Source organism: Calliphora vicina, chromosome 4 (genome assembly GCF_958450345.1).
Source record: "Calliphora vicina chromosome 4, idCalVici1.1, whole genome shotgun sequence".
In the NCBI taxonomy this organism is placed as follows: domain Eukaryota; kingdom Metazoa; phylum Arthropoda; class Insecta; order Diptera; family Calliphoridae; genus Calliphora; species Calliphora vicina.
This window is the reverse complement of record NC_088783.1, coordinates 42,634,188-42,706,276: the sequence shown is the minus strand read 5'-3', so window position 1 is coordinate 42,706,276 and position 72,089 is coordinate 42,634,188. Positions and strand designations below refer to the sequence as shown.

Genomic DNA, 72,089 nt, shown 5'->3' with positions numbered 1-72,089 from the left:
TAATAATTAATAAATCAAACAAATATTAACATAAAAAAAACAGTTTGTATATTTTGATATTAAGAAAATATGAATTTTTATTACTCATCATTTATACCGACGATGAAATCTCTTCACTTCATGATCAGGATTTTATAAGTTAGAAACAATTATTATATACAATCTCTTTTTTTGTATGGAAATTAAAAATTAAATAAAACTAATTTATAAAAAAATATTTACGTTAGAAGAAAAACAAAAATTTTATTTATGATTAGTTTTTAAAAATACCAAAAAAATCGATTGAATTCGATTTTAAAAGATAAAATATATAAAAAAATTAATAAAATAAAAGATAAAATATATAAAAAAAATGTGTCTTTAAAATGACAGATTTAACAGGAAACAAAAAAAGTGACTATCTATAAATTTCTCACAAATCTTCTGTTTTTTTATAAGAAATATATCAATAGATATGTATATCAAAACAAATCCAAATACAGTGAGAGGGTGCTATAAACGAATGCGTCAATGAATGCAGGTCATTACTTACTTGGGCCCTGGATCACTCAAAGATTCAAATCCCCCAACCACATAAATTCATTTTACCTATTCAGATATTGAACGATTACTTCTCGAAGTATATCACTGCTAGTAGAAAACATACTTCTGTTTCTTAGATTATCCCAGAAATCGAAGCTACATCCAGAATTTGACAAACACTAAAAATACGAACATGTATCTTTACAGTGGTGGTAGTTAGACAAGAAGTATAATGATAAAGCATTAATCGAAAAGCGAACAACAGAACAACGTATTGAAGTGTTACTGGAAAATCCTCTTGTTTATCAGACAACGGATAATCACATCATATTTAGTCCAGAACACGCTTCGATTTTCGACCAAATTACACCATTCAAGATTATCGATCGAAGCAATATTCTTACTATTTGTGTTTACTGCAATAATTTTTCAAATTTTTTGCTTTTATTTTGAAACATACATTTATTCAAAGTATTCGCCATTGTTAGCTATGTTCTCTTCCCATCTTTCTGGCAAAATATGGATTCCAAGCCAAAAAAAACTGCTTATCTTTTGAAATAAGCTACTTTGTTCCAAAGTGAAGCGTAACCCAGAGAGAGCGTTCTGCATCGATCGAAACAAATAGTAGTCGGATGGGGCATAGACTATAAATCGGGGAGGCAAAACTTCCCAACCATTTCATTATAAATACATTTTAACAGATATTGCAAAATGTGGCCGATCGTTGTCATGATGGAATATTACGGTTTCATTTCTGACCGCATATTAAAACCAATTAGTTGCGTTCGGTACAGGTTCCCTGTGATGATCTGGTCAGATATCAACAGATCATAATATGTAACATGGACCCAGCGCCATGGATATTTGGCTTTGGTATCGTTCGGCTCGTTGGCTGGACTTCACATACGATCTCTTACACTTCGGGTTAGACTAATGGATTAATTTTCGTTGCAAAACGATTTTCTTTTATAGCGTTCAAGCATCATATTTAGTCCATAACACGCTTGCAAAATCGTCTAGGTGGAGCGTTTCATTATCTGGAAATATCATCTACCTTCTGCAGAATTTTCATTAGGAAATATCTAATAGTTGTATGTCGTGTAACATGAATCCTCGGCGCAGGTTTATTCCTGCTAATGTGTTAATGTTACTTACATTCCTCAGTCTAAAGCTGTGTCTAATCAACAACTTTTTCCCAGGCGAAACAGTGTTTAAAATCCATTTGTTCAGAATTTGGTCACTGGTGGAAATATTTAATGATCTTTCTTTGTTTTAGACTTGAAGTTGTAAAACCACGATCAATATCCACAAAGCATGATCATTTATCGTATTTTGTCATCATCGGAAGAAAAACAAGTAAGAGAGCTATATTCGGCTGTGCCAAATCTTAAATACCCTTCACCAAATTATACTTCAAAATAAAAAATTGAAATATTTAAGGGGGCAACAAAATTTTTTTTTCAGTTTTTTAATTTTTTGAAAAAAAAATTTTTTTTTTTTTAAATTTTAAAAAAAAAAATTTTGTTTTTTAAATTTTTTTTTGGTAAAAAAAAAAATTCGGGTTAAAAAATATTTTTTCCGATTTTGACCCATTGTAAGTCCAACTTACTATGGTCTTATATACGTCGTTGCAAAGGTCTTTAAAATATCTATCATTAAATATCCATGTTATCTATATTAATGACATAGTAATCTAGATATAGGTCAAAAATAGGTAAAAAAATCGAGGTTTTCCTGGTTTTTTCCTCATATCTCAGCCATTTGTGGACCGATTTTGCTGATTTTAAATAGCAAACTTTTCGAAAGCATGTCTGACAGAATTATTGAAGATTTGGATCCCAAAGGTATCAGGGGTCTTCAGAAAATTGATTTCAACAGACAGACGGACATGGCTTAATCGACTCCGCTATCTACAAGGATCCAGAATATATATACTTTATAGGGCCGGAAATTAAAAATGTAGAAATTACAAACGGAATGACACGAAGGTGCAGGGTATAAAAACTGATTGATAAATTTTTAAGTTTTTATCAATTATGTTCAAAATTCCTTGAATTTGTGTAATGCAGCAACTTTTTCTTAATAAGTGGCATTTTTGGGTTAATTTAGAATTAAATTCATAAAAATTTTGTTAAATATAATTGGGGGATTCAAACGGTCTCCTATTAGGTCGTATTGTCATAATGTCCTAAAATATTTTTTTAGTTTAAACAAATTCTTGTTGAATTTATGACAAACCAATAAACATAGTTCAAAAGGTCTTATTAGTTTATAACTTGACAATACGACCAAATAGGAGACCGTTTGAATCCCCCAAATGTTTATTTTAATTTCCATAAATTCATGAATATTTATTTAAATGTATTATGCCAATGGGCATATTTGTTTAATTGGTCTCACACATATTTAAAACAATTTATACATATTTTAAAATTAACCTATACTCAACTAATAAAACAATTTAAACAGTTTATTGCAATTTGAAGAGCTATTAAAATACATGTATTTTATGAACGAATGCCAGCAATTACGAAAAATAAACATACCGGTTTTACTTGGCGACAAAATGTCTAAAAACCGTAAAATAAACATCACATCAATAAGAAACCTTGAATTTAGCCAACATGTTAGTTGACTAAAGTATAAATATGTAAGATATGGCCCAAAAGATGGTAACAAGATGCTCGTGTGAAATTATTTAAAAAAAAAATGTTGAGAAAAAAGATAAAACGCAAATATTTAATGATGGATAGCTGAAGAAAAATAATATAAAACAAATATAAATAAAACATGTTATAGGAAATATTTATTAATGTAAAAATTATAAATATAAGTATATGATTTATTTCATTATTAAAGATAAACAGTTCAATGATCTGTTAAATAGCGTCAAATGTAAATTTGTAAATTACCAAAAGATTAAACATGACTTCAACAAGTTTTTAATATATAGATAGATATTGGAGTGTTTGTTAAATTCTTTATGTAAAACCTTAAAATAGTTCTTTATATTCCTCTTAGGGTTTCGAGGCAAACAAAAACAAGTTTTAGGAAAAAAACCAACTAGAAAACAAACAAATATCTTTTACACAGCTGAATTACAATGATTCGACATAAATTAAATATTAAATATTATTTATTTAATAAATATCTTTATTAAAAACCAAATTGTCAAGGACAAGCCTATTTTTGTTCTGTTATGGACAATTTATTTCTTAGTTTTGTTTAATTATTTCTTAAAATATTTGGTTAAATGTATTATTGTATTTATAAATAATAAAACAAGTTCTTCAACAATATTTCTTAATATTGTCAAGCAATTATTTTTTATTTAATTAATTAATTTTTAAATTATTTGCCAAGCTCCCTGCTAAACAAAATGACTCATTTTTATTGGCATGCTTGAATAAATTTTGCAGCTAATTGTAGTGGCAAAAACTCCACAAATAGAACTTTTATTTACGTGCTGCGACTTTTTAAAAATCCGCAAACAATCATCGAAAAACTGGTGTTTGCCCCTCAATAGTGTTTGGAATTCAGAACGCACGTTAAACATGCAATTTTTCAAATATTATTATTATTAATAAAACAGTAGACGGTGGCAGGCGGACACACATGGGCAAATACATGTGGTTGGCGTCAAAAATAATGATAGAATTATGATTTGTTACTTTTTGGGGTTTTTACGTTGATCTGCGTGACGTTTGGGGAAATCAAATGTTTTATATTAAAGACATAAATTGAAAAAAATTCTTAAAAGCTAATGTGTTTAGTAGTTAAGCTGCTGATCAAGGATTTGATTTTGCTAATCAATGATTTGATGTTGTCTCGAAACTAACAAGGTTTTGAAGATGAACCAAAAAGATAAAAAAGATTACTCCATTTAACAGATATTAGTTGGCAAAATAATGTGGGTTACAAGATGTGAACATGTTTTTATTGCATCCCAGGTTCTCAGCGAATCGGTCGCATAAAAAAATGTAATAGATCTTCTATACAATATGACAATTATATAGGATGCCAAAAGTTTCTAGAAAATTAATCTTGTAAGGACACTGTTCATCTGTCATAGTCTGTCAGGCATCAATCAATGTCATGAATCCCTGAGATTTTGTGCATTCCCGAGATAATCAACTTTGATGCATGAGGGTGGGCAACACTGCTTCTGTAAACAGGCTTCTGTCAGTTGATTCTTGTCAAAATTTGAACAAACTTCGTCAACTAGTTTGTGCTTGACAGCCATTGATGGCAGACTACCTTGTGACTTAAAGAGAAATTGGAAAAAGTGAATTTCGTCTGCTCATTAAACATCACTCAAATAAAGGATATTCTTGCATTAAGAATAATCCTATTTATTTTTGATGGTATATTACGCCTTGAATATTATCCACCAGATTGGAAGGTTTCTTTAGTTACAATGATACCTAAGCCAGGAAAAGATCACAGTAAAGTAGAATCATATAGACCCATTAGCATTTGTCAAATATATCAAAGCTATTCGAAAAACTGTTAATGCACAAATTAAAGCCGATAATGAATCATTTTGATTATATTCCAACTCATCAATTCGGATTTCGAGAAAAACATAACACCATAGAACAAACTCACAGGATGGTAGAAATCATATCCAAGACATTTGAAGAAAAAAAATATTGTTCTGCACTCTTTATTGACGTTTCGCAAGCCTTCGACAAAGTATGGCATGAAGGATTATCGATAAAAATAAAACAATATTTACCAATGAACACACACAAGCTTCTAGAAAGATATTTAAGTCATCGAAAGTTCGTTCTTAAAGAGGGAGACTTTATAAGTTCACCACAGCCTATTGAAGCAGGAAGTATACTGGGTCCCTTCCTATATTTGCTATATACTTGTGATATGCTTACAAACAGTCGAACCCACATATCTACTTTTGCTGATGACACAGCTATACTAGCCTTTCATGAAAACCCCCAAGAAGCATCTGTACTTTTACAAGACCATATACTCGACATAGAAATGTGGTTAAAACAATGGAGAATAAAAGTAAACGAGCCAAAATGTATACATCTTACATTCACATTGCGTAGAGAATCGTGCTCTCCAATCCTAATAAATAAGCATATAATACCTCAACAAACTGAAGTTAAATATCTAGGTCTGCATCTAGACCAACGTCTTACCTGGAAAAAGCATATAGATACGAAATGGACTCAAATGAAGTTAAAATTACTACAAATTTACTGGCTAATTGGTAAAAACTCGAGATTGAGTTTAGATTGCAAACTTTTGCTGTACAGCTCAGTAATAAAACCCATATGGCGCCTTGGTATGTGAGAAATATTAACATGCATAAGGACCTAGGTGTCTCCCTGGTGAAAAATGAAATAAAAAACAAGCGGAGTCATATTTGAAAAAGTTAGAAGTTCACCCAAACCCACTTGCACTAACATTAATGAAAAGTAATGGCTACATCCGACTAAGAAGAAGGAATCCAACAGACCTGCGCTGATAATAGGATCTATAAATTAAACATAATTTTTCGTCCAACTGTGGTGGGACGTAAATAAAAATTAATATTTAGATTTAAGATTTGAACAAATTATTGATTGTTCACAGTATTTTGTGAAGATACAATAAATAAAATATGAAAAAAAATAAAGGATATTCTTGATAAATACTATGGTTTACTGAATTTCGTTGTGGCCGTACAAGGACGGAAAATGTCGAACGTTCTGGAAGCCCAGTTGAGGTCTATACTCCTGAAACAATTGAATATTGAAAATGCGAGAGAGCCTTGCCATCTCACATGGAACAGTGCTTTAGAAAATTTTTTTTTTTGGAAATAATTTGGTATCCCGGGAACTATTAGAGATATTGTTACGACATTTCACATGGACGGAGCTGAGAAATTTCGAGTTGACTTCCGTTTGTTTAGCTTCCTAGCGTTAATAGGTGCTAGTGCATAACCTCTCAAATATGGTAACCTCGGGTCTCAATTTTTTTAAAAAAATCGTCAAAATTCTATTTAAATCCGAATGAGCTGAAATTTTAAATATAAATAGTCCTTGGAATGATCTACAAAAAATTGATTAATGTTTTTTAATTTAGCTCCATCTTTTTAGGGTTTGTTAGGTATGGCGGGCCTACAGCTATATTGGCGATAAAATTCTAAATAAAATAAAAGTAACTTGCTAACAGTTATCTCGTCCCTATAAGAAGTTATACGCATCCAAATTTGGAACATGTAAAATGGCCCGTATTTTTTATTTTGTAGAAACTAATTTTCTTCGGGTCTATATACAATTTTTATATGATCGGGAAAAATAACTTAATGCGTCAGTTAAGCGGGCATAGCTCCACCTAGACTTATCCTAATGTGGCAATTTTTTAAAAAAAAATCGGTTTGAGTAAAAAATTCTAAAAAGCCAAAGCACCGATCCACGAAAACGCTTCATATTTTTATAACCCTATATATTTCTTAAATATGTACCTACAAAGGCTTTTTACTATAACACGGTAAATAACGCCACAGTAGGCACTTTTCTAAAAAACTTAGTTTTTGGAACACGTCTTCTCCGTTTTAGGAATTTTGGTATTTAAAAATCAAAAATTGTAATGCCATTGATTTAAGGATTTTTGAGTCTAAGTTTAAGATAAATGACGTCCCAAAATTTTATAAAATTATTTAGTTTTACTAAAATATCAATCCTCAAGTCCTAAAATTTATAACAATATCAAATACTTGTATAAAAAGCCTTCAATTACTACTCAGAAGTTCCACAAACTTGGACCGGTTATGAACCGGATTTAGCACCGAGTAACTATTACTTGTTTCCAAACGTAAGGAAATATTTCGGCGGAAAGAGAAGAAATAATCCAAAGAAGAAATAATCTCAAAAAAATATCTATTTTGTTGATTTCGACAAATCTTATTTTTTGGAATTTAAAACAAAGTTTGAGAAATATTGTAGAAAGTGCATAGAGCCCAAAGCAGACTATGTTGAAAAATAAAATAATTTTTTATCCAAAAACCTGTGTTTCATTCAAAAAGGCACGAACTTTTTGACCCATCGTCGTATAATATTCCCACCCTAGTTAAATGGAACTAACACAAAAAATGTCGCGTTACTATAGCTCTTGTTTTGAAACATTTGTTCAATATAAATTTATTCAAAGTATTGCCCATTATTAGCTATGAATTTTTCCAATCTTTCTGGCAACATATGGATTCCGAGCCAAAAGAACGACTTATCTTTTGAGGCGATTTAAGAGAGCATATTATATCGATCGCAACAAATAGTAGTCGGACGGGGCATGGTCTAGACCATTGGTAGGCAAAAAGAGGCATTTAATTTGTGTGCTCTTTTGGGTAAAAAATAAAACATCAAGAAACTGAATGAATTGTGTGTATTTTTACGCTCTATTACGCTCTTTTGTTCACATTCGGGTTGTTTGACGAAAATCATCGTAACCTGAACAATATGAACGCCTACCATGGCTCTAGACTATAAAGCGGAGAGGCAAAACTTCCCAACCACTTCTTTCTAAATAGCTTTTAATAGGTATTGTAATATGTGGACTAGCTTTGTCATGATGGAATATTACGGTTTCATGTCTGGCAGCATATTCTGGGTGTTTTCGGTCAATTCTCGCTTCAATCGAACCTGTTGTGTTCGATACCGGTTCCCTGTGATAGTCTGGCCAGATTTCACCAGCTCAGAATACAACACATTACCTTAGCGCCATGGATTTAGCATTGGTGTCTATTCGACTAATTGGAAGGGCTTCAAATACGACCTCCTACATTTCGGGTTATCGCAATGGATCCATTTCTCATCGCTCGTAATTGTTATCGTTTTTTTTTTTTTTTGCATTAAAGCATCATTTCGAACATACAAAATTCAAGGTTTCTCAGCTTCAAATCGTTTGGTAGCCAATTTCCCAGCTTTTGGATGCATTTTGAAATTGCTGACTGAGTAGCTCCCTATAATTTTGCAAGCTCTTGTTGAGCTTGACAACTATCTTCATGGTGTAATGCCTCCTTCTTGGTCCTCCAACTTTTTTGGCATTGCAGTGCGTATAAACAATTGACACAAATTTACAGCTGGGAACAGCATTTTTATAGATTGCATTTTCGTTAGATCCTCTTTTACAGTTTTTATGTTTATTTATTGTCTTTTAATCAGATCACTTGTTTATAACATCCATTTGTGTGTCGCTTTGTCTTGTGGTAATTATAAACAAATTTCTATGAATTTTAAACTTAGTCACAGTTTAAATTTGTAATTAATACAAGCAATTCTAATTTAATCTATTAACTTGTGATTTAAACAATTCAAAATCTATGTTAGTTATTAGGAAAATACCAAAACATAATTTAAACATTCTACTTATACAAGGTAAAACACAAATTTCGAAGTATTTCTATTAATACTTATCATTCTATAAATACCAAACTTAAACTACCACAATTATTAAAAACTATAACCAAAATAACATATTTAAATGTTTATAATTTAATTTAATTTATTAAAAAAGAACATAAGAAACCTCAAACTTAATACAAATTAAGGAAACATCAATATAAATATTGTACTATCAACCGTTAATTGGAACTAATGTGTTAAAACATCAGTTGTTCAATGAGATTTACTTGAAAACCTACAAACCCATTTAATAGCCAGCAAATGACTTCAACAAAAAAACTACACCTGCAAACAACTATAGATCACACATATGATACTCTCTCACAGAGCATGCTTAGCTTCCGATATTTATAAAACTAAACTTCCTGCTTCCATTATTTAATAACAATGAATATCGAAGCAAACCACGAAATGATAGATAAACAACAAATTATGATGATGTTTAGAAATTCAAAATCATACAGAAATAAAGAGTTATAATAAAAGACGCTAAACAAAATAAGTTGAGACAAAAAAACATACAAGATCAATTAATCAATAAATAATTTTTACCACTAATACAGATATATAGAAAAGATATGTATGTGTAAACACAAATAATACCGCCGAAATACAATAGAAAACGTTTTCTGATTTAAAATTCAAATTTAACAGATGCCAAATATTTAATGATATGAGATTCATTGTGGTACATATAATGAATAATTAATATTTAGTAAACAAATAGAGATTGAAAAACACAATTAAGACGATAGACTTAAATGGGTGGTTGGTGACAAATAAATTATGCATCATTTTCGAGATAGCCTTTTTAAGTAACTGCTCGTTAGATCATAGGAAAATTTTAACCGATCCCCCGACTATGTGAGGATCGATTCATATTGCTAAGTACGTCTTCATAAACGGTATTCATCCATCAGGTATTTACTTAAACACCAATAAATATTGAAATAATGTTAATACAAAAATAATTTCAACGCCTATGTAAATCTTTCTACCAATTATTAACCTAAATCATTAGAAAAGCAATGCAACCTTTTAAAAATATAGCCAAACTGCCTTTAAAATGTTTGATAATGTGTTTGGGTGAAAGAGACAATAATAATTATAATGCAAATTCAAATGCTTTAAAAATCTATAGTACCGTTGCAACAAGATCGTACAAGAAAAGATAAAGTAACAATTAGAGCTAACTTTTGCGCTCCATGTATTCCTTTAACACCAAGGCATACTCAGAAGCAGCTTACTTATTAGTGATCTGTCAATCGCCTTCTAGACAACAAGATTTATTTATCTATAACACATTGATATACAAAAGAATGAAGTAGAAACGCAAACCCTCCAACACTGACCACTCAATCGGAATTTGTTGTGCGCCCTCGAACGTTATGGATATCATTTCGAACAATTATTAGTTTGAATCTAATGGACTTTTTAATGATAGACAATATAGATTGCACAGTGGTCGTTTTATTCGAAAGCTAATGGTTTTTCGCTAGGAGAATTGGTTAATTAGGGAAAACTTAAAATCTTTACAAAATAATTGATAACATATTCATGGGGCCATCTAAAGTGAGTTATTATATTTTGATATCGACTATGCGATTTGAGAAATTTTTCCCTGAAGTTGAATTTTACATAAAAATTGGAGTTTTTTTGGTATTAAAATTTTTATTTTTTTTTCATTTAAATATTTTATGTAAAGTTAGCTTTTTAAAAAGTACAAATTCCTTATAAATCTTCTTAGAAACTTTTTAGATAATTTAAATAGAAAAAAACTTTTTAGATAATTTAAATAGAAAAAAAATTTTTTTTTACAAAACAAAAATAGCGAAAAATTTGTTTTTTTAATTTTTTAATTTTAAATGCATATACATAACTTTGCACTTAGTCATGAATTTTTAACAATTATTTTTTTATTTGACATTTACATTTGTTGTTAATCCAAGAGAAAATTGAGAAATATTTGGAACCGCTGTTATCAAGAAACTAAAGTAGGGTGGGTAAAAATTGTAGTGCTTGACAAGGAGAATCTACATATGTATTTTTTTTAAATTGGAATACAATCGAAGGTGTTCTACTTTGGGGACCCCAGGCCACCCCCTGGTGGGCCCATGAAATCCAAATTTAAAACTTAAACTCGACAACACTTCCTCTTAGCGCGTGTTAAATTTCATTTAAACTGGACTAACGGTTCAGAAGTTACAGAATTATTTCCCTCTTTTTTTCTATACCACAGTACAGTGGGGCAGAGTATTCGAGTTTAAGTTATTAAAATGAGCCCTACAAATGCTCCAAGGGTGACGCTATGGGTGCTCAAAGTAGGGTACATTCTTTCCGATTTCAAAGATGTTTATATTTTTTGAAAGCGCTCGGCTAGATTTTGCTATTTATCTCTTATTATTTCCGAGTTATAGGCATTTGAAATTTCCTTCGGGGCTGGTAAAATACTTTGAGGATAAATAGGGAACACATAAGGCATCTAGTCAACTACAGAATTATCTCGTACGTGTGGAGTCATGATTCAAAAACTGGCGAATAAAGTTAAATGAGCTGAAAATTAAACATGTTACGTTCGCTCTTAGGAGGGGAAATTGCTCACCTATCACACTCAACAATGCAGTCTGACTATGTCACCTACCTTGGTATTCATCTAGATAGACGGCTTACTTGGCGCCGACACATAGAAACCAAGAGACTTCACATGAAGTTAAAAGCCTCTAGCTTTCATTGGTTAATCAGTGACCAATCAAAATTAAGCCTTGAATATTTCCTGTATATATCCTGTATTTAAAACCAATTTGGACATATGGAATTCAATTATAGGGAATGGCTAGCAACACCAGTATTGATCTTATACAGAAGGCCCAATCTAAAATTCTTAGGACGGGAGCACCATGGTTCATAAGAAATGAAAACATCTACAGAGACTTAGAAGTGACATTGGTAAAGGAAGAGTCCAAGAAAGTCCATGAGAAATATATTGTAAAGCTGCGAAACCATCCCAATACGCTTGCAAGACAACTTGTGCAGATCCAAACCCGATCCAGGCTCCGTAGAGCAGATCTACCACCCCGCTAAGATGAGTGTCAGTTAACCAAGAAGGCTCTCTTGTTGAAGAGCAAATAGTTTTAATTTTAGTTATAAGATTTAAATACTTATTGTAAGGTCGATAACAGACAGATTCAATAAATCAATAAAGCGTTAAAAAAAGGTTTCCAAAGCTGCTTTCCATTTTCTGATCCCAGCTTTGGGATTTTAGAACATCTGGCCCAAAAAAAAAAAAGGTAAAATTCCGAAGGACGTAGGGGCGACATATTCAATAATTAGGACATGTTTTTATATCAAAATGTTCTTCGTAAAGATATCTTATAGAAAAATATTAAATTATTATATATTCTTAAAGAAAGATTTATTAATAAAAAATTTTAATTTTTTAATTGAAAATCGTTAATTTTTGGATCTATAATTGATATTGCACTGAAATATTTTGTATATTATATTACTATTATGTCTAACTACCAAAAAAAATTCGGGTTCATTCATACAATACACCCTATATTTTAAAAAAAAGCTGACCGATTCACGAGTTTTTGAGACAATAAATCACAGGAAACAGCTATACCTTTCAAATTTCGTACATATGATAATAATGAGTTTTTAAGTGTTCGGTAAAAAATTTAAGTCAAGCGGGTAGTGCCACGTCCATTGGATTAAAGTGCAAAGGCGGTTGAAGTCAAAGCATATTGAAACTGATAAAAATCGGATCATGATTTCACGTAGCCACCATACAAATAGGACTTATAGGCCATAACTGCTTGACAAATCCACATAAAACCGACACCAAATAATATTGTCCAGTTAGATTTGAATTTGGAACCACAGTGCATTATATATATACCAACTGAAGTGGATCACATGCAAACACTACTTATAATCCTAACATTTTCAGGGATGTCTCTTTCAGCATGTGAAAAAAATAATCAGCTTTGATAGTATCGGCACATTAGAAGATAACAACATTATTTTTCATTGGCTTCGAGCTAGACTTTAATCAGACACGGATAAAAAATGATGATAATCAAAAAATATGGTAGATAATTTAAAGAGCAGAAACTTTAGCTCAGGAAAATGAAAACTGTGGTTCACATCTCAATGAATAAATATGATTCAACAGTATAAAATTACGATTGTGAACATGAAATAATCAAACAATAATTCAACATGATCCTGAAGGATCATTGAGTCGTGTCTTGTAGCTTAACGCTATCATTGTGTTTTCATTTTCAAACTCACATTTTATGTGAATTTTTCTTTATTCACTCACATTATAGTATTCCAAACCAGTGTTGCCAGGAGCTGTCAAAAAAAGAAGCTATATTGACCTCAAAAAAATGCCAGAAAAAGCTAAACCGCTTTTAAAAAAAGCCAAAAAAAGCTAAATTATTATAAATAAAAAATTTAGATTTACATTTATTTTTAAATAAAAAATTATAAAATATGTTAAAAAAATTCATCGGCATTACTTAACCCTATCAGAAAATGGACATTGTTAGTTCTATATTTGTCCCTTTATATTTTAAAATATTCTGCCTTAATCTTCGTAATTTCATTAGCAGTTTAATTTTTCACTATCAATATGACATAATATATTTTTTTGGTTTTACTATTTCAAGTGTATTATCAACGTATAAAAAATCGATTTTGAGAAGAGTTTTGATATGGTAATCTTTGTTGCAATTAATTGAAATTAATTTAATTTGCAGTATTATTTTCAATTGGATACGATAATGAATCAAATACCTTGAAAGCGAATTTGCTAGATATTTTAGCTTTCAGATATAAAATACTCTATTTCATTTTGAAGCACTTGATATTGGTAATTGTTATTTGTTCTTTTAATACTGCACAATTCTTGAGATAGATAAATGAAAAACAGTAATAAATTAAAATGAAAATGGCTTACAAATATAAATTCAGCCTTTTTATTTACTCTTTAGTCTCGAAATTTTTCCGCCTTTTTTAATTTTAAAAAAGGCTATTTTGAAATTAAAAAAAGGCTAGCAAAAAGCCACGAAGCTAAAACCAAAATTTCGAGGCTAAAGTGTAAATAAAAAGGCTAAATCTAGCCTCAAAAAGGCTAAACTAGCAACACTGTTCCAAACTAATGGACATGTGTTTAAATAAAAAAAAAGATTTAATATTTATTTTATTTAACAAACTTAAACCAAAAATTCTTTTGTTTACTTACAACAAAAGACCGGTTCAGGTTTTTTAAACCGTTTTGCCCATATACATATCTGAAGTTTAAGTTTAAAATTCTTGCACACACGACTGATTAGAGAAATTAAAATGAATAAGACGCCTAAATGACTAGTTTTATGTTTGAAAATCTTTTGATTTTTGTTGATCTTTTTTTTATATATTTCTGTTAAGAAACTGGGTTATTTTTATGCAAATTATCGAAGACGATGCTGAAAACTCTTTTTATCATAATTTTAGAGATTTTTGCTAGATTTCATTTGATGATTTTGATATGTTTGTCTCTTTCTGTTATCTGCTGCTAAGGGAGTTTTATAGAGAGAGGGTTCTAGCATAGGTTTGAAATTATGTTATGTGTTTTAAGAAGTTTCGTTTTTTTATTATTATTAATTATGCGTTAATGTGTTTAGTTTTTGATGGTTTTCAAAAATTTTCGTATAAATGGCTGTTCTTGTTGAGTTTTAAAATTAGTTAACGCTTCGCCGTTTCTATCATTGGATTACTATTTTGTGGATTATGAAGCCCTTCGTCAGTTTATTAATGGTTTTGGCCGCTTTGGTCGCTTGCGGTCAAGCTCACAATGTTCAGAAGCGCTCTTTGGGCTCTTTGTTGGGAGGTGGCGGCAGCGGTGGCGGTCTTGGTGGATTACTCCAGGCTAAACTTAGTTTGCTCGGAGGTGGTGGTGGCGGCGGCGGCGGTGGTGGTGGCTACTCCGGTGGTCATGCCTCTTCCGGTGGATACAGTGGTGGCGGCTATAGCGGTGGTGGCTACTCCGGTGGTCATTCTGGCGGCTACAGCAGCGGCGGTGGCAGCTATGGCGGCGGTGCTGCCCAAAAAGTTGTTGTCGTAAAGATTGTCAACGATGCCGGTGCTGGCGGTTATGGTGGCGGTTATGGCGGCGGTCATGGCGGCGGTTATGAAGGCGGTCATGGTGGCAGCTATGGTGGTGGTTATGAAGGCGGTCATGGTGGCAGCTATGGTGGCTCTCATGGCGGTAGCTATGGCGGCTCTCATGGTGGCAGCTATGGCGGTGGTGCTTCCACCGTTAAGGTTTTCAAAGTCATCCATCAATCTGGCGGTGCTTCTGCTGGCGGTTATGGTGGCGGTTACGGTGGTGGTCACGGTGGTCACAGCTCTGGTGGCTGGAGTCAAGGTGGTGGTTCATCCTGGTAAATTTCATAATACACCATCAAATTTTGCCAAAAAGAAATATCCACAAATTAGTGTTAATACTGTAGACTAAGACAAACAAACAAAATAAAAACAAAAATATAACGAAAACAAACATTTGTTTAAATTCTGCTAAAACAGAAACTTTCACTTAAATTTTACATCATATAAATTTTGAATTTCTTAGATCCAAACCAATATTCTCCAATAACCTAGTAAATGCTATAGAATCTATTTAAGACAACAGGTTAAGGAAGTCTCATTAAATCAGAGTTAAATGATTTCAACAAATATTGCCTAGTACCCTATTGAAATAGGAAAAAGATTAGAAATTCTAGAAGTCAAGGCTAGAATAGGTTAAGGAAGTCTTATTAAATCAGTGTTATATGAAATGACCTCAAATATTAAAAATTCAACATCAAATTTTAATACTCGTAACACATTTTCAAAAATTTCCATGCTAAATTATTAAAATATGCAAATAATATATTTTAATGACTTTACAAAATTAACATTTCTTTTGTAAAACACAAATTTACATCTAGTAACCATTGACAACAGATTTGAATATTTATTTATTTTTGTTTCAATACTTTTTCTAACACATTTTAAATAATTCACCATTCTAACCATATTTTTTTTCCAAGTTCTTTTAATTTATTTCACTCTAAAACAAAACTTGTTCTTCTAGTTTTCTTCACGATTATTAATGCTTTTAACTTTTCTGAATTCCATAAGAATCTTCTTGATTAGGAATTGTATATTTTTTCTAGTTTAAGCAAAAAAACAAAAATCTTGATTTCCAGCTATAATTTGTTTCATTAAGTTTTGCATAATTTAACTATCTGGGCTTACATCACTTTTTCGATCATAAAAATCTAAAACAAAATATACAAACACACACATTTAAATACTGCTAATATTTTAATAGCTGGCGATCATATTTGCTATTTGAATTTGAATTTTAGAATGTAAATTGAATAGTAATTAAGCTAAATGTGGGGACTCCCCACATCATAGCAATTATTAATGGTAATAATCAATAAATAAATAATTGCATTCATAATTCTTATCTTGAGATGAACATTTTTAAATGGCAGTTTTCTATTATGGTTTGACATCATTTGCAAGATCAATCTCGAAAGCGCAAACGTAATTATTGAAGTGTGAGATGTAAAATATTTACTAGGGTGGTTCGTAGAATACCAGCCTAATAAATATTATCTCGTATGAAAATTTGTAGCAAACTTCGGTAAGTTTATCTTATTTTTGGTCTTGTCGCTTCATATTAAATTTAATCAATTATTTTGTCAGTTTTACAATCAGGGCTATCAGATGTGCGATTTCTTGGCAAACGTTGCAATTTAAAGGTCTTTAATTGAATTTCTAACTATTAACCCTGTACCGATCCTTCCCATTTTTTGGTTAAACTTCTTGCAGTGATACGAAATTGATTCATATAAAGTTTGAAGACATTAACAATTATAGTTGTCGATATATTGGAAAATAACTATTTATTTTTTATGATAGATGCCACGCCCACTAATACAATACCGCCCATTTTCAGCCAAAATTTGGATAGCGATAAGAAATTTATTCGAACAAAGTTGAAATACTTTTAAGATTATAATTTTTCAGATATTCGAAATTAAGGATTGCTATTGTATGGGATGTGCCACGCCCTCTAATACAATACCGCCCATTTTCAGCAAACTATGTACAATATAATTGAGATATTTGGGTAAAATTTAAAGACTTCTACAATTATAGTTCACCAGATATTCGAAAATAACTATTTACCTTGTATGGATGGGTCCACACCCCCTCTTCCAATCTGTGCCATTTTCAATTAAACTACATGCACTGAAAAGAAATTCTATCATATAAAGTTTGAAGACTGCCAATTATAGTTTGCAGATATTTGAAAATAACTATTAACTTGGTATGGGTGCCACGCCCATTTTTCCAATTCCGCCCATACCGAAGTAAAAATTTAGCCACTTTCACAATTATAGTTCAGCAGATATTCCATACTAACTATTTGCTTTTTATGGGAAGTGCCACAGCCTACTTGAAATTTTCAAAGTATCCTATTGTTCCTTCCAAATAGAGAGAAACATACAGTAAAATTTTCAACAGGATGGGTCCAGTGGTTTAGGCTCCTAAGTCACAGATAAATTTATTATACCCTACACCACCATAGTGGGGAGGGTATTATGCGTTTGTGCGGATGTTTGTTACGCCCAAAAATATTAGTCTAACACCCACCTTAATCGACTTAGAATCACTTTCTGAGTCGATTAAATATGTCCGTCCATCCATCTGGTTGGCTGGCTGGCTGGCTGGCTGGCTGTCCATGTAAACCTTGTGCGCAGAGTACAGGTCGCAATTTTGAAGATATTTCGATCAAAGGTACATATTATTTTTTATATTTCAGCCTATTGAAACTGGCTGAAATTGGTCCATTATTTCACCTAGCCCCCAAATGTCCTTCCGAAATTGGACTTTATCGATCATAAATGTTTAATTTATAAATGTATCTCCACAAATTGCGCTCCAAATAAGTTTTATATCTACAAAATTCATGTCACCAAATTTTGTTACGATCGGTCCATAATTAGTCATAGCTCCCATATAGACCCGCTTCCGAAAATCACTTTAACGTGCATAAATCGCTTAAAAATGTTGGTATACTCACAAAATTCAACATAGTAAACTTTCATATAGACATAAATCACAGTACCTAATTTCATGGTGATCGGTCCATAATTGGTCATAGCCCCCATATAAGGCCCTCTTCCGAAAATCACTCAAAAATATAAATTATTGAAATTTTAAAAGAAAAATGTTTTTGCTCTTTTACTTAGGGTAGGGTATACTTTCTTACTTGTTTTTGACATACATTTTTATATATATGTTTGTCATTCCGTTTGATATTTCTACATTTTTCATTTGCGACCCTATAAATAATATATATTCTGGATCATTATAGATTGCGAAATCGATATAGCCATGTCCGTCTGTATGTTGAAATCAACTTTCCGTAGCCCCCAAATACCTTACATACACGATTCATACATCAATATATCGGGAATTCCTCCGGCTCGGTTGCTACTTGAAATCGGCCCACAAACGGCTGAGATGTAAGGAAAAACCGTGACAACCTCGATTTTTTACCTATTTTTGATCTATATCTGAATTACTAAGTCATTGATAGAGACAATATGGATATCTAATGATAGATATTTCAAAGTCCATTGCAACGATGTATATAAGGCTATAGAAAGTTGGACCTACAATATGTCAAAATCGGGGAAAATGATTTTTAACCCAAATTTTTTTTTCACCAAGAATTTTTTTTTTTTTCATAAATTATTTTTGCAAAAAAATTTTTTTAAAAAATTAAAAAAATTGGGAAAAAACTTTTTTAAGAAAAATTAAAAAACAATTTGGAAAAAAAAATTAAATTTTGTATAAATAAAAATATTTAAAAAACTATATATTTTTAAGTATAATTTGGTGAAGGGTATATAAGATTCGGCACAGCCGCATATAGCTCTCTTACTTGTTATATATACAGATACAGAAAAATAGATTGTAATTTTAGCTTTGCCCAATGTTGCATTTTAAAATCTTATTTTATAATTTATTAGAAATGGGAAGATTTGCTCTAAATTCAGCATTACATTTTGAAAAGATTTATGCTTGTTAAAGTGTTTTTCGGAAGTGGACCTTATATAGGAGCTATAACTAATTATGGACCGATATGACTTCCGTATATATAAAACTTATTTGGGGCAAATTTGTGTAGATACCCATTTAAATTAATTATGACCGATGAAGTCCTTTTGCGGGAAAAAAATACATTTGCATCCAGCCAGACGGACGATCTTCGTTTAATCGACTGAGAAATTGGTTCTGAGTCGATCGGTATACTTTAAAGTGGTCGTTAGACTAACATTTTTGGGCGATATAAACATCAGCACAAATGCATAATACCCTCAGCTTTCGTTAAAATATAGCAAGGAAATTTGTTATGTCTGTACATTTTCTGAAAGCAAAAGTAAAAACGGATACAAATGTACGATTTACGAATGATTTGGAATACATCATAGTATCTACGCAGAATAAAATATTACTTTGACTTAATACTAGTTTAAGTTTAAAGTGTTCCTAATATATTCGCCACTACTGTTTACCAAAAACTCACTAGTTTAAAATGTTAGTCAAATTTAAAAACCCCCAAAAAATACTCTTACCTAAAAATATGTTACAAATTAATAGTAAAAAACAAATTGTTTAAAAAAAAGCCTTTTTTAAATAAAGCTTTTTTTGTAAATAATATTTGATATTTGTTCATACTTGCCGCTAAAAGGTTTTATTAATATATCAAAAATTGACTTTTAACTTTGTGTTATTAAAAAAAAAAAATAATAATAATATTTAATACGTACACGAAATGTCTGTGATTTTATTATTTTATGAAGTATAAAATTAAAAAAAGATTAAGTGGCGTTTAGTTTCTAAAGTTAAAGGGTATTTGTTTTGTTTGTTAAACGTTTAGATATTTATAAAAAGAAATAATATTTGTGAATATCATTATTATTATTACTATGATTTACGGCATAATTATGGTGTAAAATTAGGGGGGTTCACTGAATGTTTTTTTATAACCACCATCAAAAAAATGAGTGTTATATTGATTGTGTCATTCCGTTGGTAACATATCGAAATATTAGACGTAGAAACAAAAAGTATATATATTCTGATTACTCTAAGATTCTAAGGCGATCAAGCTATGTCAGTCCTTCTGTCTGTCTGTTGAAAACACGTAGGGTCCAAACGAAAGGATGAAATTTTCCACAAATACTCTGTGTAGCTAAGGTTTGTTTGAAAATGAGCCGATGTTCACCTTGCCCCTTACAAATTGTCCACCGGAATACTGTTTGAGCAGTCAGAAAAATGTTGATTATCCGGACATCAATATATAGGGAATTCTTCCGGCTCGATTGTTATTTTAAATTGACAAAATCGGCCCACAAATGGCTGAGATATATGAGGAAAAAACCAGGACAACCTCGATTTTTGGCCTATTTTTGATCAGTATCTGGATTACTAAGTCATTTATATATACAATGTGGATATCCAACGATAAATATTTACTTACTATAGTTGGACCTACAATGGGTCAAAATCGGGAAAAAAAATTTATACCCTACACCACCATAGTGGGGAGGGTATTATGCGTTTGTGCAGATGTTTGTAACGCCCAAAAATATTAGTCTAACACCCACCTTAAAGTATACCGATCGACTTAGAATCACTTTCTGTGTCGATGTCCGTCCGTCTGGTTGGCTGGCTGGCTGTCCATGTAAACCTTGTGCGCAGAGTACAGGTCGCAATTTTGAAGATATTCCGATCAAATTTGGTACATATTACTTTTTCGACCCAAGGACCAAGCCTATTGAAACTGGCTGAAATCGGTCCATTATTTCACCTAACCCCCATACAAATGTCCCCTCGAAATTGGTCTTTATCGGTCATAAATAATTAATTTATATATGTATCTCCACAAATTGCGCTCCAAATAAGTTTTATATATACAAAATTCATGTCACCAAATTTTGTTACGATCGGTCTATAATTAGTCATAGCTCCCATATAGACCCGCTTCCGAAAATCACTTTAACGTGCATCCCTTAAAAATGTTGGTATACTCACAAAATTCACCATAAATAACTTTCATATAGACATTATGATCGGTCCATAATTGGTCATAGCTCCCATATAAGGCCCACTTCCGAAAATCACTCATGAATATAAATTATAGATATTTTAAAAGAAAAATATTTTTACTTTACTTGGTGTAGGGTATTATATGGTAGGGCTTGACCGACCATACTTTCTTACTTGATTTTAACATGAATTTTTTTTCACTAAAACTTTTTTTTTCCAAAAATTTAAAAAAACTTTTTTAAAATAAATAAAAACAAGTAAGAGAGCTGTATTCGGCTGTGCCGAATCACCAAATTATACTTCAAAATAAAACTTTAAAATTTTTTTCGGTAAAAATATTTTTTTTTTCATATTTTATAAAAAAAATGTTTTGGAATTGTTATTTTTTTAAAATTTAATTTTTTTTTTTTTTGTTTTTTAAATTTTTTTATGGTGAAAAAAAATTCGGGTTAAAAAAATGTCTTCTGATTTTGACCCATTGTAGGTCCAACTTACTATGGTCTTATATACGTCGTTGCAAAGGCATTTGAAATATCTATCATTAGATATCCATATTAATGACTTAGTAATCCAGATATAGATAAAAAATAGGTCAGATATCGAGGTTGTCCGAGTTTTTTCCTCATATCTCAGTCATTTGTGGACCGATTTTTGCTGATTTTAAATAGAAAATTTCTAGAAAGCATGTCTTACAGAATTATTGAAGATTTGGATCCCGAAGATATCTGAGGTCTTCAGAAAATTGATTTCAACAGACAGACAGACGGACATGGCTTAATCGACTCCGCTATCTATAAGGATCCAGAATATATATACTTTATAGGGTCGGAAAATTATATTGTGGAAATTACAAACGGAATGACAAACTTATATATACACTTCTCAAAAAGGTGAAGGGTATAAAAAAATTTAAAAAAAAATGTTTTAAAATACATAAAAAAAAAGTAAATTTGATGAAGGGTATATAAGATTCGGCACTGCCGAATATAACTCTCTTACTTGTTAAAATACTATCTTTACCTTAAGTGCATACCCATATTAATACCGCTTCTAACTCTACAACAATTAGTCTTTGTCAATGCAAGAATTAATTCGTTTACCTACAGCAATTTTCTACTCTATTAAATAAAAATTAATAAACCTGAACTTGACTTGAATTTTTGCTGTACGCAAAAATAACTAATTTTTTGATAAATGATGAAACTTTAATTGAATTCAAGCCACAACCACAAAATTTGTTAAGGTATTTAAAATGACGCAGCACAAGTTTGTGGCTCTTTGTGTTTAGGCTATCAGAAAATATCAAAACAAAAATAAATTCAAATCATTTTTCATTTAACAACAACCCAAATAGATTTAACAATAACAATAGAAAAATTCATCAATATGAATGATTTATTTCAAAATGTCTATAAGATGACTTAAAATAGATCGAAAGCTACAAGCAAAAAAACTATAAATGTCGCTTATAGATCAAAATTGCAAAACAAATTTCAATATAAACTCATAACGTTAAGTAAGACTTACTACTTAAGATAAAATAACACCTCCAACTTAACTATAAATAAATATCAAATATATACTAAAAAACAACACAAATTATGAATCATAAAAACTTAACATTTATTATGGTCATTATATGGCCAGCACTACAGACATGTCTGGGATTTGCTCTACAAACCGACACAATCACCACCCATTGGCCGCCAAAGGTGCTTCAACAAAATATAAATTGGATACAGCCAGCACCTTCACCATTTCGTAAATTAACAGCAGACTCATTATATCGTACCTTTAAACAGGCTGAGTCACCTTTAAGAACTGATCGCAATTTACTTGATCATACGTCAGCAAAAGCTACAGCAGCACGAGCAGCAGCAGCAATGGACTTGCACAATATTGACATTAATCCATATGCACAAAGTTTAAATGCGGAATTGGAAACAGCATTTGCAACAGTTGCATCATCATATGCCAAAAACCACAATAGTAATAATATTAACAAAGGCTACAAAGTAACTCTACCTGTGGCAGCAACAAATAATTTAAATGTAGATCAATCACCTACAGGTGCTGCCTCCACTGATACTGATGTTGTTTCATTAGACTGGCATCGTTACTTTACCATGGATGATGATAATAGTTCAGTAGTTGAACTGCAACCAACTGCTGCTGCAGTTTATCAAGCCAAACATTCGAAAGAAATGTTTTTTAATAAATCTTTATAAAATCTCAGTTTTTTGTCTGTTATAATCTGTTTTTTTTTGCCATACATTTTTTTTAATTAATTTTAGTTTTTTTTATATGACTATTGTTAGAGTTGTTGTTGATTAAGTTAGATTTGTTAAATCTAGTTAAATTTGTTTAATTTGTGGGCGTTTAAAATTGTTTTTTTTCTCGATATTTAATATAGTTTAGATGTATATTTATGATGATATTGCAAATAAATTGTTTTACAAATGAGTATTTTTTAAAATCCATATAAAAGTGAAGTGTTTATTCATGATCGACAAACTCAAAAACTGCGGCACCAAATTTTCAAAATATGTTATTGAAATTTTATAATTTTATAGTCTATACCAAATTAGATAACAATTTATATGTAAAGTTCTTTACATAAATCGAAGATCCTCTCTGCACGATCATGTTGTTTTCTATATTTCCATAAGGCTTCTAGATCCGTGTAGCGTTTTTCTGATAACTAAGTGATTAAAGAAATCGTGAGCTGACTGTGATTGAATACTACTTGGGAATTTAAGATCAAATTTTCCAAAACCTAAATATCGGCATAAAATGTGATAAACTTGGAAGGATGTTTTTCGGAATAAACCTGTACTAATATCTTTAAAAAATATATAAATATTGTAGACTTTTCAAATATTCTTTCCTGTGGTATGTGGGTTTTTGTATAAAAAAATTAGTAATACTCAACAAAATATTGATTTGAAAAATTTTGTATGTGATCGGAAATGGCATTTTCGAAATAAAATACTTAATTTCAGTGAAAGTTCAAATAAAATTGTATCCGATATATCAAAAATACTGCACAAATTTTTAAATTGTAAAAAAAAATCATAAATTTCTTATATCGATGAACTTTAAATATAAAATTTGGAATAACTAAGTCCACAATTCTCCAAAAAAAAACTAAAAATTCCCAGTTTTTGTAATCGTATAAATCCGTAAAGGTCTAGGCAAACTCTTATTAGTACATTTTAGGCGTTTTCTATTTAAAGATTTCCCTGTAGATTTCAACCGACAAAAACTAAATTTTACAGGAGAAGGTTTTTGCATGAAATTTGTGAAAGGTGGCCAGCACTGTTGCCAGATAATTTTGGTATAAAATCGTCAAAATTGGACTAAAAAATCGTCAAAATCGGCAAAATATTTTTGAAATCGTCAAAAAATTGGAAAAAATAAAATTATCTACTTTTTTGTGAAATTTTTTAGTTTTTTTTAGAAAAAACTAACAATCCAATAAAGAATTCACATATTTAAACAATTAGTGTTGTAAAATAGGTTTATATAATAAGAATTATTTAATATTTGCATACAAAAATTAAATATTTGTATACTCTTCACCGTGAGTGGTAAGGGCATATATAAGTTTATAATTCAGTTTGTATTTTTCATATTTCCACAAAAAGCCACGACTTTCCTACATATATCTCGAATACTAAGTCATGTACATAAACAATTCATATATCATATGAAATGGATTTCAAAGACATTCCAAAGACGAATACGATATTCCAACCAGCTATATTTCAATTTCGAAAAAATCAAGTATCAGGCTTTATTAATTTTAAAAAGTCTTTAGTATAGGTTTATAGACATCCTTCAAGTAACTGTATAAAAATAAAAATTTAACAATTTTTTTTTCCAAAATCTAACAAACATTTTTCATTTTGATTCAATAAATTATAAAAATCCAGTAATTTAAGCTCTTTAAATTCAGATTACATTTTTATATATCATCTTCTATCTTACAAAAACCATTATGGTTCAGTTTGTATTTATTATATTTGTTAATTAAATGATTATATGAAAACCTTGATGTAAATATAGACTTTTCATAAAATCGTTATTTTGAGGACTAAAATCGGCAAATCGCACTCTGGCGCATGTATTAGAAAGCTCTAGACAGTTAAAGAGCAATCTAGAGTCCAGATGGCAGTGTTATAAATAGTGGCAGAGGTTGCAGTCGTTAGTGAGTTTATCAGAGACGCTTTTCGAATAAACATCAACTGAGTGCCTTAAAGAATGCTGCGTTTTTCAAGTGCTGCGTTTTTCAAGTTCTGAGAATTTATAAACGTGTATAAATTAAAACATTGAGTGACTATTTAATTCTGTTGTTGTATATTTTAAATAAATAAAGAGTATTTTCAAACTACTAAACGGCTTTTATTTGCAATCAAAAGTATCCGGTTTATTTAGATAGCGGAGTCGATTAAGCCATATCCGTCTGTCCGTCTGTTGTACATGAATTTCTCCGGAATTCTTCCGGCTCGGTTGCTATTTAAAATCGAGAAAATCGGTCCACAAATGGCTGAGATATAAGGAAAAAACCAGGACAACCTCGATTTTTGACATATTTTTGACCTATAGCTGGATTACTAAGTCATTAATATAGACAATATGGATATCTATTGATAGATATTTCAAAGAGCTTTGCAACGACGTATATAAGACCATAATAAGTTGGGCCTACAATGAGTCAAAATCGGAAAAAATATTTTTTAACCCGAATTTTTTTTCGCTAAATTAAAAAAAATATTGAAAAAACAAAAAATATATTTAAAATTGAAACAAACAATTTTTTTTTAAATTTAAACAAAACAGAATTTTTTAAATTTTTTAAATTTAAAAAAAAACATTTCCAAAATTTTTTTTTCCAAAAAATAAAAAAAAACCTTAAAAAAATGAATTTACCTAAAAATATTTAAAATTTTTATTTTGAAGTATAATTTGGTGAAGGGTATATAAGATTCGGCACAGCGGAATATAGCTCTCTTACTTGTTTATTTTCAAATACCGAAATTCCTAACACGGCAAAAATGTGTTCCAAAAACTGAGTATTTTTTAGACAAGTGCCTACTGTGACGTTATTTGGAAATATTTAACAAACATATAGGGTTATACAAATATAGAGATTTTTCGAGAATCGGTGCTTTGCCTTTTTAGAATTTGTTTACTCAAACCTAAACTTTTTTTAAATTGGCCAAATTTGGATAGTTTTGGGGGATGTTAGTCCGCTTTAGCAATGCTTTTGCATTAAGTTCTCTTTCCGGATCATATAAAAATTGTAGTTGGTCCCGAAGAAAATTGTTTTCTACAAAAGAAAAAATATGTGGGCTTTTTTGAAAAAAAAACGTACAAAAATACGGTCCTTTTTACATGTTCCAAATTTGGATGGGTGTAACTTTTTTTTGGACGAGATAACTGTTATATACAACTTATATACAACTTATTTGTGTTAAATTTTATTGGAATATGAAAATTTTTAAGAGATTTATGCTGCTTAAAGTTATTTCCGGAAGTGGGCCTTATATGGGAGCTATGACTAATTATGGACCGATCATCACAAAATTTGGTGATGCGAGTTAGGCTTTTGTAGAAATTATTTGTGCTAAATTTGGGTTGGATTTCTAAATAACTGAGATATTTATGAGAGCTTAACTATATTCAGATAGGGCAATCAGATAGGGCTAGGAAATATAATGGACCGATTCTAACCAAATTCAATAGGCTCCTACCTGGGGACAATAGAGAAGCTTGTACGAAATTTCGTCGAATACAGAAAGCGATATTTTAGTACGTAACAAACATCAGCATTTACCCCAATATACCCTCCCCACTATGGTGGTATAGTTTATAAAAATGATACAAAAATCTGAAACATCTCTCAAATTTTAAGCACTGCTTTTTTATCAGTTCTTCTAAACAATATGCTCAAATTTTCAACATCTAACCATTTGTCACAGTAGACATAATTTTATTAATTACCAAAAAAACATCCATAAATTTTGTAAATTAATTTCACAAATTAATGAATAAAACTTCAGCCAGTTTCAAAACTAATTGCAGCACTTTATATTCTTAACATACATTTGGTTTGGCATTATTTCAACTAATTTAGCCAAATAATACACCTCACAGCTGTCAATCTTAAAAGTTTCTTAAACAAAAACGAAGAAAAAGAAAACCGACACAATACACTACTATTATTTGTAGTTTTCAAAAAATTAAAAAAAAAACAAAAATCTTAATAATCATAGACTCACAGATACTCAGTTACAATTGCACAAATACTTACAATAAGTAGTTACTTCATGCAACATTGCTAGCTGCAAATTTAAGCAATTTTTGTTAAAAAATACAAAAAAATAGAAATGAAAAAGATAATTATTTACACATTTGCATATTCTGCTCGCATTACTCTAGTTAAACACCTACAAACATTAAAGAAAAATAAAAATATAAAAAGAAATATGTAGTTGGTTAGAGGAAAATAAACAAAATACTATATTTAGTGCCAACAAAAGTTCAAAGTTTAATTACTTTGCAAAATTACCAAACAATTCATAAAAAAAAACTTTAGTTTATATTTTTTGTTTGCTTGCTTTAGTTGTTTGTTGTATGACTAAATATTTTACATCTTTTTGCAAAATCCTTGAAACGCATGGAAATTTTTCAAAAACTGAAAAACAAAACAATAAAATTTATACAACTGAAAATACTTAAACTTAAATAGAAATAAATATTAATTTTTCAGTTAAATATTCATTGCAAATTAATTTGTTTCTAAAAAAAAAAGAATAACAAAAAGCCTCAAAATACTTGTATGTCTCAACTTTATTTCAACATTTGTGAATTTTAATTTGATTCTCTTTAGTAATGTTTGCTGCATTTGAGTTGAAGTTTTTGATTTTTAAATTATTTTGGCAAGTTATATTGAAATTACCCAGTTTTATTTATTGTGGCATGTGCTGGTTTTTTCAAATATTGCTACCAAATACTTTATTTAATGTTTAGCCTTATACAAATTTTAATTTTGGCTTTGATTGTTAATTGAATTGAATGGTTGGTGTATGATTTGAAAAAAAAATTATTTTATCAAAATGAAATCATCATCGTATTTTAAATATGAATTTGCATTAAAATGTTGTTGTTTTTCTTTCATTAAAAAAAAGATTAATTGTACCACCACCTGTCATAATAATTGAATATGTCATTGTCATGTTTTATGTTTGAAAAATATTTAAAATCACTCAATATTGTTTAAAATTAAATATTAAGTAACTAGTAGTTTGTTTTATTGCAAAATAATTTAAATAGGAAAATAAATTCATTAAAATTGAGTTTGGTTGAGTCGAATCATTTAAATCATTGCACAGTGGGGCAGAATCAAAATATATTAGAATTAAATTAAACAATTCCAACTCGCTAATCCGATAGTTATATAATTTCACATAGGCGTAGCAAAGGAATATTCGAGTTTAAATTTTTACGACGGAAAATAAACTTTCCCCAGGTGCGACGATGTAGGATTTCAAATTATGGCACCACATGCAACATTTCTAAAAGCTTGTAAATTTTGTCGGATCCAGATATTTCTAAAGCGTGTAATACGATCAACCAAGATCTTGTGACAATCTCTGAATGGGGTTGTGCGAATAGAGTTGATTTCAATGCACGCAATACTCAATGTTGTATGTTAACTCACAAACGCACAACAGATCATGCTGCTCCATTTGTTTTTATGGGTGGTGTAAATATTAAGGAATCAGAAGCTCTTTATGTTCTAGGCATGTGTATTCAGTGCGATGACCGCTGGACAAAACACATTTTTCGAGTGTCGAAAGAAGCAATCAAGTGTCTTGGTTTTCTAAAACCGTGTAAGAAATACTTCACTCCATCTGATCTCCTAACTATTTACACCACTTATATCCGACCTAAAATGGAATACAACTCTAATGTGTGGGCCGGTGCTTCGAAGTCTATTTTGGAGTTACTCGACCTCGTACTGGAGAGGGCGAAGATGCTTATCGGTGACAGTAGGGTATCCAGCTCTATTGACTCACTGGAACATCGTTGTAATGTGGGTTGTGTTTCACTGTTCTACCGATACTACAATGGTATGTGCTCTGCTGAAATTAGAGAACTTGTTCCCGAAACCCGCAGTTTTTTACGCAACACACGCTCTTCGGCAAGGGCACATCAATTCGTTGTCGACTGGACAGTGGATCGCACTACACATTACAGAGAAAATTCGTTCTTTAGCCGTACTGTCCGTATGTGGAATAAGCTTCCTCCTGAAGTCTTTCCTATCACTTTCAATATAGGAAAATTCAAATCAAATGTCCACAAACACTACTCCCTCTATCCTCCCTCCCATAACCTATTTTCCTAGTTCCAGCACAATGCTTTGCATGAGTAGGGGTCATCCCCTGAATGCTGGTCCAAGAAAAACAAAATCAAAATAAACCAATGGTAAACGTTCACGATAAGCTTCGGTGAGCAATCGGTGTACTTCAGCGGCACTTTATTTCAAATTAAAGAAGTAAAGAATAACTTCCTGCATATGACGCTTTGTTGATATTTAATCAAAAACACAAACAAAAATTTCAGAAAAATCTCAAAGCAGGGAATGCCCAACGTTTTATATATCGTAGTAAATTTGCGAATGCAATGTTTGTGTGTCCCATGAAGGTAAAATTTAGTGATTGAATAACAATTTTAAATTCGAATTAGTGTAAAATTCAAACGGATTAAGATATCGTAATCAAATTGTGAACATTAATTGTTATTTTTTGCAATTGTCTTCATTTAAATACCGAAATTGCTAAAACAATTTTGTTAATCCTTCCAAAAAATAATATTTGTCGAGGTCATGAAAATAGGTATTTGTTTGTGAGATGATTTCATCGTTGAGGTGAAATCTCTTTCCGATGAGCAAGTTCTTCCAATGGGCTAAATCCTGGAAACTGCATGTGTGTGCACCCTTATTTTTGAAATCCTCAATGAATCGACCCAATAATTTGACATAATGTTCGCCAGTGATTGCTTTAACCTTTTGAAGGTAGTCAATGTGGAAAATGGTAGCCATGACTTTATTGGTTTTCTTTGGCGCCGCTTAACCCCAATAATACCACTGATTTTACTGCTGCTTGGTCTCTAATGTGTTGTGGTGGATCCATGTTTCGTCCACGATTACGAAACGGCGAAAAACTCGTTCATATTGCTATTCAACAACGTCGATTGTGATCAAACGCGACATCCATATTGCGGAAAGCTTTCCCATACCCCAGTGATCATTCAAAATTGGAACCACTGAGTTATATGAGATGCTTATGGCTTCAACAATCTCCCGAACTTTCAATCTTCGATCGACCAACACCATATTGTGAATTTGTTCAATAGTTTCTGGTGTAGAGACCAACACTGGGCATCCAGAACATTCTGCATCTTCCGTGCTTTAGTAAACCACTTTTTTCCCGTTCAAATTAATGGTGCAGAGTTCCCATTGTATTTATCAAGCTTAGCCTTGTTTTGAGTGATGGGTTTAATCCGCAAAAATTAATGCTTAAGGATGCAAACTAAATGACGCAGCTTTTTAAAATTTTGACAGGAGTCAACTGACGGATGCCTGTTAATAGGAGCAGTGTTACCCTTACAATTAAGAAGCGGAAAATTCAAAAAGTCATGGTTATAATTATTCTGAATTTTTAGTTTGATTGTCCGTGAACCATTAAAATTTCGGTAATTGCAACAACTTCTGTCTGGAAAATAGATAGTCTTGTGATTGGGAAGAATTTGGCATATTCTGGGCTTTCAATGTAAAATCCTATAACACTTTATTTCGGACTATAATTTTATCAAAACTGATATTGTTATTAATTCGTTGATCGAGTAATGTAAACCTTGTATTTCTTTCTTTCGTGAATTCAGGTTATAAATTCGATATATAAGTATCATAACACGATTCTATCGCTGGCAACTTTTCATACTGATATTGTCCTAGAATGTTGTCCGTGAGTAGGATATACCACCCATATGTGTTTGGTTAAGGGTTGGTAATATTGAAACAATGGTTTCCACTACGATATTTTCATGGAATAACGGTTTTCAACAATCACAGCATATATTAAATAATTTCATGAAGAAATTCCAGAACCATATTTGACCGAAAGTATTGGGTAAGGACATCGATAATTGCTTCCTGGTATGTCAAACATTTAGCCGCCTAAAACATATTTGGAAATCACTCTCTTTATCGCTGCATACGAAAATTGCAATCTTCAATGCCAATGTCAAATCGACCCTTCTGTACATCTGCGAAACTTTGAATCATACGCTCTGGGAAAGAACAAGCCAACAAAACCTATTGATTGAAATAAGGAGACGAAAATGGCGTTGGATCGGCCGCACCCTTAGAAGACAGACTAACGACATCACGAGAATTGACATATACTGAACACAACAAGAGAACAGAACAAGGGGACGCCCAGCGCATACATGGAGAAGAAAGATGGCCGAAGTAAATATCAGTGGCAAGAGTTGGGGAGAATTGAAGGCGTTAGCACAAAATTGAGAGATGTTCAAACATTTTGTTGAGGCCTAATGCTCCTGTAGGATTGAAGGGAACTTATATTGGGTACGATATGTCATACTATATGTATTATGATGACGTTGTCTGTGATACTATTACCAAGAAATTATAAACAAAATTTAATTTCTAGTAATTTAAGACACTTTTCTGCTAACCTTCTTCTTTGATACAAATCTCTACTTAAATCGGCCAACATTATCTGTACACACTTTATACAAAGAAGAATCACACCAAAGTAATTTCAAGAATCCCTGACAAACAATTTAATTTTAAACAAATAACATGTCATGATAACCACACATTTTCCTTAATTATAACCGGAACTTTGATATGAACACATGAACTGCAAATGAAGACAAAATTTGCAAACAAAACACAAACTATTTTGTTTTTTAAGAAAAAAAAGGTATGAACATTTAATCATACACCTCAAACTAATTATTTATTTTAATAAAACTCATTATTGTTAGTTTCTTAAAGAAACAAAAGCGACTTCTGTGCACCATAATTATGAACGTAATATATGAATGTTAATATAAAAAACAAAAAAAAATAATAATAATTTTAAACTATAATTTTCTCACATCTACAAACGATAAATGAAACGAAAAAAATAATAAATTAATAATTAGGCAAAACTTAGATGTTTGTACTTGTACGAGTACTTGTTCAAATACTTGTACAATAATGTACCTACTGCACAATAAACACAATAACAAATGTGTTTCATGTCTACACATCCCCTACCATGGCATGTCATTACATTACAATACCAACTACACTGCCATACCATGCCAAGCCAAGCCATTTCATAAACATTTACACAGACGATAAAAGCTCTTAAGAATAATTTAACCATAAATTGCGATTTAAACACCGACACTTTACTATACATATCCAAGCATACATACATACACTGACATAATCATGGTCTAAAACAAAACAGTTTGACTTGTTCGAATATGCACTGTTAGTTAGTTAGATATTTAGTTAGACCTAGGCAGGCTGTTAGAAAGACCCACTACAAATAATAGAAATAAGTGGCGCTATAATTCAAACTGAAGACGAGACCTCGCAAATAACTTGTCTTCACTTCGTTTCATATAATCATCATCGTGATAGTGATCATCATCATCATCTTCGTTGTTGGCAATCATGATGGTTTTAAAAACTAAAAATGCAAGTTACGAATTATAAATTTTGAATTGTTTTTGTACTCGTCGTCGTCTTTGTAATGAATAGTCGTACAAGTTCTATGGCATAGTTGATGGTCAATTGTACTTGTACGTACTAACAGCTTGTAAAGCCAGCGGGAAAAAATGCCTAGGACTTCACTTTGTAGGCCTTCTAAAAGACAGCCGTTTGAAAAGTGCCAATTTGAAACCTTACGCTATCTATATTTTAAAAACCGCAATTTATTGACAAAATATTATGATAATGTTCCTTCAGCCATAAATTCTTAATCAGCAATCAGATATTAACTTTGTATTAAACATTTTGTCTCAGAATAACATTCTGATCCATAGAAATTTGGTAACACTTGGCACAAACAATTGTATTAGTCAAAGAATAAACACCACTGAAAGAAACAAATTTGTATGGATAAGATTTCGTTTTTAAGTTGATATAAAGGTGCTACTCATAAGGGCACTTATTCCTTCTAAATTCCATTGGAAATGCGATTCGAGTATTTGAAATCCATTTAGTTTATTATAAATCTCTACTCTTCTCTCTTTCATTTAATACATGCAGGAAATTTGTTAAAATTGTTTTGGAGAAGTATATAATTCAGGGATAGGAAATTCAGCTGAATTATAAGTATTTAACTTTCTCTGGGTTAAATTTAAATTCAGGGAACACTATTTCCACTTCGGGTTTATTTACAAAAGTCCAAATGCGGGAAGGGTAATTACACTATCGAGTTTCGAAGACCTTTCCAATTACATATTGAAGATTCTTGAGAGTTGTCCGAGCAGTGAAATTGTAGTTGCTAGTGATTTCAATGTTCACAACTCCTACTGGCTTCGCCACTCTGGCCACACGACTACTGAAGGCCAATATGTTGAGCTATTCGGACATCAACATAACACTCTTGACCATTTTCTCATCTCACACATTGAAAAGTATGAAGTGGATATTCTTGCATCTCTCGGTAATTCGGATAATTTCCGCCTCCTTTTCGCTCTCAGAACTTCGCAATGTTTCAGAAATAGCTACGAAATCTTAAATTTGTATATACAAAAAGGCTCGTTGTGCGGAACCCAACGACTTCTTTCGGTATTTTATTTGGCAACTTTGTTTCCAAGACAATTATTTGAATGCAATTGCGAAAATGTTTGAGAAAGTAATTATGTTGGGATTTAAGACTTTAATTCCAACAAAGAAATCTTCGATTAGATTTACACAAAAATCTTGGTTTAATCAGATGTGCAAAACAGCAATCAGATCCAAGAGAGGAAGCATTCAGAACATGGCGCAATAACCAATACGTAGAAACAGATTCGCTACGCAGAAATGCAAACTCTTCGTGTGTCAAAGTACTAAGGCGCGAAAAAGTTCCATACAAGCAACACCTGGTTGAGCCTGACCTGGTTGAAAAAACAAACGTTTTACCTGAATTATTCGCAAGTAATTCTCACTTGCCGGAAAGTGATCAACCACTGTAAATCTCAACGTAAATAAGTCTCCTGGGTCAGATAGCATACCAAACTTTCAGCACTTCATTCACATGATTGTATCAACCATATATATGGTTACAGTAAACAAATATATGTTTGTGGCAACCATATTTATGATGAATAATTTTATCATAATATGTTGTTCTCAGATTATGATAAGCCTTAAGCCAAGAGCACCATAATATGATAAGTCCTTCATCATATGAATGGCTGTCACAAACATATATTTGTTTACTATAACCATTCATATGGTTGATACAATCATGTGAATCGTAAATTAACCATATTATGGTTACCACAATCATGTAAATGGTTACTGTGACTATAATATAGTTAAAAAACTTGTAACAATATTGAAATGGTTACAGTAACCATGCCCAACTATATTTTTTCTCTGCATGTACCATCCAAACTGATGTAAAGTATGGTAAACTGCTATCTGGCTAAATATTTGGATTCCAACAATTTACTTCACGACCGCCATTATGGCTTTCATAAAGGACGCTCTACGGGAGACTTGCTAGCCTTCCTATCGGTAAAATGGTATCGTCCCATTCACCGTTTTGGCGATAGTAAAGTGGTGGATCTAGATATTTCCAAGGCGTTCGATAGAGTGCGGTATGATGCTGTTTTATCAAAACTTATTGCTTTTGGTGTCGGTATATACTTCTCTCGATTTATATCGAGCTTTCTCAGAGATCGCACTATAAGATTTGTTATAGATGGGATCTCATCAAACGAGTTCAAGATAAATTCAGGAGTATATCAGTTCATACCAAGTAACATACCAAGCCTGCCGGAGATTGGGACAAGAAGAAGAATAAAAAAAGTGGTAGTTAAATGGTTGTCATTTGCCCTACATTTCGACAGCGTATTCAATAAGAACGTAGACAGATACAGAGAATACAAAAATTGAGAGTAGACTCACTAAGCACTGTGAATTACCGCATATGGCTATGCAATAAGAGGATATGAGTACAACCCAGCATTCTGCAATTTGTTTTCTTGTTTTTCTCAAATGCCAGAGTATTAGTACTATTGAATTTAATAGAGAAGTGTTTTGCAGAGTATGTCAATCGGCCACCTGCTATGACATTTCCATGATAAATTCACCCGTCAATAACGTTGCGAATGGGTTGAAGATTCACTAGTAGTAGTTCTCAGTGGCTAAGTAATTCGACGTGGTGGAACTAGTTCACCGAACTGAAGGAATATTCTATAAGATCCGATAGTCAATCCTTCCTTCTCTCGGAAAGTGGTCTAGAAGTTCCTTGTATCTCCTTCTAAATGCATACACATTCAAAATTCCAAAAAAAGTTCTAATATTCCGGTACATGAAACAAGAAGAAGGTAAGAAATCTTCTAAACAATTTTGTATTTTTTAAATATTTTCCGTAATAACCGTCTTTAAAGGCTTTCTTCAGCAGACCTTCAATTAGGCTTTCAATTTCAGGTCTTTTAATAGAAGTTCCTATATGGACATTCTATGAGGCATTACGCGATAGGTCTCCTTACAGGCCGTCAACGAAAGACCTTCTATGCAATGCCCTGGCTCCCAATGACACGCCTTGTAAAATTGAAACGATTTTACAATGAGACTAAGTGTCCTTGTGTATGCAAAATAAGGCCTTTGGGAAGGCCTCTTTACTATATATTTTCCCCCCTCAGTAGTAAGTATAATGTATTTAGTAGTTTGTTGCATTCGTATTAGTAGTGATAGTTAGTTGTGTTAACAAAAGCAGAGGCGCAATAAAAAATATAATTAAATGAGGTTTTTTATGAAGCGTTTACACTGCACACAAACAAAAATTCATTTCAATTCCTGAACATCTTTCATGCTACTGACTTAAATATTTTTAGCATTCAGGTTCCTAATTTCCACGATTTTTTCCTTACCCAGAAAGAAGTATAAAGTAACTCTGTATATGGTTCTACAATGTTGGCCTAACCTTTTTAAGGGTTTCTAAAAAATGTCATACTCGTAGTTTTAATCGGTATACAATGTAAATTACGAACGAGACATTTTTCAAATCAAATTGTTGATCAACAAATTTAAACCACTACTATTGTTATTATTTTCTCTAACTACGAATAACCTTAAAAGTCGCAATGTAAGGTATCTTAATAATTTCTTTTAGAACATTTCATTCTTAATGACCGAATTTTTCTGCTGTGTTTTGAGTTGAGTGAAAAATGCGTTTATTTCAACCGTAATGTTTCTTTGCCAACTGACTAGCTGGTGCTGGATTTTGATTTGGCCATTTGGCAACGAATCTGAATATTGTAAATTTAAAAAGAAAAATTATAAAGAAATTCCCAGAGGAATCTACCTTTTTATATCCACCACCACACGCAGAAAAAAAACATGGTTATGGTAACCATAAACTAAGAGCAACATATTATGATCAGATTTATGCTTGTAGTCCAAAACATTATGATCATTATTAGTATCATTAAATATCATAATATGTTCTGAAATAGTTAAATTTTGTTACAAATCAATCATAACATGTTCTGAAATAATCATATTATGATATAAATCAATCATAATATGACACAATGTAATCATATTTATGACCCAATTAAATCATATTATGATCCAAAGTAATCATATTGTTATTAAAATTTATTTTTATAAATACAAAATTTTATTTTAATAGATTTTAGTTTTAAGGTATTAAATTCCCAATTAAAATATTATTGATCAGTTCACTGGAATTTATTGTTATTCGATCTAGGAAAGTTAAAGATAATATACAAATAAAACTATAGAGCGAATGGGAATTACAGATACTCAAAATTTACTTGTAAAAATAACAAAGTTTAGACAAACACCAGCACTGACAAATGGTGGGAAAAAAGACTATTAAAAGTAAACATATTTTGTTTGCATATTAAACATATTATGGCTACATAATATAATATGTTTACCTATTTATCATTATTTAGTTGTTGTAAACATATTCTGTTTACATCTTAAACATATTATGACTACGCGTATAAAAACTTAACGTTTAATGGTTGTACATAACATAATATGTTCAACTATTTATAATTATTTAGTTGTCCGAACCATTCGGTGAACCATATTCATATTTATATCATTTAATGATTGTACATGTATATATAAACGTTTACAGCAACTAAAATATTGTTCAAATTTAATAAAAACAACAATTATATGTTTACGACAACAATATATTGTTACAACGAACATAGTATAGTTGTCGTAACCATGTCGAACCATGTTTATTCTCTGCGTGCAAAAAGCATATCGAAATAGTGGTCGTAGAACCAAAAATTATATATATTTGGGTCCTTATAAAATTCTAAGGTGATCCAGTTATGTCCGTCCGTTAGTCTGTTGTTGGCACAATTTCCCCAAATATCCGCTGTTGCCCGTAGAAATGTTTGGTATTGAAAATTGTCAAAATCGTTCAAGTAGAATCAGAGTTATGAACCAATAATTGTAGGCATTACTCCATGAAGATTGTTGTCAAACTCAACAAGAGATTGTAGAATCATTGGACGCTGCTTTATCCTAAAATAGGGAAAATTTGTACCAAAGACGATTTTGCATGTCCGAAATGATGGTTGACCGCTATAAAAGAAAATAATTTTTCTTTTATAGCGGTGAAAAATGGATATATTACGATAACTCGAAATGTAAGAGATCGTACTTGATGGCCGGACAACCAGCCGAATCGACACCAAAGCAAAATACCCATGGCGCTTAGGTAGTACTATGTATTTTGGTTTGAAGAGAGCATTGGCCGAAAAACATCCAGAATATGCGGCCAGACATGAAACTGAAATATTCCATCATGTCAATACTCGGCCACATATACCCTTCACCAAATTATACTTAAAAATATTTTTTTTTTTAAATATTTTTATTTAAACAAAATCAAAATTTTTTTTTAATGTTTTAAAATTTTTTAATAAATTTTTTTTTCCAAATTGTATTTTAATTTTTTTTAAAAAAATTTTTTTCAAAATTTTTTTTTTTAAATTTCTTTAATTAATTTTTTGGAAAAAGAATTTATGACAAAAAAAAAAATTTTTGATGAAAAAAAAATTCGGGTTAAAAAATATTTTTTTCCGATTTTGACCCATTGTATGTCCAACTTACTATGGTATTATATACGTCGTTGCAAAGGTCTTTGAAATATCTATCATTAGATATCCATATTGTCTATATTAGTAATCCAGATATAGGTCAAAAATCGACCTTATATCTCAGCCATTTGTGGACCGATTTTCTCGATTTTAAATAGCTACCGAGCCGGAAGAATTTCGGAGATGTTGATGTATGAATCGTGTATGTAAGTTATTTGGGGTCTTCGGAAAGTTGATTTCAACACACAGACGGACATGGCTATATCGATTCCGCTATCTATAACGATCCAGAATATATATACTTTATGGGGTCGCAAATGAAAAATGTGGAAATTACAAACGGAATGACAAACTTATATATACCCTTGCCACTCATGGTGAAAAATATTATAAATATCGATATCGAACCAAACTTTTACACAGATAAAATATCATGCTATAGGTTTTTGCGACGATCATTCTATAATTTGCGAGAGCTCTCTAGTGACTAGTTGTGATATAACAAGTAAGAGAGCTATATTCGGCTTAACCGAATCTTATATACCCCTCACCAAATTATAATTCAAAATACAAATTTTAAATATTTTTAGGTAAACTTTTTTTTTAGTTTTTTTCATTTTTTGTAAAAAAAAATTTTTTGTTGTTTAATTTAATTTTTTTTGTCTTAAATTTTATTAATTTTTTTTTAATTTTAAAATTTTTTTTTTTCACAATATTTTTTTTGTGAATACGTCTTTGCAAAGGAAATATGAAATATCTGTCATTAGATATCCATATTGTCTATAATAATGACTTAGTAATCCAGATATAGGTCAAAAATCGAGGTTGTCCTGGTTTTATCCTCATATCTCAGCCATTTGTGGACCGATTTTGCTGATTTTATATAGCAAACTTCTCGAAAGCATGTCTGACATAATTATTCAAGATTTGGATCCCGAAGATATCTTTGGTCTTCAGAAAATTGATTTCAACAGACAGACAGACATGGCTTAATCGGCTCCGCTATCTATAATGATCCAGAATATATATACTTTATAGGGTCGGAAATGAAAAATGTAGAAATTACAAACGGAATGACAAACTTATATATATCCTTCTCACGAAGGTGAAGGGTATAAAATTATAGGTTCCTACCACGAATCCTTAATCTACCAACAATGCTCTGTAAACATAAGTCTACCAACTTCAATACTTGTCCACAGGCAGTGTAAACCGCTCACATATGTCTATGTCTATTCGATTATCATTTGTTTGGCTCAATGATGATAGTGAACGCATTTTGATTTTAAGGTTTTTTTAAACAGACCTCAAACTCACACAACACAACTCGAGTGGACTGAAACAGACTCAGAGTAAAGCAGCGTCATGTGAAGGCGTTGTTTTGTAAAGATTTTTAAGCCGAGATTGTAAACACTGGTAGTTGGTTGCTGTATTTGTTTGTTCATTTGGTCTGTTGTAACAACAGTTTTGTGTGGTAGTAAAGAGACGAGTAATAAAATTGGCAACAAACTACAGAAATACTCGTAAGTAACCAACTAACTACTAACTAACTACGTTGTAATGTAACTACGAGTAACAAGTAGACAGCAGCTTTTTTTAAATTTGCTGCTGACGATGAGGCAGCATGAAATTCGCACAAATAAAGACGACGGTGACGAGCGCGTTTTGTGGAAGCAAACAAAAATAAAATGGCACAAGCTGAGAGGAGATTTGTTTGATTGCCAGCCAGCCAGCATTAGGTTTGTTCGTGTGGCTTTGTAATCCGATGTTTATTGTTGCTTTGTAAATGTAAATGTAGCATAAGAATATTTAGAATTTGTGAGTTTTAACTGTGAGCAACTCAAATAGTTTATGGGCGGGGGAGAGGTTATGACCAGGGGGTTGCTGGCTGTGGTGCTAGTGATGTTTTGTGATTGTTGGGTGGTTGTGGTGTTGGATGGCGATTTTGCTTTTGTTCACTTAGCCAGCAGAGTGTTGGGAAAATTAAAAAAAAAAAAACAAAGATAGACAAAAAAACTTTGTCAAATTTCATTTGCTTGAAGACTTCTAGTGTTGGGTAGTTAGTTGTTGGTATAAATACTTGTTGTTAATCTCTAACTGTTATTAGTTGAGGCATTTCAATCTTAGCGATAGGAACTGCTCCTTGTGATACGGTTAAAAAAAAAATGAAACGTTCTATTATCATTCTCTTGGTGGGCTTAACCGCTCAAGCCTTTGCTGGTTTCCTGGGTGGCGGCGGCGGTGGTGGCTGGTCAGGAGGTGGTGGTGGTTCCAGTGGCTGGTCTAAGTCTGGCGGTGGAGGCGGTTGGTCAGGATCAGGATCCACTGGCGGATGGTCTGGTGGTGGCGGTAGCAGCGGTGGAGGATGGTCTGGTGGTGGCGGTAGCAGTGGTGGAGGATGGTCTGGTGGTGGCGGTAGCGGAGGTGGCACCAAAATCATTAAAATTATAAGTCTTGGTGGGGGAAGTAGCGGTGGTGGAGGCGGTTGGCCTTCAGGAGGTAGCAGTGGCTGGTCTTCAGGCGGCGGAGGTGGTGGCTGGAAATCTGGCGGTGGAGGTGGTGGCTGGTCTCTAGGTGGTGGTGGTGGCAGTAGTGGTTGGCCTTCAGGTGGCAGCAGTGGCTGGTCTTCTGGAGGCAGTGGTGGTGGCTGGAAATCTGGCGGTGGTGGAGGATGGTCCGGTGGCAACAGCGGCTGGTCTTCTGGTGGCAGTGGTGGTGGCTGGAAATCCGGTGGAGGTGGTGGTGGCGGCTGGAAATGGTAGACATTCGACCAATGTGAATACAAATTTGCATGCAGTGATATCATCTCAATCAAACAAAATATAAATATGTAAATAAAGTTGTGTATAAAATTATGCGTTTACAACAGACAGACAAACAAAAAAATATTATAAAAAAATCTTGTTAATAATTAAAATGGTGCTAAATCTAATGTGTATGTATGTGTAAATAAACAAATGAAAAAATAGAAATAAGCAAAAAATATTAATAAATAATTTTTCACTAAAAACAAAATAAAAAACAAACTTGTTTGGTGTTACTTTTTTATAAATGAAAAAAGGACTTTGCTCAATAAAAATATTTACAACTTAAAACTATATTTTAAATATTTGATGTAACAGATAATTGAATTTTAAAACTCTCCTAACGGAAAAAATATATTCCATTAAAATAATATGCTTGAAGGATTCAATTAAGAATTCTATCAACAAAATTTAAATTCGATACCTACCATCAATAATTTCAATACATATTAGTCCTTTTAAATAAAGCATTTTGCTGTTCAATGAAGAGAATAGTGAAATGAAAATGTGATGTTCTAAATAAGGTGCTAAATATCAAGTGTCCGCTATTCGAGATATTGGAGGTAAAAGGTCATAATTACATACAACAAAAAATCTTGGTTAAGATTTTGTTTTTTTAAGTTGATTTAAATGTGCTAGTCATAAGGGCATTTATAGCATCAGAATTGCATAGGATATCACATAGGATTCGAGTATTCGAAACCCATTTAGCTTATGATTAATCTCTGCCGGGTCCTCTAGAAAAGTGTTAGATCTAGAAATGATACCTATCACAGGATCAGTTCTGTTAGAATCATATATAAGGCACAATTGTATCACAAATTCATCTGTGACGGAGAATGATAGCGTTTAGCAGTGTTGCCATTTCATGGTGAACAAAAAGGGCTAAATACTTAGAAAAAAAGGCTAAAAAAGGACTAAAAAGTGGCTAAAAAAGAGCTAACATTTTTAATTAAAAAAATACATACATTTGACACAAAAACAACTTAGAATGTTACATTTGGCTATGCCGAATAGAAAAACAAAAATGCAAGAAAATAAGAATATTTATTCCTGTATGTTGATCCTTATCTTTATAATAACGTAATATGGGGCCACACGTATATCATATGCCGATGTTTTTAAAGCCTGGTATTTATCACCTGGCCTGCAAATTGCTCCTAGGTAAATTTTTTTATATGAAAGACAAATTATGTATAAAGTAATCCTTTGTGATAACTTCGATGGAGAATATTTTGATAAGTGAATATGGTAAATATGCCTCTCATGTAATGCAGAAAAAAATATTCTAAAAATTATACACGTCGCCGGACAGAATTGATTTTCATTGGCAAAAACATAAATTTTGTCATTAGTTAGTAAACATATCAAAACTAAGATAACCAAAATATGTAAACATAAATATTTAATTTAAATTTGGAAAAAGTTAATTTTCTATATTTGATCAGATAAAAATGATCATAGCTTTCTTTCTAAATTGGTTGGATTGTAGTCTTTGAAAACGGTATACTACATGGCATGTGTTATAAAATATTTGTTAAAGTACTATATTTACGTCAATACATCGCCCAGATAAAGTTAAAAGTATTCTCTTTAACCCTATATATGATTTTGTAAACGCCCGAACCCGCACGTAAAACATTAACATATTTATTAACAATTTTTATTCAAATAACGTCCATTTTCTCGAATTAGAATCACTTTCTGAGTCGATTAAACGAAGTCCGTCCATGTAAACCTTGTGCGCAAATTTCCCCTCGAAATTGGACTTTATCGGTCATAAATGTTTAATTTATAAATGTATCTCCACAAATTGCGCCCCAAATAAGTTTTATATATACAAAATTCATGTCACCAAATTTTGTTACGATCAGTCCATAATTAGTCATAGCTCCCATATAGACCCGCTTCCGAAAATCACTTCAACGTGCATAAATCGCTTAAAAATGTTGGTATACTCACAAAATTCAACATATCAAACTTTCATATAGACACAAATCACACGACCTAATTTCATGGTGATCGGTCCATAATTGGTCATAGCCCCCATATAGGCCCACTTCCGAAAATCACTCAAAAATACAAATTATTGAAATTTTAAAAGAAAATTGTTATTAATCTTTTAGTTAGTGTAGGGTATTATATGGTCGGGCTTGACCGACCATACTTTCTTACTTGTTTTAATGTATGGAAGGCCCAACAATTTGTATGTGCTTAAATTGTTCACTGGTTCAACATTTTTAGTTAATTTTTGTCATAATATCCCTGCCAATTTTTTTGAACTGATTTTACTAATTTTCAACAGCAAAAATTTCAGAACATTAGAGTAAATATATAATTTTCATTACAGTAAATATATATGGCTAAATGAAAATAAAAAAGGCTAAAAAAATGGCTAAAGGCTAAATTAATTTTTTTGTGGCTAAACAAGATTGAAAAGGGCTAAATTTAGCCCAAAAAAGGCTAAATTGGCAACACTGCCGTTTAGACACTTTTGAAGAAGTACCTAAATCAGGGATAGAAAATTTAGTACTACTAAAAGTACTTTTTAACAGAGCCATGATATATTAAGTTCTTTATATGAATTATAGACTTTAAAAAAATTAAGCCTATATTTTTATTGAATTCAGCATTTCGTAAGTAATTATTCAAGATTTTCCGATTGTTAGAACACCCGAATTTTTCTTCACTCGTACAAATATTAGTTAGACTTAGTGGCATTCAAGAACCAGCATCTTTCCCAAAATTAAGCAATATATTAAACTAATTGTTCAATAATCAAATAGGCCGTTGTGTAATTGAGAAAGTTCCTTCTTTTCGAAAAAGTCATTCCAATTGGATAACTTAAGTTTATTGGATCTCGTTTCAGGTTTATGTAAAAGTAGTGGCGGAATCTTTTATACTTACTTTTTGACTTTGAACATAAAAATTAGTTATGATCAGCACATAAAACCCAATCATTAGAAAGGTTCTTGCAAAGGTACCGTGAAATAACTCCCAAATGAAATAACTCCTCACGAAAAGATGAAATAACACCCAACAAATTTTTCATACAACTTAGGACTCATTTCATTATGAAACAACTCCTAACGCATAGGGAGTTATTTCATAATTTTTTGATGGGAGTTATTTCATAATGCAATAACTGCCAATGAAACAACTCCCAATGAAATTTTTGTTGGGTTTTATTTAATTTTATATTGGGAATTAGGAGTTATTTCACTGTATTGGGAGTTATTTCATTTTTGTTAGGTTCTACTTTGCAAAAGCAGAACCCATAAATATAAAAAACTGGCTTCACTCAGAAAAGTTTTTTGCATTCTCTGGGGTGTATCAAAAACTGGCTTTGCTCAGAAAAGTTTTTTGCATTGCCGGCCTTTGGCTGGGCTCAAAGGTTTTCTCCACGGCCTTTGTCAGGTTGCAACGATTTCTTAATCTGGTGCGAAATGAAAATCGGTTTTCTGAAATATTATAAAACCTTTCTGCAATGAAAGAAATCTTTTCTGAGCGAAGCAAGAAGTTTTGGTACACTCCAGAGGAGAAAACCTTAGCGCCCGGCCGAAGGCTCTAAGGGTAAAATGAAATTACCCAGAGGAGTAAAACTTTGCGCTACGCCATAGGCCCGCAATGCAAAAAATGTTTGGTAAGCGAAGAATAATTTCACTTCTGAAGTTCCTTTTTTTAAATTACATAAATAAATTGCTTCGGATTGGGAATTATTTCATTTCTATTGGAATTTATTTCATTGGGAGTTATTTCGCTTTTTTGGGACTAATATTTTTAAAATTATGAAACCGCCGATTATTGGGATTAATTTCATTTTACCCTTTGGTAGTTATTTAATTTTTCAAGTTTGGGAATTATTTCATTTTCGATGGGAATTATTTCATAGGGAGTTATTTCATTGGGAGTTATTTCATTTGGGAGCTATTTCACGGTACCTCTTGCAAATACTGATTTTGATCAGAAAATTTTATTGATAACTTGAAAATATGACTGTAATAAAAAGTGCTTTCAATCTCATTCAAAATCTTTATTTTCAATCCAAAAAAACATGAAATGAGTTTCAGTCCAGGATCAATACCAGCTATCAATTATCTATTATAGCTTAGGAGATATTCGCATTTGAAAACTAAATTTTAAATGATTTTTACCCAAACTACTCCAGGGTTTTTTAATAACAGGTTTTTATTTTTACAAATGTATATGTCAAAGAAAAAAATAATTGTTAACAAATCATGACTGCATCGAAAGTTATAAGGCGATTTTTTTGGGGAAAAAAGTATGTTTTTCTTTTTAAATTATCTATAAAATGTATAAAGAAATTTTTAAAGCTAACTCTAAATATTTTAAATAAAAAATTTTTTAAAATTTTTGGGATTTGGGATGGTGAAAAGTTCCTTCCAAAAATCACCTATTTTTTATGTAAAATTCAACATTATGGGAAAATTCGCAATAGTTGATATCAAAATATAGTAACCCAATTTAGAGGGCCTAATATGTTTCTAATTATTTTTTGAAAGGTCTTGATAAAACCGTACTAAAAATTAAATATGTTTGTATACCTAAAAATAAATTGTTCACTGAAGTCCACTATTTCACATGATCAGAATCATATTGTACATTAAACCAAAAATGTGCTTCATCACTGAACTCAGGAAAAGAATAATTTCTGATATTAATAAGGTGTTTAATTTTCAATTGATCCATTAATGTAGGCAAAGGAGTTTTTAGAACCTGTTACTATTTCATAGTATCCATATTAATTGCTGTTAATTTTCTAATTTCTATTACAAATATTTATAAATTTATGTTGTTTCCATTAAATTAAATAAACAAACAAAGTATATTTTGTCTGCTAGTAATAACTTACAAAATTTATGAGATTTTCAATAAATAAACTTGTCCATCTTCAACTTCAATTGCTAGAAAATTTAATTAATTCTAATGAACTTGAACTATACAAATTATAATACACATTTAATAGCAAATTGCCATTAAAATGTTTGAAAAAATAATAAAATCGAAAACAAACACATAATTTTACATAAAATACACATGATTTTCCAAATATTATTACTGGTGATACAGATGCCGTGATTTGTTCAAAAGACACTTGTTCGTTACTACTTAATAGAAATTAATGATTTTGATATTTTATTGATTTTGAAAATGAACAAAAAAAAATTTTGTTTAAAAATTCAAATAAATAGTCAATGTATTTATTAATTTTTTATAATGTTTGAATTTGTATGTGGGAATTAGAATTGTTTGTTTTATTTCTTCTGTAATTTGTATTGAATAGTAACTTTAATGAGTAGTAAATAATTGAAAATTACTATGATGTGAGAAGATTTTATGTACTACTGTTGTACCTAATGAAATAATTTCAGAATTACAGAAGTTGTAAGACCTTTTGAAGGTTAAATAGATGCAGTTTAGGGGAAAGCGAAATTATGTATTCAAATTATTTTATGATGAATGAATAATACAACAAATATGGTATGAAGTGGACTTAAAAGTTTAAACAACTCAAATGGGTATAATATCATAATATTCATGATAGATCTTAAATAAAACTGAAACCAAAATATTTATTGTTCTATTTTGCTCATTAAAATATGCAAAAAAAAGTCGGTTGTATTTTATATCAAAAATTTTTAACATCACAGATAGATGAGGAGCGGCAGAACAAAAGATGCTATTTTGCATTATTTGAAAAATTGTTTATTTTGTATTTTTATAATATTTGGGTTGAAATCTACTAGAAACAATCAAGTTACTTTTTTAATTTTTTTGACAAAACATCCTTAACATTAAATGTGGTGAGTTATGGCAGTTAGATGCATCTATTGTTAAGTAAGAAACCTGTTACCATTTCCATGTTCATGCAGTTTTTTAAGGAGGCAAAATAAATAAAAGACAATTTCCCAAAAGTTTTAAATCGTCAAAAAAGTTACTTTTGCTCTGCGGCTTCTCAGATATGTATTTAAATTAGATACAGCCTAAATAATTTTTAACTTACAATTTCAAATACATAATTATTATACCCTACACCTCCATAGTGGAGAGGGTATAATGCGTTTGTGCAGATGTTTGTAACGCCCAAAAATATTAGTCTAACACCCACCTCAAAGTATACCGATCGACTTAGAATCACTTTCTGAGTCGATTAAACGATGTCCGTCCATCTGGCTGTCTGGTCGGTTGGCTGGCTGTCCATGTAAACCTTGTGCGCAAAGTATAGGTCGCAATTTTAAAGATATTTCGATAAAAGTTGGTACCTATTTTTTTTTTGGCCCAAGGACCAAGCCTATTGAGACTGTCTGAAATCGGTCCATTATTTCTCATTACCCCATACAAATGTCCTTCCGAAATTGGACTTTATCGGTCATAATTGTTTAATTTATATATGTATCTCCACAAATTCTGCTCCAAATAAGTTTTATATATACAAAATTCATGTCACCAACTTTTTTTACGATCGGTCCATAATTAGTCATAGCTCCCATATAGACCCGCTTCCGAAAATCACTTTAACGTGCATAAATCGCTTAAAAATGTTGGTATACACACAAAATTCAACATAATTCACTTTTATGTAGACATAAATCACACGACCTAATTTCAGGGTGATCGGTCCATAATTGGTCATAGCTCCTATATAAGGCCCACTTCCGAAAATCACTCAAAAATATAAATTATTGAAATTTTAAATGAAAAATTTGTTGCTTTTTTACTTAGTGTTGGGTATTGAACGACCGTACTTCCTTACTTGTTTTTATTATGTACCTATGCAAAAATCACTTGTTCAAAAATTAAAATCTTGAGAAAATCAATTCAGTAAAGAATAAGTACATACAAATTATCATTTCTAAATAATAAACTCACCTGAAATACAATTTTCATTTCTTTACATATTTACAAATTAAATACCCGAACCGATTACCGTTTAATTTACACTAGCTAAACTCTATTATGCTTCCTTCCTAACTCAATTCAGTTCAAACTTTGAACTTCAAAGCAATGAATTCTCCATGGCAATGTATTTGTTTCTGTAAAAAAAAATAATCTCTTCATTTACTAAATTAAGTTCACTTTTTTTTCTTGTTCTTCTCTTATTTATTTAGATTTTGTTTGCTCTTATTTTTCCATTCATGTTTTTGCTATATGCAAAAACAATAACAAACAACAACACACATTTGAATGAACAGCATCACGCGACACACACACAAATCATGTGTAAAGGGCTTAAGTTTAGAAAATGAACAACAACAACTAAGCACATAAGTATTATAATTTAGCTTTTTTCACAGATTTATTTTAATAAAAACTTTATTTTAATGCAATAATTTCTTATAATTATTAAATAACTATTTTATTTAAATAAACTAAGACGTTTAATATTTTATTTAACACTTTTACACTATTTATAACTTTCTATTAACGACGGACAACACAAAATATAACGACGACTTTAAAAACGAACGATTTTAGAGGAGACCGTGTAAAGAACTAAAATGTTTGGCAAACAGAGCAGAGCTGTCAGTTCAAGTGGAATTCTATTTGATAGGAGGCAAGGCGAATTTATATACCAGGTTATATCCAAGGCGAATCTAATCTTAGATTCGCCTTGGTTATATCGGTAACAAATTCAAGCGAATACGAGCGAATTCATTTGTATTTGCTTGAATTTGCCAGAATTCGATAAAAAGACGAAATGCGCAATATAGGATTTGATTTTAGACCTTTGGTTTCTTGAGGAAGCTTTCTTAGAATTTTCCGTAGATTGCGTTTCTGCTATACGATTTTTTACTTTTTGATCGTCCATACAAATCGACAGTTTTTGTATTTCATTTGCCCATAGATGTTTAAATACGAGAAAAATGTCTGATGATAAACTATTTCATCGATAACCCATTATAACTAGATACAAAAAAATCATAGAATTTCATGCATATCCTCAAATCCCAATTTATAAATTGTCAAAAATTTGTTTAAATGAAATTTAAAAAAAAATTCATTTCTAATAACCCCTAACTGAGTAGCACTAAATTTTAACTAATTAAATAAATAGTTAATCTCATTAATTTGTTTTATGCAAAAAATTATATAAAATTTATTTATTACTTAGAAGTTTTAAAATGAACACATAGCATTTTATTAATACAGAAGATATACTAAGGTTTTAGTTAGTTATCAATCATATCAATAGCATCAGTATTTAAGGTCATAGATTTTTAAACTGAGGAGAGAAATTACCATCCTTTACCACCTCCACCACCTCCTTTACCACCATAGCCTCCACTGGAACCACCGCCATAACCGCTACCACCTCCCTTCTTGCCACCGCCACCACCGCCTCCTTTGGAGATGATAACGTAACCTCCGCCGCCGCCTTTTCCACCACCACCGCCATAACCTCCGCCGCCACCACCTTTTTTGCCACCACCACCACCGCCATATCCTCCGCCGCCACCACCTTTTTTACCACCACCTCCACCGCTGCTATAACCACCACCACCATAACCGCCACCGCCTCCCTTCTTGCCGCCACCACCACCACCTCCTTTGGAGAATACAATGTAACCGCCGCCGCCGCCTCCTTTTCCACCACCACCGCCATAACCTCCACCGCCACCTTTTTTGCCACCACCTGAAACAGCCACCACTGCCAAGCAAATTGCAAACAACATCACAAATACACGCATTTTTAAAAACACCAACTTATTTTATTTATGATTACAATTTCTTAAAATCCGTTAATACAAATTGATTTGCTTCCAACACAACAATTTGTTAAATCCAACTGACTATGAAAATTATAATCCATGAAGCCTTTATATACATTTTCTAACTGTTCTTCTCGATTGTTGCAACTTAGAATTCAGTGTCCATGAATGTTGATATTTTTCTAACTTTTCCCTTTTACGGCAATTAGTCAACTGTATTTGACTAATTGCTTTAATAAATTTTTTTTATTATTTGGATGTAAAACTTAAAAATGATAGATTTTTAAAAATTTTTAGCTTTCGTTTTGAGACATTTGTACAATATAAATTTATGCTGGCAACATATAGATTCTGAGCCAAATGAATCAAGCCAATTTTGGATACTCTGTTCTGAAGTGAAGTTTATCCCAGAGAGAGCGTTCTGCATCGATCGAAACAAATAGTAGTCGGACGAAGCAAGGTCTGAACTATAAGGCGGGAGAGACAAAACTTCCCAACCACTTCTTTTGCAATTCGGTTAATGCTCCCTTCAAACGGATCAGTTGCATTCGGTACAGCAGCTTATATTATACAGGACTCTTTTGGTTTCACCAAAAACATAACATTACCTTAGCGCCATGCGTATTTGGCTATGGCGTGGTTCGGCTGGTGGACCGGTCTTCACATTACGCTTCGGCTTATTGTAATCGATCCATTTTTCATCGCAAGTATTGATTCGGTGAAAAAATGATTTTCATTTATAGCGTTCAAACATCATTTCGAAGATGCAAAATATTCTTTCAATTCGTAAGGTCTTCAATTTTGGATAAATCCTACTCCTTGAGTAGCTCCCAATGATTTTACAAGCTCTTGTTGAGTTTGACAACAATCTTCATGGAGTAATCAAACTTTTTTTGCTGCCCTGGGCGATATTTATGTTTCGTGACCAAATCACATTCACCATAAGCTTCGGTGAGCAATAGGTGTGTTTCAGCGGTACTTTTTTCAAATTAAAGAAGTAAAGCAAAACTTCCTGAATATGACGCTTTGTTTTCATAAAATTCGACATTTTAGAAGCAGACGACAGATATGTACCCTTCAAAATGACATATGTATAAGTTGTTAAAAACCAAAACCTTATTCAAATGATTATTATCATTAGTGAGGCTTTTCGCACTGCGACACATAAGATCTTTTGCACAGTCTTAGATTTTTCATCCAAACATATTTAGGCTACATATGAAGCCAACTATTCTATTTGGTGAGAGATCAATTACGTCCACCATGGCTATAAAAACCCTTTCGTGCCATTTAGTTCTATACATTGACAGCATTGGCCAGTCGCATAGAACATGTTCAGAGGTTTCGACATGAAGTTCACAAAACCTGCACTGTTAATTTTCAAAATTACCTAAAATAAAATGGTGAACCACAGTGGCCGGTAAATAAGCCAGTAGATATTTGCATGTAAACCTTTACGAGCGAAAGCAACAACTAGGATCTACATTTGGATAGGGTTATGAACCGTTTAGACTGTCTTAGTCCTGGTAAATTACCCCAAAATCGGGCAAATTCCGATTTAACCCAAGAACGAATATGTTCAATAGTGTATCCAGGGGGAATGCCAAAAAACCAGGTACCCAGCGTAATGTGAGATCATTATGTGCATTGAGTTCATTCAAGGATATCCAGCAGTCCAAAACAACACAAGACCTCAATTCATACGAGTATAAGGCTTTAAAGCAGCCTGGCAATCCGACATGATAAATATCTTAGTATTCCTTAATAGATGACATAGCATTCAAATGATAAGCCATATATTGTCAAGCATTTTTAAGTAATACACCAAATACTAATTGAGTTTAATGAAATCTACAAAACGTAAAATATCACCTTCGCCAGCTTTTTTTTTGTAAATTTTATAAAAAATTTAATTCAAGATAAAACAAGTAAGAAAGTATGGTCGGTCAAGCCCGACCATATAATACCCTACACTAAGTAAAAGAGCAAAAAAAATTTTTCTTTTAAAATTTAAATAATTTATATTTTTGAGTGATTTTCGGAAGTGGGCCTTATATGGGGGCTATGACCAATTATGGACCGATCACCATGAAATTAGGTCGTGTGATTATGTGTATATGTTAACTATGTTGAATTTTGTGTGTTTACCAACATTTTTAAGCGATTTATGCACGTTAAAGTGATTTTCGGAAGCGGGTCTATATGGGAGCTATGACTAATTATGGACCGATCGTAACGAAATTTGGTGACATGAATTTTGTGTATATAAAACTTATTTGGAGCGGAATTTGTGGAGATACATATATAAATTAAACATTTATGACCGATAAAGTCCAATTTCGGGAGGACATTTGTATGGAGGCTAGGTGAAATAATGGATTTCAGCCAGTTTCAATAGGCTTGGTCCTTGAGCCGAAAGAATAATATGTATCAAATTTCATCGAAATATCTTCAAAATTGCGACCTGTACTCTGCGCACAAGGTTTACATGGACAGCCAGCCAGCCAGCCAACCAGACGGACGGACGGACGGACGGACATCGCTTAATCGACTCAGAAAGTGATTCTAAGTCGATCGGTATACTTTAAGGTGGGTGTTAGACTAATATTTTTGGGCGTTACAAACATCTGCACAAACGCATAATACCCTCCCCACTATGGTGGTGTAGGGTATAATTAACCATTAACATTAAAATACCAGCAATTACCGTTGCCGCTAAAATCTTGTTTTTTAACCGTTTCGAATCGGTTACCAGTTTAACACCACCGAATTGCTGGTTTCGTTATAAAAACAGTGATCTGTAAATTTTAACCCTCTAACCCGCAAACTTTAAAAATCTAAAAAAAGTTGTCGAATAATTTTTTTAGGATAATTATGACCCAATAAACTCAGAAAAGCCATCAGAAAATAATTTGCAAATTAAGTTTAGGAACCAGGTGCAAAAAGGTGAAGAGTGCCTCAGGACATTGTTGCCGGTTTAGGTGTAAAAAATAATAATTTATGATACTAAAAAAAACTAATGGAAAAGAACTAATAAAAAATATTTCGAATAGATCGGGCGACTAAAAGTTAGTAAAACTTTTATTTAAAACAAAATGACAAAATTTCACATTCTAAAATTATAACATCACTCACAAAACAGCTGACAGAACAAAAACTAAAAGTCAGAATGCATTTCGACCTTCGAGGGAAATGTTAACAAATCTGTAGCTAAAGTTACAGTTAAATTTAAAAAAAAAACAAGTAAGAAAGTATGGTCGATCAAGCCCGACCATATAATACCCTACACTAAGTAAAAGGGCAAAAAATTTTCTTTTAAAATTTCAATGATTTATTTTCGTGAATGATTTTCGAAAGAGTGCATTATATGACTAATTACACTATGCAACAAATGAAGACTTTTGGAAAAACACAAAATCAAACAGTATAGGTTCGACTCTACTACCCTATACTCAGTTTGTCCATTTTGGTGACCGAATTTATTTATGGGCCCCCAAAGTTTCTGAAAATCAGTTTGGCCTCTAAAAAAGGTGTCGCCAGTTTTTGGTTAACAGCCAATTCAGACTTTATGATACGGCAAATAAATTTTGTTAAAACTGTTTTCCAAAAAATAGCTTTTTCGTGCACTTGTGTTGAAAAAATAAAGGAAGAAAAAATGTTTTTGCTTTTTTTGGAATAACTTCCAGGGACTCCTAATTTTTCACTAACAATGTAGTGGCAAAGTTGTAGCTACGGCAAATCTGAACAACTCTTGTGAACATATCAATGCAATCTGAACATATCTAGGCACTCTAAATAGATGTCAAAAATCACTTTGTAGCTTAAAAATTTTAGTTTTTTAAGGTCCATGATTATGGACCGATCATCACAAAATTAGGTCGTGTAATTTATATTTATATGTGTTTAATTTTATATGTATACCAACATTTTTAAGAGATTTATGCTCGTTAAAGTGATTTTCAGAAGCGGGCCTTATATGGGAGCTATGATTAATTATGGACCGATTTCATGGTGATTAAATATGAAAGTTATTAACGTTGAATTTTAAGTGCATACCGACATTTTTTAGAGATTTATGCACGTTAAACTGATTTTCGAAAGCGGGTGAATTTTGTATATATAAAACTTATTTGGAGCTAAATTTGTGGATATACATATATAAATTAAACATTTATGACCGATAAAGTCTAATTTCGGCAGGACATTTGTATGAAATAATGGACCGATTACTGCCAGTTTCAATAGGCTCCGTCCTTGATAATTTTATCGAAATATATTCAAAATTGCGACCTGTACTCTGCGCACAAGGTTTACATGGACAGCCAGCCAGACGTAAGTGATTCTAAGTCGATCGGTATACTTTAAGGTGGGTTTTAAACTAATTTCACGTTCTAAAATTATGACATCACTCCCGATCTTCGAGGGAAATGTTAACAAATCTGTAACTAACGTCACAGTTAAATTTAAAAAAAAATGTATATATATATATAATTACTTTTTGAGATAATTGGTGTTTTGTAATGCGTGCCTTGAGGTACCCTTGCGGCTTATAGGGTTAAGACATGTTATAACTCGACTGGAAAAATAAACTGCATTATATCCTAAATTGGTCACTGAAGTCATATTTCTAAAGGCTCATTAATTCATTTGTGATATGCAGATGATCAAAATCAGATCGCTCATTCAACCAAAAACGTGCTTCATCACTGAACTCAGAAAAGAGAATTTCCTGATATTAATAAGGTAGTTTAATTTGGAATTGATCAATTTATGTAGGCCTAGGAGTTTTTGGACCCTGTTATCATTTCATGGTATCCATATTAATGGCTGTTTAATTTTCAATTTCCTATTACAAATACTTATAAATTTAAATTAAATAAACAAAGTATATTTTATCTGCTATTAATAACTTAAAAATTTATGAGATTTTCAATAATTAAACTTGTCCATCTTCAATTTGCAATTGCTAGACAATTTTAATCAATTCTAATGAACTTGAACTATAAAAATTATAATTTAACAATTTAATAGCAAATTGTCATTAAAATGTTTTTAAAATTAATAAAAACTAAAACAAAATTTTACATAAAATACACATGATTTTCGAAAAGTTATTATTGGTGATACAGATGCCGTGATTTGTTCAAAAGACACTTGTTCGTTACTACTTAATAGAAATTAATGATTTTCATATTTTATTGATTTTGAAAATGAGCAAAAAAAAAATTGTGTTTAAAAATTCAAATAAATAGTCAATGTATTTATTAATTTTTTATAATGTTTGAATTTGTATGTGGGAATTGGAATTAGAATTCTGTAATTTGTATTGAATAGTAACTTTAATAAGTAGTAATTGAAAATTACTATGTTGTGAGAAGATTTTATTTACTACTGGTGTAAATAATGAAATAATTTCGATTACAGAAGTTGTAAGACCTTTTGGAGGTTAAATAGATATAGTTAAAGGGAAAGCGAAATTGTGTATTAAAATGATAACACAAAAAATATTGTATATAAATGGTATAACATCTAATATTCATGATAAACTGGAAATAAAACTGAAATCAAAATATTTATTGTTCTTTTTTTGTTCATTAACCCCTTGTAGACCAAGGCTTTAAATCGTTGAAAAAGTTTTATTTTTTTTATGAAATATTGAGAATAAGGACTTCAGGAAGTTGAGGACCTGCAAGGATCCGAAATGGACCTGGTACCGTTGGGACAGCATCAGCCAAAAGATAAAAAAAGTCATAGATTTTTGTTTACATTTTATTAATATATTGATTAGTTTTGTAACTTTTATAAAATTTTATATCACAAGTCTATTTTATGGTATTTTACGAAACAGTATTTTTTGTCATTACACCATAAATAAACATCACAATGAGAACATGAAATAATTCACTGTTATTCTGGGTAATCAAGTTTGCCAATAGGCAAAAAGATATATTATTCCAAAGATGATAGCGTACTTCAAAGTACTTTTGGGCAAAAAGGGTCAAAATATGTTTTGTTTTCATTTTGTAAGCTTATTATTGTTTGGTACTTATAAGTACCGTCGGCCGACAAAGGGTTAAAATGGGCAAAACAATGGTCGGTTGTATTTTATAGCATTTTAAGCATTGACCCTTGACCTCCGTATTTATCTGTTTTTTAAAATCTGGGGAATATTTGGTCTGTTCAATAACAAAAAACTATTACGAATTATCACAAATTATTTATAAATTTTCCAGTTTTTCAATACAAATTTAAATTTTTTGTGTGCAAATTATTATTACCAAAATTTTTGTTTTTACCCAAATCAAGTCTATTTGAATTGAAGCCACCAATTGATCCAACTATTTTTTCACCATTTTCCAATAAAACACATTAATTTCTAAATAAATTTCTTTTAGCCTTAAATTTTAACTCATCAAATAAATAGTGAATCGCATTAATTTGTTTTATGCAAAAAAATTATATAAAATTTATTTATTAGAAGTTTTAAAATGAACACATAGCATTTTATTAATACAGAAGATATACTAAGGTTTTAGTTATTTATCAATAATATCAATAGCAGCAGTATTTAAGGTCATAGAGTTTTAAACTGAGGAGAGAAATTACCAGCCGCCACCTCCACTTTTACCACCATAACCGCCTGAACTGCCGCCACCATGACCACCACCACCGCCATAGCCACCACCGGAGCTACCACCATATCCTTTACCACCTCCTCCACCACCACCGCCATATCCTCCACTGGAACCGCCGCCATAGCCTCCTTTGCCGCCGCCGCCACCACCGCCTCCTTTGGAAATAATAATATAACCACCGCCGCCGCCTCCGCTTTTTCCACCACCACCACCATAACCTCCGCCGCCACCACCTCTTTTGCCTCCACCACCTCCGCTGCTATAACCACCACCACCACCATGGCCGCCGCTGCTATAACCACCACCACCACCATGGCCGCCACCGCCATAACCTCCACCGCCACCACCATGTCCTCCGCCGCCACCACCTCCTCCTCCTAGATATCCTCCTGAAACAGCCACCGCTGCCAAACAAATTGCAAACAACACCACAAATCCACGCATTTTTAAAAACACAAACTAACTTATTTATGTATGAATGATTATAATTTCTTAAAATCCGTTAATACAAATTGATTTGCTTCCAACACAACAATTTATCAAATCCGACTGACTATGAAAATCATAATCCATGCAGCCTTTATATACATTTTCCAAGTGTTCTTCTCGTTTATTGCAAACTTAGAATTCAGTGTGCTTGTATGTTGCTATTTTTCTAACTTTTCCCTTTTACAGCAATTAGTCAAGTGTATTTGCAGTATATTTAATAAATTTTATTATTATTTTTTTAGTTTTTTTTTCCTTTTGTTTTATAGAATCAAAGCATGAACATCATTTAATTTGTTTGTTTATTTTTTTTTAATTTTTTTATTTGCAATTTTCAGCTACCAATTGCACTTCACTATAGACACTTTAATCTTCATTGTTGTAATAGATTACAAAACGATTTCACATTCACTTGGTAGCAAAATTGAATTAAAGTTGAACAATGAAGACGTACAATGTTGTAAAATCATACGAACATTGTAAAATATGACTGAATGCATGGCAAAAAGGTAAGAGAGTTAAGCTGGCTTGTAAGTCACCTTTAAAAAGGAGTGTACAGAAGGTAAGATAAAGACAAATGAAAGAATTGAATCCAACTCCCTTGGACCTAATTCATTGTTTTATCTCGGGAATCTTCTGAAGTTAGTTTCCCAAAGTAAAACCAACCAGAAATTATAATAAGAATTATTAAATACATATAAGCTTATATTCAATGTTCGTTAGATCTGACATTTCAACCAAGACAACCGATCACGTAAAGATCATTCATTTCTCACCCACCAAACACCAAATAGCCCAATTATACAGTATCCACTTATCCTAGACACCAGTACAGACAGATCTAACCTAGTGATCGAAAATAAAGCAGTAGTGCATCCTATATTCAGATGCAGTGGCATTTTAAGTGTTCAACAATCTACTCCACCCATATCATAAGAAATTATTCAGCCCAATCATAAATAAAAAATCCGGGGGAGTTTTTTCCCTTTTCCCATTTTTAACACTGAATTTGAATAGGAAAGGGGAAAAAAATGCCGCGGATTTTTTATTCGTGATTTGGCTCATTATGTTTAAAAGAAGTAAGAATGTCCACTTATCCAAGTCACCGTTAGTAATAAGGTTGTACCCAATATATTCAGGTGTCCTCTCTTTTGGAACAGCTAAAGTACATCTGCCTACATATTCCACTGTTTTTCCCTGTGCTTCGATATCATATGATATTAAACAGATCTAAAACCTCGCTAAGAGCTGTGACTGTTTTATACCCTGAATTCGGCATAACTATGTGAAAACACACAGAATAGTATAGCTTAGAATTTCGACTACTAGAAATACCATTTCGATAAGCATCCCTTGACGGTATCAGGAGTGGTTTGTATTTAGAGATTTCTCTAAAGTATTTACTAACTCAAGCAATCCCACTTGATCTTCTTTAGTCATACAGTTGGCCAAAATGTAACAAACTATTACACGATAATATACACAAATTCTTGTTATTGGGACTATTCTTGATACTACAAGCTTGGGATACCTGCACTATAACCCATAAACCACAAGATCGACCAACAGGAAGCCGACTCCTTCATTTTGGTGTATTTAAAGATTTCTCTAAAATACCTACCAGAAGAAGCTATAACTTTTGAAAATGACGGAAACTGTTAACTTTGGAACATAATGCACCTCAAGATGTTGAAAAATTCACTATCCTGAACCTTAATGTTTTGAGAATATTCTCAACCTGTGACTTATGATATATACATCACCAAGATCAGCGATCTTGCTGCAATTTTTGAATTGAAGAGATGGGAATAGAGGAAAGCTTAATTAAACATATAGTTCGCGCGACAATGGAGATTTTGAATGGTCTGGTCCCAAGTCGCCTAATGTCTCCTTTTATCGATTTGTGGTGGCCGGTAAGATCAATAAGTTTTACCACTCCAGACTTGTATCTTTTGGGTTTTTTTACAATTCACGTATCTGTATGATCAATCCATAGACTTTAGGAAGCTCTTAAAGACAATATCCGACAAGAGAGAGCTAAGCTTTTGTCAGAAATTCTCGACCGAATTATTGAAATTACATATTATTAAATTCCAAATGGTCATTAATAATGGCCATTCTTAATGATTTAAATAAATATTCAGAAAACAATTTCATGTTAAAGGTATAAGAAAAAAAAATTTCGGATGATAGTTTCAGGCCTCCTATTATAAGAGCTGATGAGGAGATTGCAGATCTATATTAATCGTTTTTGTACACAGTTAATGGTGTTTTTATCACAACGCCCTCCACTTTCCAGGAATTTAAGATAAAATACAACGAGTAAATCCTCTATATCCAAGAAGCTTTGAGATCAGATACGATCTAGAGCTCTGTAAAATTCCATCAGGTCGGGACGATTTATATGACATAAAATGAGAGGATCTTCAGTAAGGATAGTAAATACACCATTGAGAGAGCTCAATTTGCAAGGCAAAAAGGAAATTATTTTAGCTGACAAGATATTTCAAAGACATTCGACAAAAAAATTTCCATTATGCAGGTTTCACACATCTCATCTCGTTCTTAGATGTTCTAAATCATAATTTATAGGCAGTCCAATCTCGTAAAGCCTAATTCCAATACCACATTGAAAAGCCTATCGACCAAAAATGTCAAATCGATCTTTGTTTCCAATTCACATCAGAGAAATAACCATATTATCAAATTCTTCAGAAAAAATTAAAAAATTTTGTGGTCCAAAATCCATACGGTGATTTGGCAGCAGTGACTGCCAGCTTTTATGAAACATTTCTACAATATAAAATAAATTTAAGTGTTTTCCATTGTTAGCTATGACCATTTCCCAATTTTTAGACAACATGGATACTTTTGAGGCCTAGAATCAAGCCAATTTCGGATACTCTGTTCTAAGAAAGAGCGTTCTGCATCGATCGTAACAAATAGTTTTCGGACTATAAGTCGGATGAGGCAAAACTTCCCAAACACTTAATTTTAAATAGTTTTTAACAGATATTACAACATGTGGCCGAGCGTTGCCATGATGGAATATTGCGGTTTCATGTATGGCCGCTTATTCTTGGAGTTTTTCGGCAAAATGCTCGCTTCAAACGAATCAGTTGCGTTCGGTACAGGTTCCATGCGATAGTCTATTTACATTTCAGGAGCTCATAACAGTTAGAACCCATCTGCTCCCACCAAATAAACAGCATTACCTTAGCGCCATGGTGTCGATTCGGCGATCACTTACTCTTCGAGTTATCGTAAAGGATACATTTTTCATCGCAAGTAATGATTCGGCGCAAAAACGATTTTTATTTACAGCGTTCAAACATTATTTCAGACATACAAAATCGTCTTTCAAGGTCTCCCAGTTTCAATATTATTTGGATTAAGGCTGCTGTTCGCAAAGGTTTTGAAATTGCTTCTTGAATAGCTCCCAAAAATCACACTTCTGAACCGAGCAAACCATCTTGCATGTTGAAACCGATTGTACACCGATAAGCTTCGATGATCAATCGGTGTGCTTCAGCGAAATTTTTTAAAATTAAAGAAGTAAAACAAAATTTCCCGCATACGACGCTTTGTTGGCACAAAATTCGACATTCTACAAGCCTAAAAAATATCAACGATTACAGAAACCACAGAAAATAATAGAAAGTGACATATAAGTTATTAAAAACAAAAACCGTGTTCAATAGATACGCTATCTATTATTGGCGAAATATAGATATTTGCTCCAAATACAAAATAATTCTTTCATAGCAATATGAATCTAGATCAATAGAACACAGATTTGCGTAAATGGTGATCCATTACATATTTACTTTTCAACCAAATTGTCTAATTTTTAATAACAAATATTTTATTCCAAATACCCAAGCCATTCGCAATCAACAGAGAGAAAGAGGGACATTGCTAGATCTTGTTAGAATTTCATAAAGTACAATTTGGTGTCCCCCATCAATATTTTTTTATATGTACCCTATCTTTATAATGGCAGGTATTAAAAATACAACATCTGTGACATCAAATATACATAGAGACATGATCCATAATGATCTTATAAACTGTGAGTTCCCTTAATAATTTTTGTTCTAAACCACTCAAATATAACTTCAATGCAATTCATGATTTTCATATAAATTTGATGATGGCTAAATCATGATTTAACAATTATAATATTTTATGATCTGTTTATATGGATTTACAATTAATTACTATTGTGTTTTTTTATTTTTGTTTCTTGCTCATTGCAAAATGTGCATAAATGATGGCAAGCATGTGTGAAAGTAACTAGAATTTATGAATTCTATAAAATGTTAAACTAAAATAGAAGTAGGTACATAAATAAACTTTTGTAATTAAACATTTTGCTAAAGTAGTAATTAACAAGTGTCATTAAACATAAGTTCATGCATAGCAATGAATTAAGTATTTATACATTCTAGATACATATATAAATATTTAGACATACATGTATGTAGAAGGAAGTGGTGTCTATATATTTTTAATTATGTTCATATTAACATATGAAGAGGGCTCTTCAAAAATAAATTCCATTTAAAAATGTTGTAACATCTATTTTGATGCGTGTTTAGAATCAAATAATAAGTTATAAATACTTTCATGAAATATATTGTTTAGTTTAATTTCCAGGCCTAAGTTTTCCACCTAGTATTGTGTTGTACATTATTTTTCTGTCTACAATTATTTCTCTTAAATAAATGTAAAATTTTTGTTTTATACTTTCTTAGCAAACCCTCGTACTTGCTTTCAAATATCTTTTATATATGTAGTCATTAACAAATTTGTTTAAAAACTAAATAAATTCGTAAATCTTCATAATTTGATATAACAGTTTTATAAACAAAAAAATAATAAATTATTTAAAATGTTTAAAAGCATCAAGCTTTGCACAGTAGTTGTAATATTTTATTACAAAACTATCTAATTATTTTTGGTTATAAATTAAACACATTTAGTTAATTTTATATTTAAGACTGCAACTATGCAAAGCTGTTATACCTATACTTATTTCATTTTATTTTATGTATTTAGTCTTACTTGAGTACCTAAATTGCCCACACTGATCATCATCATCATAAACGCGCTCCATGAATAAACGAACCACTTGTTTCAAGGTTACACAATTATTGTGCATAAATAAATGCAGGAACTAAAATGTATAATTAAATTTGAAGTAAGTGTAATATTTATGTATTAATAAATTCCCAGTTGGTAATTTTATGATCCTGCTGGCTTTTTAACTGTATCCATGTAAAACAAGTAAGAAAGTATGGTCGGTCAAGCCCGACCATATAATACCCTACACCAAGTAAATGAGTAAAAATATTTTTCTTTTAAAATATCAATAATTTATACTCGTGAGTGATTTTCGGAAGTGGGCCTTATATGGGAGCTATGATCACCATGAAATTAGATCGTGTGATTTATGTCTATATTAAAGTTAACTATGTTGAATTTTGTGTGTTTACCAACATTTTTAAGCGATTTATGCACGTTAAAGTGATTTTCGGAAGCGGGTCTATATGGGAGCTATGACTAATTATGGACCGATCGTAACAAAATTTGGTGACATGAATTTCGTGTATATAAAACTTATTTGGAGCGGAATTTGTGGAGATACATATATAAATTAAACATTTATGACCGATAAAGTCCAATTTCGGAAGGACATTTGTATGGGGGCTAGGTGAAATAGTGGACCGATTTCAGCCAGTTTCAATAGACATGGTCCTTGAGCCGAAAAAATAATATGTAACAAATTTGATCGAAATATCTTCAAAATTGCGACCTGTACTCTGCGCACAAGGTTTACATGGACAGCCAGCCAGCCGACCAGACAGACGGACTGACGGACGGACATCGCTTAATCGACTCAGAAAGTGATTCTAAGTCGATCGGTATACTTTAAGGTGGGTGTTAGACTAATATTTTTTTGCGTTACAAACATCTGTACAAACGCATAATACCCTCCCCACTATGGTGGTGTAGGGTATAAAAACCTGATGCAAGCTGCGAGCTTCTCCCACTGACATACAGTGGGGTAGATGGCGAAAACAACGTTTAATAAATATCAGTATACTAATTTGAGTTATGCCACTTTAAATGATTTGGTTCATGTTGCAGTGTCGCGTTCTGTTACCTAAATCATGGCTTGTTATCAGTAGTCCACTATAGTTCTAATTAAAATCAAAATTTACTGACATAGTTGAAGCTGCTGAAAGGAAATTAAGATTAATATTGTATAAGGCAGAAAGAGAAATTATACTATATAACAAGTAAGAGAGCTATATTCGTCTGTACCGAATCTTCTATACCCTCCACCAAATTATAATTTAAAATACAAAATTAAAAAAAAAATTTCAAAATTGGTTTTGAATATTTAAAAATTGTTTTTTTTTAATTTTTTAACATTTTTTTTTTTAATTTTATTATTGAAAAAACTTTTATGACAACAAAATTTTTTTGTCATGAATCCAAAAACAGGGAATTTGGGTACCATACGGATTCAAGACGAGAGACCTTGAAAGAAGATTGTTCATGTCCGAAATGATGCTTGAACTCTATAAAAGAAAATCATTTTTGCACCGACTCATTACTTGCGATGAAAAATGGATCCATTACGATAACCTGAAGCGTAAGAGATCGTATGTGAAGCTCGGCCAAGTAGACGAATCGACTCCAAAGCCATATATTTAGGGCGCTAAGGTAAAATGCTCTGTATTTGGTGGGATCAAAAGGGTCCTATCTACTATGAGCTGGTGAAATCAGACCAGACCATGGAACCTATAGCGAACGCAACTAATTTGTTTGAAGTGAGTATTTGCCAAAAACGCCCAGAATATGCGGTCAGACCTGAAACCGTAATATTTCATCGTGGCAACGCACAGTGGTATGAGAAAAAAAAAGATGGAAATAAATCAGTAACTTCTAAACCCTTCGTTCGATTTGAATGAAATTTAACGCACGCAAAGAGGAAGTGTATTTGGACCTTATGGGCCTACCAGTAGCGGGACCAGGGGTCCCCAAATTAGGACATCTCGGCTATGTTCAATATTAAAAATGATCTTATTTCTTCGCTTGTGTTCCGATTTCAAAAAAATTACACATATAGAATCTTCTTGCCGAGCACTACATAAAACCTAGTCGTAGCTATCAATTATCTCTTACAGCTTAGGAGATATTCGCATTTGAAAATTAAATTTTCAACATTTTTACCCACCCTACTCTAGTTTTTTGATGAACTCGCTTCCAAATTTTTCCCCATTTTCTACATTTTTCTTTTGTAGATCAACAACAGACGTATATATCACGAATCAAGAAAGAATTGTTTAAAAATCATCACTGAATCCAAAGTTACATGAATTTGAATTTAAAAAATTTAAAAAAGGCGATTTTTCGCTATTTTTCTAAAAAAAAGTAAATTGAGAGTGCTGATTATGATGGCGTCATTAGTTTTTTTCCTAGAACCTCTTGTTTAAAAGATATAGGACATGTAATATTTGCATGATTTACACCTTTTTTGTATTATTCGCTTAATATTTAAATATCATTTCAATAACAGTATAAACGTACTTATAATAACACACTAATCGAGTCTCCATCGAGAGTTTAGGTGTCCTCATGCCGTGTTCTTTATTAATTTTTAACACCGCGATCTTTGATATTTTTTACAATGAAATATATTCTCCGAATATTGACCTTTAACCTTTTGAAACTAAAAAAATTTATTCACACCATTTTAAGTACAATAAATTTGGCTTTAAAAAGGAGCCAAACATTATTCAAAGTTATGGGCTATTATAAAAAGAAAATATATACATATTATATATCAAAGTGTAGGAAATTATGTCCTCTTTTCAAAAATGTAAAAAATTTCCAAGAATTAAAAAAATTACAGAAGGCTTTTTTCAATAATATGGGAATAACAAATGGCAGCTGATTTTTTGGGAAAATTTTAATTTTTAAAATTTTATGGCTAAAGCAATGTTTTTTGTAGATCTCGTCTAGAAGATTCCATATATATACAAATCTTTCAAATCGGATCGCAAACAAAAGTTTTTCATTATTTTGAATTTTTGGTATACCCGAGGTGCCCCACTTTGGGACATTCTGGCTCGCCTCCCCCCTTGGTTGTTTTATCCTAAATTCAAAACTTAAACTAATCAACACCTCCTCTATAGCCATGGGAAATTTTATTAAAATCGAGCTATTCGTTTAGAAGATACAGATTTATTTCCACTTTTTTTGAGATCCCCCACTGTGCTACAGTGGGTTACAATCGTGAAAAAATATTTTTTAACCCGAATTTTTTTTTCGCCAAAAAAACTTTTTCACTGATAAATTAAAAAAAAGAATTATTAAAAAATTAAAAAAGAAATTTTTATAAACAAATTTAAAACAAAAATTTTTTAATTTTGTTTATTTAAAAATATTTAAAATTTGTATTTTAAAGTATAATTTGGCGAATGATATATTTCTGTTCAATTTTGTATATGGTATGGTTCCTTCCAAACTGAATATATATGTACAAGATGCTGTCCGCAAGTTTAAAATGTCGACAATGCCAAATTCACTTGTGTTTGTTGTAGCGAAAAAACAAAGCAATAAAAACAGCAGGAATATTATGACAACGCAAATATATGCACTTAAATTAATTCCATGTTGTTTTTGTATTTAATGTTGAATTGCTGCCACCTTGTATAAATTCGCTTTGGTTTGTTTTTTGTTAATTCTATATTTGCAGGTACAGTGCAACTTCGACAATCCGGACACATATAGTTTTAGGCTCGGTCGGATTATCGAGTTGTCCGGACTATAGCAGTGAAAATTCTTGAAATAATCTGAGTGAATTAAAACATGAATCTACTCTTTTGGTGCATATATATTTATTCAAAAACCAAAATTCCTCTAATCCTGATTTTCTGCTTATTTCATAACTTTTCTATTTCCTAAAAGAAATTTTTATATTCAGTCCAATTATGAATAAAAAATCCACTGGAGTTTTTCCCTTCTCCCATTTTTATTGAATTTTATTTAGCAAAAATGGGAAAAGGGAAAAAACTCCCGCGGATTTTTTATTCATAATTGGACTGAATATAAAAATTTCAATACATTATTTTGGTTCAAATGTTAACGGGTCCACATTATAGGTATACGGAATACATTTTTTTATCTTCTAATTATTTTTTTTTTCGAATCAAGACTTTTGTAAAATATCCACTATTACTTTGAAGTTAATGTGTTTTATGTTTGCGAAATTAGACAAACACGCTTACGAGGTAAAGAACGGAAACTGAAGTGTGAACAACAAAACATTCGAGGTTAAAACGGTAAAACAACGGCATTTAATTTTTGTTCTTGCATAAAGAAACATTTTTCCGGATTCTAGAGGCAAAAATTTTAAATTGTCCGAAAAATATAAGCGTCCGAATTATTGGAGTGACCGGACTGGCGCATGTCCGAACTGTCGAAGTTGCACTGTATTTAGTTTTATTTATGTTGATATTTTATATATTTTTTTCTAATCACATCACTAATTATTCTATTTATCTCAGTCGTTTTGTTTTTATTTCGCTCTATTTACTTGATCCTTGATCTCTAAATTTGTCTGTCTTTATCTTTCAATCATCACTTTACTTGTTCTTCTTTTAAGAAAACACATTATTATTTAACATTTATATAAACAGAATTTTATTTCTCCATAATCTTCACCGAAACAATATTTAACTTTACAAAACATATTTTATAATATTTAACACAGCGTACTTCATGAAATATTTAACACTTTTTACAATACATTTCTCATAACATCTTTACCACCAACCACTGCCGCCACCATAACCACCACCATAGCCACCAGAGCTCCAGCCTCCTCCGTGGCCACCGCCAATGCGGATGACTTTAATGATTTTTGATCCACCACCATAACCACCGCCATAGCCACCACCATAGCCACCACCATATCCACCACTGTAACCACCACCATAACCTCCGCTAGACCATCCTCCATGACCTCCTCCATAGCCTCCTCCATAGCCACCACCATAGCCACCGCCGCCAGACCAACCAGAACGTATAAATCCTGCCGAGGCTACAGCAATTAAGGCAAATAAGATGATGAAAACTTTCATGGTTTTAAACTAGAGTTGATTCCTTGAATACTGTGTATAAAATCTGAATAATCGAATGCAGATCGAATGCTGCTGAAAGACTGTAATTAAACTGCACGTATCTTGGGGTATTTATATGGCCAAAAAATAAATTGTCAAAAGGGGCTTAAAACAACATGACATGTGGATACAGAAAGAACTTGGCCAGTAAATAAAAACCAAAAAAAACATTAAAAAAAAACTGTTAAAACACTCACAATATTGAAATAATATTACTTGTATAAATGTTGCAGATAAGTTGTTAAAATTGTTGCTGCTATTTTTTTTTAGGAGAGGCAGGAAGAAGATTTTTTGGTAACCAAATCACATACTAAACCAGAACATCGTCTTTATATAAATTTAATAGGTTTATATTCTTAATAAAAAAAAACAACTCTTTGCCTACATCCAGGGTCAACCACTATACTTCACTACATGCAGATAAATTGAAAGCTTTAGTTAAAATCTTTTAAATCTTTTATTTACCTGACACTTGACTGGACATGCTGGTATTTCCTACAATTGCATTCAATCATCTTTAATGTAGCCATGTACATGAGTATTGTATGGTATGTCTGCAGTTAATCACAGCAAAATAAAATAACTATTTGGCAAACCTCCCTGTTAACTGATTATCGAGCATCTTGATATTTTAGTTTTAATTTTGTTTCAGCCAAAAGAACAACATCTACTTCCAGTTTTAATAATTCCAGTTACAATTTAAGCCTCTTAGTTTTGTAATAAACACACTACTTGAAGAAGATAAGTGTAATAAGTTTAATAAAAGTAAATATTTAATATTAAAGGTGGGAAATTTATCCCTTATTTTAGTATAAATTAATCCATAAAAACAGGGTTTAAGTTTACTTAAAATTGATAAGTAATCGAATATTGACATTGATCATATTATAGCTTTATGAACTTCCAAGGTCCTTTTTCAAGACAAAAACTTGTCTTATATAATTTCATATATTTCAAATTAAAGAAATTTTGAGGAGAGCGTACGATAAAATTTGTATAGACACAAACAAAAATACAAACGTAGTTCTATTTATGTAAACTTATATATAATGATAATCTCCTGAAATTAAAGTGGACCCTTTATTTTCGGTGATATTAACCAGTTTAGTGGACACTTTACTTTTCACCGTTCCTGATATATCATAGTTGCCAAATTCGGATACTATGTTCTTAAGTGAAGCGTATCCCAGAGAGAGCGTTCTGCAACGATCGAAACAAATAGTAGTCGGATGAGGTTAGGTCTGGACTATAAGACGGGTGAGACAAAACTTCCCAACAACTTCTTTCTAAATATTTTAATATTTAATTTTTAACAGGTATTGCAACATGTGGCCGAGCGTTGTCATGATGGAATATTACGGTTTCATGTTTCATGGCAGCATATTCTGGGCGTACGACCCTTTTGGCCCCACCTAATGCAGATCATTACCTTAGACCCATGGATATTTGGCTTTGGTGTCGATTCAGTTGGTTGGACCGGCTTCACATACGATCTCTTACGCTTCGGGTTATCTTAATAAATTCATTTTTCATCGCAATTTGTAATTTGGTGCAAAAATTATTTTCTTTTATAGGGTACAAGCAGCATTTCAGACATACAAAATCGTCTTTCAAGGTCTCCCAGCTTCAATTCGTATGGTACCCAAGTTACCTGCTTTTGGCTGAATCCTATTACTTGCAAACGTTTTGAAGTGGCTCCCAATTATTTTGCAAGCTCTTGTTGAGTTTGTCAACAATCTTCATGAAGTAATGCGTCCAATTCTTGGTCTTGAATCTTTTTTGGCTGGCCTAAGCGATCTTTGTCTTCCTTTTCAAAATCACCACTTCTGAACCGAACAAACCATCTCTCGCACATTGAAACCTATGGAACACATTCTCCATAAGCTTTGGTGATCAATCGGTGGTCTTCAGCGGCACTTTTTTTCAAATTAAAGAAATAAAGGAAAACTTCCCGCATATGACGTTTAAAAAATTAAAATCGGTTGAGAATCAGCTTAGTTAATGGCTTATAAGTGCTTAAAGGTATGAAAACCCGTTTTTTTACCCGTAACTCAAGATTTTGGAGGTGTTTTGCAAATTTCAAAAACATATTGTTACGAAATTGTACTTGAATTCAAATACAACGATTTTAACGGCTGATTTAAAGTTACATAATGCTATTTGAAAGCAGTGCCTCTCAAACTGTAACATATCTGTGGGCATTATTAACATTAAATAAAAGCATTGAGTTGATCATTGATCGTAAGTATGGCAACGCTGAATGTTTGCTAGCTTTGACAGTTAAAGAGCATTGTAGAAAAATAACTAGAGATGGCGTATGCTCTAGGCTTCGAAAATACTAGCTTTGGCAGTTAAAGAACAATCTAGAGTGCAGATGGCAGTGTTATAAATAGTGGCCGAGGTTGCCGTCATTAGTTAGTTTATCAGATACGCTATTCGAATAAACATCAACTGAGTGCCTCAAAGTGTGCGGTATTTTTCAAGTGAATTTGTGTACATTATAAAGTGTGTCTGTATTTCTGCGAATTTATAAACGTGTATAAAAAACACAGTGAGTAATTTTTCAAATTACTAAACGGCTTTTATTTGCAATCAAAAGTATCCGGTTTATTTAAAGGAAATAAACCAACGTTTTAAAAAGGTTAAAACGTAACAATATTCTTATTGTACTCGATAAAGCCTATCAGAAAAATAATATTACTTTCCAGGTATTTCTACTTTAGTTTTTTTACCTCATAGTGTTATTTATTGATTATTCTAAATTAACAAAATTTTATTCATTCGAAAAATTATTTTTTTCCCTCGATTATTCGAATAATTTTTTATTCGAATAAAAATCATAATCGATTGCCAACCTTGATAATTGAACAATACTAAGTTGAAATTTATGTGTTTTAAGTATATTTAAAATGTTTTTAATTTTGCAGACAAAATTCGGAGTGTTCAGTTGACTTGGGTCTCTTTCCGATTTGATTGATTTTTTTGAGACACATTCCAGAAAGTATTTCCGACAGATCTGTGTCTGTAGAAATTAATAGTTTTAGACAGCAATATTTGCTTTCTATAAATAGCTATAAAATGCAGCAGATATCTTTATTAGAGTTAATTTCAAACATTTTATTTGCGGGTATAATCATTTTTCTGAAGGTTTTTGTGTAAATAAAAATGATGGCGTCCTTTTTTTTAGAAAATTTTCACTCCTTGTGGTGGTTCAAAGCACCTAAAAACTTGCATTTTGAGGACATTTTTCTGTATAGCAAAAACGGTTGAATATATTTCAAATATGATTTCACCAAAAAAAATTTTAAAATTTAAAAAAAAAAAATTAAAACAATTCGAAAAAATGTTTTTTGCAAAAAAATAAAAAAATTAATTTTGTTGACCTAAAAATATTTAAATTGTTTTTATTTTTAAGTATAATTTGGTTTTGAAGTCAATTTCCTCTGTTTTTGGTCTCTAAATTTTTAGCAGAGTTTTCTAGTCTTGTATGGCGGTAACTTTACGTACCAAATACACTGTGGTTCCAAATTAAAATCTAGGTGGACAAAATTATGAAAATCGGTATCTTCAGAATTTGGAAAAACTAAGCTGACAATCTGCTCTCCTCCAATACAAATGGGTTTTTCAATTGGACATTTCGTTTTCTCGACAGAAGCGCCAGAAGTTCAACAAATGTTGAATCATATTTTCGTTAATTTTTTTTATTTTTTACTGCTTTACTAAATTAGATATATCTCAATGGATTTACCATATAGAAATTCATACTTCAAAATGTAGATAAACATTGATATAGGCCTTTATTAAATGTATATCTTATATTTATGGGCCTCTCCATTTTCCTGTTATAGTCCTTTAAAATTGGTTCTCAAATATACTGATTTTTTTTTTCTAAGAATGTTATATAGCTTGTCAAAAAAAAAGACCGTCGAAGCCCGTCCAATGACTATATACATCATTTAAAGAAACTTCTGGGGAATGTCTTTGTAAAAAAATTGTAGCCGACAGCACCCGCCGAAATACGTTTTTTTTTATTTTTACGGAATGGAATTTTTAGAAATATTTCTTTATTTATTATTGATTTTTATATATCTAGACCCTACTGTAACTTGAAATATAGTAAATACAGATCTTTTTAAAAATTTAGTTTCAGAAAGACATTAAAAAGTATTTTTTTTTAATTTTTTATTAATGTTTTTTATATGTATATCTAGACCCTACTGTAACTTGAAAAAAAGTTTATATTGATCTTTTAAAGATTTTTTTAGGAATCGGCGATACCAATTCTATATAAAAAGATCGCCAAATAATTTTGTCCACCTAGATTTTGATTCGGAACCACAGTGCAAATAGTGTGAGCACTGAGCTAATCGGGTCCTAGAAGAAGTACCTTGTCAGTAGTCCTAGAAGAAGTACCTTGTCAGCAGTCTAATAACAATGACAATCAAGGCCTTCACTAATTTGAGAGTAGTGAGGGCAACACTTTAAAAATGTTACCCTATAACAATGCAACATTTTTAATTTGTAGAAAACAAAACGCAAAGAAGCCTCTTTTCAATTCGTCATGGCCGATTGAAAACACCACCGCAAACTGAAATACACTGAATGTAATGAATTTATTTTTTTACTTTTTTTTGTAAATGACACTTTGTTTAGTTGCATGGAATTTATTTATTTCAGTTTGTGCAATTTTCAACTCATTCATGTCGGTCGGTCTTAATGTATC

The 72,089-nt window shown here is 31.7% G+C and overlaps 5 protein-coding genes across 5 annotated transcripts; 2 read left to right on the top strand and 3 right to left on the bottom strand.

Moving 5' to 3' along the window:
• The first annotated feature begins 14,711 nt into the window (after positions 1-14,711).
• Positions 14,712-15,368, top strand: LOC135958376 (keratin, type I cytoskeletal 9-like). The gene has a single exon (XM_065509280.1). The coding sequence runs from the start codon at positions 14,712-14,714 to the stop codon at positions 15,366-15,368; it is 657 nt and encodes a 218-aa protein (XP_065365352.1).
• A 25,307-nt stretch (positions 15,369-40,675) lies between these two features.
• Positions 40,676-41,536, top strand: LOC135959292 (loricrin). Its single transcript, XM_065510427.1, has one exon. It carries the CDS (start codon positions 40,676-40,678, stop codon positions 41,270-41,272), a length of 597 nt encoding a protein of 198 aa, XP_065366499.1. The 3' UTR covers positions 41,273-41,536.
• An 8,036-nt stretch (positions 41,537-49,572) lies between these two features.
• Positions 49,573-50,025, bottom strand: LOC135958375 (uncharacterized). Its single transcript, XM_065509279.1, has one exon. The coding sequence runs from the start codon at positions 50,023-50,025 to the stop codon at positions 49,573-49,575; it is 453 nt and encodes a 150-aa protein (XP_065365351.1).
• Positions 50,026-56,483: 6,458 nt separating this feature from the next.
• LOC135958374 (uncharacterized) lies at positions 56,484-57,125 on the bottom strand. The gene is made up of 2 exons (XM_065509278.1): positions 56,795-57,125; positions 56,484-56,749 (listed from the first exon to the last, which is right to left on the bottom strand). The coding sequence occupies exons 1-2, from the start codon at positions 57,123-57,125 to the stop codon at positions 56,649-56,651; spliced, it is 432 nt and encodes a 143-aa protein (XP_065365350.1). The 3' UTR covers positions 56,484-56,648.
• A 9,732-nt stretch (positions 57,126-66,857) lies between these two features.
• On the bottom strand, positions 66,858-67,392 carry LOC135958850 (uncharacterized). The gene has a single exon (XM_065509785.1). The coding sequence runs from the start codon at positions 67,325-67,327 to the stop codon at positions 67,010-67,012; it is 318 nt and encodes a 105-aa protein (XP_065365857.1). The 5' UTR covers positions 67,328-67,392; the 3' UTR covers positions 66,858-67,009.
• Between the last annotated feature and the right edge of the window lie 4,697 nt (positions 67,393-72,089).

What these genes read in the sequence shown, in the direction of transcription:
- LOC135959292 (XM_065510427.1), top strand. Translation starts at nt 40,676, where the DNA reads ATGAAACGTTCTATTATCATTCTCTTGGTGGGCTTAACCGCTCAAGCC.
- LOC135958374 (XM_065509278.1), bottom strand. Translation starts at nt 57,125, where the DNA reads ATGCGTGGATTTGTGGTGTTGTTTGCAATTTGTTTGGCAGCGGTGGCT. An exon ending in CAAAGGAGGCTATGGCGGCG is followed by an intron (nt 56,750 to 56,794) that starts GTTCCAGTGGAG and finishes GAGGTGGTAAAG; the next exon opens with GATATGGTGGTAGCTCCGGT.
- LOC135958850 (XM_065509785.1), bottom strand. Translation starts at nt 67,327, where the DNA reads ATGAAAGTTTTCATCATCTTATTTGCCTTAATTGCTGTAGCCTCGGCA.
- LOC135958376 (XM_065509280.1), top strand. Translation starts at nt 14,712, where the DNA reads ATGAAGCCCTTCGTCAGTTTATTAATGGTTTTGGCCGCTTTGGTCGCT.
- LOC135958375 (XM_065509279.1), bottom strand. Translation starts at nt 50,025, where the DNA reads ATGCGTGTATTTGTGATGTTGTTTGCAATTTGCTTGGCAGTGGTGGCT.